This window comes from Schistosoma mansoni, chromosome W (genome assembly GCF_000237925.1).
Source record: "Schistosoma mansoni strain Puerto Rico chromosome W, complete genome".
Taxonomy (NCBI): Eukaryota; Metazoa; Platyhelminthes; class Trematoda; order Strigeidida; family Schistosomatidae; genus Schistosoma; species Schistosoma mansoni.
Window position 1 is genome coordinate 20,119,062 of NC_031502.1, and position 72,089 is coordinate 20,191,150.

The 72,089-nt window shown below is 36.8% G+C and overlaps 2 protein-coding genes across 2 annotated transcripts in view; both read left to right on the forward strand.

The window, feature by feature from the left end:
• Nucleotides 1-1,751: 1,751 nt before the first annotated feature.
• Nucleotides 1,752-40,995, forward strand: Smp_148130 (putative spindle assembly checkpoint component MAD1 (Mitotic arrest deficient protein 1); the record flags this gene model as incomplete). The annotated part of the gene is made up of 15 exons (XM_018788915.1): nt 1,752-1,884; nt 1,917-2,105; nt 9,312-9,394; nt 11,605-11,744; nt 15,209-15,256; nt 16,997-17,155; nt 19,139-19,400; nt 21,799-21,891; nt 23,685-23,807; nt 26,314-26,457; nt 30,917-31,047; nt 32,243-32,468; nt 34,580-34,778; nt 37,468-37,523; nt 40,921-40,995. 15 exons carry the CDS (start codon nt 1,752-1,754, stop codon nt 40,993-40,995), a joined length of 2,061 nt encoding a protein of 686 aa, XP_018654410.1.
• A 25,223-nt stretch (nt 40,996-66,218) lies between these two features.
• Nucleotides 66,219-72,089, forward strand: part of Smp_048560 (putative four and A half lim domains) — a gene marked incomplete at its 5' end in the record, with an annotated part of 10,960 nt that continues 5,089 nt past the window's right edge. The window contains 2 exons of the mRNA XM_018788916.1: nt 66,219-66,389; nt 71,210-71,554. Of these exons, the coding sequence (XP_018654411.1) occupies nt 66,219-66,389; nt 71,210-71,554 (516 nt within the window). The remainder of the gene's footprint in view (nt 66,390-71,209; nt 71,555-72,089) is intronic.

Sequence of the window (72,089 nt, forward strand, 5' to 3'; positions counted from 1 at the left end):
CACTGTAGACCGTGAAGGACATTTCGAATCTAAGCTTTGACGATGTCTTACCACACTTCTAGGGAGCACTCGATTTCGAACAACCACCAATCATCAACAGGCTAACTGTTTAGCAGATTGATTTCACCGACAGTTGAAGGCTTCACTTTCAGCGTAAAATATATCGAATTAGATTGACTCTCTTCCACTCGTGTTACTTTGTATTCACAAAGCAGATAAAGCCGACGTCGAATACACTGTAGCAAAATTCGTTTATGGAATGACACTTCGACTTCAAGGTGAACTCGTGGGTTCTTTATCTCATTCACTGGATATGGATCTAAACTCCTACATGAAGGAGCTTACAAACTCCATGAGTTCAGTAAAACCTGTTTCCACTCGACTGCAGCTAGCTGATACTTTCGTCCGACCCGCCTTACAACTTGACACACATCTTTGTACGCCGCGATTCACTACTTTCGCCCGGCTAAACTGTATACGAAGGACCCTTCGAATCACACATCGAAAAGGTAAGTACTATACCACCGATAAGAACGGAACTAACGTTGATATCAACAATGGCAGTCCTAATGACACTAACTTGGAAGAAAATCCTTGTAGGTCACCAACATTTGTTACTTGCGTTGATGATTTGGGGCTTACTGGTGCTGGAAGAAAATAACGTGACTACCCAGTCTAAGTCGATGTCACACCCCACAGTTAATAATTAACACAGGTTACCCTTCCGTCGTTTCCAGGTACCATAATTACTTTGATGACTGTAACTAAAAATTAACGTTGTGACAGCAGTGTATTGGTAAAAATAGTAACAAAAGGAGAATGAAACCGCTTGATCGTGGACCAGTTCATGGTGTGCAATCAGTTGACGCAAGCCGGTTGTCCATGACCTTATCGAGATTTGTAAACTGTTCGATACTCAGTGACCTAACAGCTGCGTGATTTGGCTGGGGACACTCCACTGGCCTTACAATACCCTCATCAAGGCGCCCGAAGGCCTTTCAACGTAACTAAAAAACTTTGTACTACGTAACAGATGACAAGTTATGGTTTTTATTCCAGTTGTTTGTCTAAAAGTCTCATCAATAGCTCTTACTAAGTTGATAAGCCTACACTGTTGCCCCAGTTAAATGAATAACATCAGTCGATAGTAAGGAATTCTGCAACTTCTTCTAACACTCCACCTTGTGAGGAATCGTATAGCATTTTATAGCTGTGTTTGATGGGGAGTGTGCTTATTTGGGATGGCTACTTTGTCAATCTTCTTGACAGTATGTTACTGAAATTTGGACGCTTCGTGACTACAAGTGAATTAAGATTTCCTAAAACGTAGAAAACTGTTTGCACATTAGCATGTAAGGAGTTCTAAAAGTTTCCGATTTCTTGAGTACAATGAACAAGTCTTAAATTTGTTATATCCTAGAAAATTTCATAAAATACTCAAGGCTGGTGCTTTTTTAAAGGCGCACAATATGGTTTTGTTTATCCTCTCGTTGCCATAATACATATGTCAACATTTTATAGTGATCTAGCAAAAGAAATAGAAGACGAAGATACTTCAGTAGGTTTTTGTTGTATTACGACTATTCATTAATGTAGTTCAATTATAAAGGAACTGTACATGAAGACAGTAGGTTTATTCTATTATGTGTCCTACTCGTATTCAGATGATCTCGATGATCTACTAAATTCACTTGACCAGAAGGATGGTTTAAAAGTTCGAAAGACAGGTAAAATTTGTAGGGCTATATCTTATGGCTCAATCAGTTATTAAACAGAATGGTGATCCGAATTCCCGACTAGAATTCGAAGAACACAGCGAAAAGACTAAAAGCCAAACAAAATCCGCAAAAACCATTCTCGATGCTCTTATAGACCCTTTTGATGGTATTTTTAATCTTCTCCCTGACCTGTTATAGTTTCAGACCCTGTTTTCGCAAAGACAGATAAACCTGCTTATCAATTAGATTCTGAATTTTTAAATGAATCTAAACGACGTCCTATTTCATCGATTCCTAAGAGAACAGTTCGATTTCTGGACGACGTTGGAAGCGGACATCAGGAGGTATCTAGCAGCAGGGAGTTGGGTAACGAATCTGGCTTTGTGAGTTTGTAAAATCCATTTTCTTTTCGCTAAGTACAAAGAATTTTTTTCACAGCATGTTTTTTGTGGAATAGCATTATACTCAAATGCGAAAATATATGAGTGAACATTATTTGTTGGTATTTATCTGACTAGCCTTCAAATTATCAACAAAGTGCTCTGATATCACTTATATCATAAATAAATTTCAGTATTTGATGACTTGATTTACATAGATTTTATCAACAAGGACGTTATGTTAATCACCTTAAAACAGCGTTGACATCTGGAATAGTTTCAGTTTCAGTTTGGAAAGGACAGGAGGCTTGATGGCCTGCGTTAGTCCTGGCAATGATGGTCTCTCAGTTGATCCGACTTTCTTTTGAAAGAGTCGACGGATGGAGCCTCAACCACGTGGTGAGGTAATGAATTCCACTCGTTAATGATTCGATGGGAAAGTCGATAGTCAGCTGACAAGTAATTTGTTCTGGGCTTGTGAACCGTTTTGGAGTGTCCTCGTAAATTTTCTGTTTTGGAAGACAAGAAAAATGAGAGCATATCAGGTGCAAATTTTTCTACAGTCCTTAATCAAACACTCTTTTTATGAAGTTTCAAAGGCTATCCTTAAAAATTTCTGTTTTGAAACCTAAAAGCAAAGAGAAGCTGGGTCGTTCTATGTTATCTTGTCACAAAATACCTATATTTCTAGATTAAACATCCTCATGCAAACAGCTTAAAATTGACAAATTGGATTCACTCTTCCTATATTTTGTACAATCAATGACTTTATCACTTAACTAGTTAGTTAGCTGGTAAGCACAAAAAGTAATACTTATATGAAAAAACTCAATATTTCACACCTTTAAAGTCTTGACTAAGAAATATGAATATCTCAATTAAAATCATGTGACTAAATTATGTTCGTCAGCCATCTAGATTGACCTGTTAATAATCACCTTTGTCTACTTGAAAAGCAAATTAAAATTGAAGTTTTTTTCTGTGCAAGAAGTGTTATGTTAGTGTTTGACAACTAACTGAATGCTAAAGTAGCTATGCTTACAGCTTTGGGTTATGTGTTAGTTCACATGAGACCTTGTCTTGACCAAACACAATAAACTAAATAGCGAACTTTGTAATTCGATGAAATTTTTGTCGCTTATGATGACGTGGGTAAATTTTCTTGATGATTATGGACAAACCAGATGGATTATGAGAACAACGATGGAATAAGACAAACGTCTAAATGCTAGGAACCAGGGACTCCCAACCAACGAGTTTGGATTAAGATACATTGTTGATATTTAACTCAACTTTCCATGATTATCAAAGTCCATGTTCAATACTTGACTACAAATATTGTAAAGATATCCATCCTATGACCTTATCTGTCGATAAAAGTTGGTGAATTTAGTCCGGAATCAGTGAACATTAAAACAGAAGTGAAGCAACAACTTATTTAGTTTCTTGGAAATTACTGTCTCTTAATTATTTATTTGTTAACATATATTGAATGGATAACTTCATTCTCAACCGTTTGAACTTCAAGTTTTAGAATGTTGTTGCTTTTAACCATACAATGGTATTAGTATTTTCATTGTCAGCTACTATCTTTTTTATAGATTTAGTTAGCCCTTTAGCCAAATAGTTAGAAATTTTGAAAATCAAAAAAAGTTTAAAACTGTTCGGGGAGATTCTTTTTTCATCATTGATTGGATGTGCTGGCGTCATACACGTTGAATGCTTGCTTTTTCACTTTGAATTATACATGGCAGATAAATTAATAAGTTTATGTCTTAGCTTAATCTAATTATGGTAAAATCTCACAAAAAACAATATTATCAATTCAATGAACAACAAATGATCTAGTGAAATGGGTATACTAAAATGGGTATTACTTTTCACGTATGACTGTCTTGATTCGTTGTCTTGTAACTTCATCTTCCTAACTCTTAAATGAACTTGTTAGTTAGGATTTTGTAGTAGATAATGAATTTTCTTTAAAATACCCGTGGCCAAAGCAAAGGTTCATGAAGAAGCTTTCAGTGTGAATATGTCAACACTCATGTTAGTAAGGTTGGTGTGCGTTTTTTATAATAATACGATTATAAACTTCATAATAAACCATAGAGAACTAACGAACTCTCTCGAAATACTGTACCAGTAACGAATTTATACCTTACTGTTTGTTTATGCTATTATTTACAATTACTATAGGATCAACTCGATTTAGACATACAAACAACTAAAACGTTATATAATAATAACAACAAAAACTCAAGTTCAATGAGACCTCAAACAGCTCCAACACCATCAGAATTTGGGAAATTCACATTTAAAAATCTACTTGATGATGATGAAAATGATAATAATAGTAATAGTAATAAAAGGTTAGTTACTTATTCAATTGAATGATTATATTTTAAGTAGATCAATTGATCTTAATATATCTAAATGGTAGTCTGGTAGTGAAATTCAGGATTTATGTTTTTTTCTATTTAGGACTTATCACATAATGCTTATACTCTTACTACTTCTAACACTATGGTCAGTCAGTCAGCGACAACGTAGGACTAGGCACATATATGCATCGGTCCAAGTTGCCATACCTCGTTAGCACAACAAGATGAACACCGGATTCATAGAAGTAATTAATTTAGTGGTGGTAGTATATAAAGAAAGGTTGTATATAAGGATATAGTATAGGAAGGAAAAAAGTTATGAAGCAATTTTAATCTCAAGGTTTAAGGGAAGATAAGGAGTGTATACACCTACGCCATTGTGATCGATTCTGAGCCATGTCACCCAGAGTCTCCAACCATTGGTTACGATAGTCACGCGGACCCCAACCAGGTAGTCTGCATCTACCAACATGGCTCAGACTAGAAGTTAGTGACTTCAAGCACTGATGCCACGTTTTGGTTTAGCCGCCCCTAACTCTCTTCCAACCATCCCCTACACTAGTCAACATTGCGCGTCGTGGTAATCGATGTTCAGGCATACGTAACACGTGGCCCAACCACTCAGTCGATGAAGATTCATCACCTCATCAACTGATTTACCATCGTTCCCTAATACCCTGCGTCTAACCTCACTATTACTTACCCGGTGATCCCAGCAGATGCGAGCAATGTTTCTAAGGCATCTGTGGTCAAATACTAGTAACCTACGAGTATCTTCTACTCTTAATGGCCATGTTTCTCAGCCGTAAAGTAGAACAGAACGAACTGCTGCGCAGTATACTCGTCCCTTAATTGATAGACGGATATCTCGTCTTCGCCATAGGTGACGTAAGTTGGCAAAAGCCAAATGAGCTTTTTGAATCCGTGCTGAGATTTCGTCAGACACCAACCCATTAGGGCTGATCAGACTTCCAAGATAAGTGAAGTTGTCGACGCGTTCGACTACTTCACTCCCTATCCTTAGTTCAGGTGTTGACGCAGGCCAGTCCTGGAGTAACAATTTACATTTAGATGGGGAGAAACGCATCCCAAACATCCTGGCATTATTACTGAGTTCCAACAGAAGACTTTGCAGTTTGTCAGTGTCTTCACCAAACAGGACTATGTCATCTGCGTATTCTAAGTCGATAAGTGAACCTCCTGGTAGAAGATCAATTCCCGAAAATTCAGTCGACGAGAGTGTTATTTCCAGCAACAGGTCTATAATGAAGTTAAACAAAAACGGGGATAGTGGACAGCCTTGACGGACACCACTTGAGGTTGTAAAATCATATGACAGTTCGCCATAAGCTCTGACTCGACTGGTAGTGTTCGAGTAAAGAGCCTTCACAAGGTTTATGTACTTCTCAGGTATACCTTTCACTGACAGACACTGCCACAGAACCTCTCGGTCTACAGAGTCAAATGCTGCGTTCAAGTCAAGAAAAACTATCATTGTCGGACGCCGATAAGCATGTCTGTGCTCTAAAACTTGACGAATGGTGAATATGTGGTCGATACAGCCACGACCAGGTCTGAAGTCAGCCTGATTTTTTCGTGTTTGCAGTTCACGAGTCTTAGTTAGGCGCCCGATAATTATTGAGGCTAGTATTTTAGATACTATGTTAGTCAGACTAATCCCTCTATGGTTATCACAGGATGATTTTGGCCCCTTCTTATATATTGAGACAATCAGTGATTGTGACCAGTCGGATGGGATTACGCCCGTCTCCCAGATTTTAGCCAGAATATTAGTCAACCTAATCGCTAAAATTGGACCACCATATTTAAAGACCTCTGAAGCCCATCCATCTGGACCAGCTGCTCTTCCTCGTTTCAGATTACTTATAGCCTTTTGAACTTCAAGTAGGGTCGGGGGGCCTACTTCAATGTTCTATTCAGGTTTTCTGGGAATAGTGGGTAGTTGTGCAGTAGCTGAAGGCCAGCTAAACTGCTCCTTAAAGCGTTCCGCCCACCACTATGGGATTTGAATCGACAACTTCATCTCTGTGCTAATGTGGTATGACAACTCGAACTGATGTACGTATGTACGAAGTTCTACGTTGTGACTGACTGACTGATTTAAGATTTATCAGTAAGATATGCTTGAAGCCTCGTGTTGACTTTCATATTGAGATCCAAATATACAGGGTATCGCTCCCAAGCACTTGATTATTAATGAATAAATACATCCAAGTTGAGGACCTTTTAGAGACTAATCTAATTTATACGTGCTTTTAGTTACAGATTTTCAGCATTTGAAATACCAATGAAAACATTTTATGAGTTCTCAGTAAGACATTAAGTGTCCATAATTCAGTCCCACACAGGTCACAGATTCACTCAGATGAAGAGGGATGTTCCAAGGTATGATGCAACAATTTTTCAGTACTCGTAGTTTCCAATTGTCTTCTAAATGACACTTTGTCCTCATGAAACCATCTACAAATAAATAAGTCTGTTCCACTTAGATCAACTCTGTAATCACGTTACCTATTTCCCCTCATCAGAGAGTGCGACTATCTTTCAGATAGAAATCAAAATGTCTGTACCGTTTCTACACAATTTAAATCAATAGTAAATGATTCCGTAGACTAATGTCGTGTCATAAGATATGAATGCTGTTAGCTTATGTTTAACCCATTGTTTCCAAACGGTAAAGAGATGGATGCATATGTATAAGACATTTTAAATCCGTTCAATCATAATGATACATACAAGTGTTTGTCAATCGATAAAGCACATATTTTGCATTTTGTAGTTCAGTGATTGAAGCACTAAACTTTCAATAATACATTTGAAACTCCTCATTCTGTTCTGACAACCTTAGCTCTAAGAGTTGGATGTTATTTCAATAGTCTTGTGTGTTAGCATGGAATAAAGCAAGTGTGCCAGCTGACTAATAAATTAGTAATAGTAATAGGATTCCATCAGTCAACTTGCAATGTGAACATTATTCTAAGTGATTTAACATTGTCTCATACTTATACATGGAGTGATACGTGAACTTCACAATTTTAGATATGCTTTAATGATGTGCTCCAACTGATACAAAACTCAGACAAAGTATAGCTCTCCAACAAACCGTCTTAAGATCACTTAAAGTCAACTTTTCTTCGGCTAATCAATTACGGTCATAATGAACACATCATAATTGACAATTATCTTATGTAATAACGGTTAAACGTCCAAATTTTTAATTAAAATGTACAATATAAAATGTATTTATATGATTATTTGTAGGGGTCTGTTTTCCTATTGTTGAATATTTAGGGACAAATATGATCAATTTCTATTTATACCCATCGTCTTTGACTAGAAGCCTCTGGCAGTTACAGATTTATCGTATTTTGGGGATCATAGCTAGTTAAGGAATGGCTAGTAGATTTGAGTCTTAATATGAGCTTACGCTCAGATGATAGGTCCTGAATGGTATAAAACGTATATTTTATATAGTTAAGATCATGATTCAATTGAAACTAGACCACCATGGAAAACCTGGAAGCACTGCTCTAAGGCCGTTTCGTCCTATAGTGGGACTCCTCAGCAGTGCACATCCGCGACCCTGCCTCGCGGGATTCGAACCCAGGACCTACCAGTTTCGCGCTAGAGCACTTAACCGATAGACCACTGAGCCGACATCCAGCGTCCTAGGACGAAACGGCCTTCCAATGCTTCAAGGTTTTCCATGGTGGTCTAGCTTCAATTGACTCATGATCTTAACTATATAAAATTATTAAAATCTCCACAAAACCCCCTTGTGAAAATGTATATTTTATTATAGTTGAAAGCGTGAGTCAATTATAATAAAATACTAAATCTCCACAAAACCCCTTCTATAAAATGTATATTATTTAAACCCCATAAATATGATAAGCTTTATATCATTATGTAAATGTAATCAAAAACGGTACTATTTCCTTCTGTTCATTTTATTCTGTTTCTATTTTATTCTTAAGCTCTTCAAATCAAATTCTTAATCTTTTAACTGATGACAAATTAAATGACAGTTCAAAATCCATTAAATCTACTCGATCTCGTACACGTCGTCCTTCATCATTAGAATCAATTCATCATATTCCAAGTAAGAATATGTTTTGGATTAGAGTTTGTTTAAAGAATGTGGTTTTATGATTGTTAAAATGAATAAATAGTGTGATGTGTGCTACTACTGATGTCGACAGATATAAGTAGTATAATCATCAGTCGAAAGTAAAATGTCTGGAGGCAGAAAGTTAAGAAGCTCGAAGAAAAAAGAACGAAAACAGAGATTGATTGGTTCAAAAACAAAGGAATAAGAAAGTCTGAGACGATTGGTTGACATTTGGTAAATGAATTATTCACTCTATGGTTCTCCGATTTTGCTAAGAGATTCTTTAATATGTCCAAATACATTCGGTCGTCCCTACTGGTGTTCTCGTTCACTAAAATAGTATGATGCTCAATAGATGATATACAGTGATACGATGTGATCAAGTTCCTTTTGTTGAAGTAGACGTCAGTGAACGGAAGTCACATCTCTGTCTATTAATATTAAGTCAAGAAATTAAATTAGCTCGCGTTGTAAAGTAGATTATATTACTTACTTACTTACGCCTGTTACTCCTCGTGGAGGAGCATAGGCCGCCCACCAGCATTCTCCATCCAACCTTTTCCTGGGCAAAAGTAGATTATATAACATTACATATATTTTAATGATGATCCCATTATTACTGTATAAATTTTAATGAGATAATCTTTCTCATAAATAAGTGTTAATTTCTATGTTTTAAAATGTTATTCTTCATCATTAGTCCCTCAAATACCAAGTACCTTCGACAAAATGGACATTGATCGTCCACGTTCAACATCCTCTTCATTATCATCATTTGATAGAGTAAGTTGTAATTATTTTTTTTCTTTACATTACATCTGTCTACCCACTTTCGTGCCGAGTATAACTTGTCTAATGTAGATTACGACCTTGGGGTTAGTATGCGTGAGTTCGAAGCGAGGGGTAGAGAGACGCAAACTATTGTATCCCTGATGGACTGACAAGCACGCGCGCGCGAGAGAGAGAAGACCAGACAACTGGAACACTACGTGATCTATTCCCAATTCCGTTCTGACACCCGATTTCAAATTAGTGTAAAAAGATACATGAATAAATGGATGACTAACCTGACCACAACGTACAATAATTAAGTAAGACATTAACACCGTTGGATGCCGGCTCAGTGGTCTATCGGTTAAGGGCTCTGGCTCGAGACTGGTAGGTCCTGGGTTCGAATCTCATGAGTGCGGGATCGTGGATGCGCACTGCTGAGGAGTCCGACAATAGGACGAAACGGCCGTCCAGTACTTCCAGGTTTTCCATGGTGATCTAGCTTCAATTGACTTACACTTTCAACTATGAAAATACTAAATCTCCACAAAACTCTTTCTGATAATTAAATACAGTTATGTCCAAAACTGGGGGATTATAGTAGAAAATAGAGTACAAAAAGGTTATGTCTAAATTACAATAGCTTTGGAACGAACAGAAAAGGCTATGACAGTGAATCATACATCAACCGAAAGCTTATGATCTGTAGAATAGACTAGGGACAAAAGTAAATATAACAGTTATACAAGCTTTGAATTAAATGAAATAATGTCCCCAAAAATAGCTTCCGTAGTTTGTTAAGGCTTCTTGTTTCGTGGTTCACATCATTTTCAATATAGTAAGAGATGTTTTGTACAATTGGATAGAAAGGAAATACCGTATACAAAAAGAAATGACAATTTAATATTCTGTAAAAAGATTGTGGGTCAAAACTGGTTGGGAAAAAAAAGAGGATAAGTAGTAATAAATGATAGGACTCAGATTTGAATACAACTATCCAAGATCTCTTTCATTTACAAATTGTATCCTGAGGCTGTAATTCTTCATCAATTGAGATGGTTAAGCTACCTGTTACGTACTCCTGAACACCGATTACCACGACGCGCAATGTTGGTTGGAAGAAAGTTAGGGGCGGCCAAACTAAAACGTTGCATCAGTCCATAAAGTCACTAACTTCTAGTCTTAGCCATGTTGGTAGAAGCAAACTACTTGATTGTGGTCCGCGTGAATATGGTAATCAATGGTTGGAGACTCTGTGTGACATGGCTCACAATCGATCACAATGAAGTAGGTATATAAACTCTCTATTTTCCCTTAAACTGTGAGATTGAAATTGATTTATATCTTTCTTTCTACCAACTAATTCTTCCTGTACTATATTCTTATACACAATCTTTCTTCTATATATTACTACCATTGAAGTGACTGCTTCTATGAATTTGGTGTTCATCTTATGGTAATGAGGTGTGGCAAGTTGGACCGATGCATATATATGTCTGGTCCTATGTTGTAGCTAACTGACTTCTTTTTCTATAAAGAATGTAATAAAAACTTCAGAAAGATTATCGGTAATCCGTAGTTTGAACAATGTCTCATAAAGTCTCAAGCTACGGACTTATTCTATCTTGTAAACTCCACTGTAGGATCAATAACTTATCAACAGATGCGATTTCTATATCTCTGCATTTAACTCCATAGTTACACTCCATAAACAAACTATTTTGTCACTTTTTAATAATAGTCAGTTGCATTTCTTATCACCATTTTGTAACGAACATTTTATATGACAAATAAATAAATGTAGTTAGTAACTGACATGACGATACTTTTCTGTTAATAGTTGAGTTCATGAGTCGATTAAAGCTAGACCACCATGGGAAACCTGAATGCATTCGACGGCCATTTTGTTCTAGTATGAGGCTCCTCAGCAGTGAGCATCCGTGATTATGCCCGCAGAATTCGGACCCAGGACTTTCGATCTCGTTCACGAGCTATTAACCTCCAGATCACTGAGCCAGTATTCAGTTGTATTAATGTCTAGCTTCAACCAATCCACGAGATCACGCCACTGTCCACTATTGTTTTCAGTGAGTTACCATCTCACAATAGACTCGGTTGAACTTCACTGATGATGGATTCTCATTAGGACTCCAGGAAATTTTCTGTTAAATAGAACCAGTATTTTCTCTCTATCACCTTTTCTCTCTTTCATTCTCTCATAGAAAAATACTAATTATGAATCTATGGAGTCAGAAGCTCAAATTAAACGTCTTGAAATGGAACGTGATAATTTAATTAATTTATTAGAATTAATTAAGAAACAACATCGTGAAGAATTACTAATTATGGAACAAACTTTAAAGTAAGTAAGAATCAAGATGTAACTTCATATGCTGATATTCATGTCGTTAATTCATTTAATCTTGTTGCTTCATATCATGAAATGACTTTAGTTAGATGATGATTGAAGACCTTAAGGCAATGCAAAGATGCTTACTCCTAATATAAAGCCTATCAAAAGTAAGTATACACGAACTATTCAAGGATCTAACCCAGAACCCAGAAGAACCTAGAAGAGAGTTAGGAGCGACCAAACCAAAACGTGGCATCAGAGCATGAAGTCACTAACTTCTAGTCTGAGCCACGTTGGCAGATGCAGACTACTTGGTTGGGGCCAACGAGACTATCATAACCAATAGTTGGAGACTCTGTGTGACATGGCTCAGAATCGATCACAATGGAGTACGTGTATACACTCTTTATCTTCCCTTAAACTACGAGATTGAAATTGCTTCATATCTGTCTTTCCTCCTGTACTATATCCTTATATACAATCTTTTTTTTATATATTACCATCATTAAATTAACTACTTCTATGAGTCCGGTGTTCATCTTGTTGTGCTAACGAGGTATGGCAACTTGGACCGATGCATATATGTGCCTGGTCCTACGTTGTAGCTGACTGACTGACTGATTATTATCATCAAAGCCTATTTCAAGTAGCAGCATGTGATAAAAAGCATCCAACTGGGCTACAAATCTCTTCTCCATGATTTTAACATCGATTTATCTTTAAAAAACTGACTGAACGATATGCAAACTGCTTGATGTTTTAAAGGTAGTCGAATGGAACTTCTGCGTTAGTCAGTATTTGTCAGGAATGAATAGCTACAATCTTGAAGGAACTGATGCTCTGAGTTATATTGTTATCTGTTTTACGGCTTAAAACCATTAAGTTATTTATGTCCTCTATGAAATTGAGATTTATGATATTAAATCACCATTAAAAAATAAGACAAAATAACATTGATTACTTCTTAATAAGTCAATTAGTACAAATTTGTAAATTATTTGGACATTTCATAGTTTAACTAAGGTACTTCTTATATATCAGTTGGAAAGTGTTAGATGTTTAACTTTCGGTCATCTTATTAAGAAATTCAAAGTATTTAATCAAAGATGGATAGTGGCTAGCAGTGGGATCCAGGACGCGCTTTTCGTCCTATTTGGGACTCGTCAGCTGGATGTTCCTGCATATCACAGTTGAGGTTCACTCTGGGAGGAACTCCAACCCAGTACAGTAGCATTCGCTTCAAACGCCATCGCGTTATCCATTCAGCTACTGAGTCCTAATAGCCACTTGCTTGTGCAATGGGGTGAAGTTTTGAATTCACCTAGTATTGTTTGTTTTTGAATCTTCCCATTGATGTTTAGGATTGCAATTGATCAATCTGTTATTGGCATATATGCATACTGTGCGTATTGCCTTGATATAGCCTTAATTCACCAGGATTTTAAACAAAGACGGCGTTTGAAGCGAAAGGTACACTCTCGAGTCCCAGTGTGAACATCAACTCTGAGATGCAGGTACATCTAGCTGACGAGTCCCAAATAGGACGAAAAGCTTGTCTTGGATTCCACTGCTAGCCACTATCCATCTTTGCTTATAATGCTTGTAAATTAAGGCTATATCAAGGCAATACGCACAGTATGCACATATGCGAATAATAGACTGATCAATAGTGTCTAAAAGGTTTCTACATTGAAATTATATACTTACCTGACCGATAAACCATTTTATAAGTTTTATATAATTGAAATCATGAGTCAATTGAAGCTAGACCACCATGGAAAACCTGGAAGCACTGGACGGCCGTTTCGTCCTATTGTAGGACTTCTCAGTAGTGCCCATCCACGATCCCGCCTCGCGAGATTCAAACCCAGGACCCATCAGTTATTCATTTTTATTTTTGTTAACACATATTCTGAAGTCTGATATGTTGTTTCATTTGTCTTGTAACTCAAAGATGTGTTTATTTCGACTAACGTTTTGACGTTTCGGAGTTCTTGCTTAATTAGTTGTAACCATCCTTAGTTACAATTCATTTTGATTACTACATAAAATTACCATGACACTTAGCTTATAGAAAATGATAGTAAAGGAAGGTTGTATGAGATATACTGTTAGATTATATTTGTGGTTGACAAATAATCTTCTTAATCAACACTATTGAAGCCAGTTGTTTATCCATAGTGACTTATTTCAAATATCAGTACTGGTTGAACTATGTGAACTCCAATCTACTTCTTACTCAGATTAATGACAATTTTATTTTGAATAGTGGACTGTCCTTAGCCATTGACGAATGGAAAACCACCTATTCAAACATCTAGATCATCTATATTCCAACTGTGTTAATATTATGAAAAATCCTCCGGTTTTAAATCTATTGTAACCAATATATTATACTTGTTAATCATCAACGTATCACGACGTCATAGTTGCAAGTTTCGTCTGTTACTCCTAGCGCAGCATAAGCCGTATCACGACGCTAGTGATTGTAAGACATAGGAGTAAATAATATCATAATGGTTAGTGTGTCCTTATCTTTGTCTATTCTTTGAGAAAACAATAAGTGATTACATTTGAGTCCATAAAGTTCTTACCTGAATAGTTCCGACTGTAAATCTAATTGATACGGGGTTTCGATCCCATAAGGAACATCAGCTCAAGATTCTAGGTGCTGCTAGCACGAAAACTAGGTCCGACTTTGAGATGGTGGAGATTTGTATCTCAGGTGGGTGATTTTGATGTTGTTCATATGGACGATGAAAGCTCTACGACCAAACCATCCAGCTCAGAGAACAAAACTCCATCAAAAAAACTAGGTCCGACTACCTTTAACCATCTAAAAGGCACCAAATATATTATATAATGAATATAATGTCACTGAAGCTAAACTGATCATAAACTATTATGAATGAAAATTAAAGACATCCAATTACTGATCATAATCTCTTTTTATATATTTGTTTTCAATATTATCAAGTTAAATAAATATAAGTAGTAACTCTTATAGATTTTCATAGTTGAAATCATGAGTCAATTAAAGCTAGACCATCATGAAAAACCTGGAAGCACTGGACGACCGTTAGACATTAGCAGTAGTTAGACATTAACACCGTTGGATACCGGCTCAGTGGTCTGTCAGTTAAGTGCTCTAGCGCGAGACTGGTAGGTCCTGGGTTCGAATCTCACGAATGCGGGATCGTGGATGCTCACTGAGGAGGAGTCCCATAATAGGATGAATCGGCCGTCCAGTGATTCCAGGTTTTTAATGGTGGTCTAGCTTCAATTGACTCATGATTTCAACTATGGAAATACTGAAATCTCCACAAAACCCCCCTCTGATCTTATAGATTTGTGTACTAACATTTTATTTCCCACTATTACTAAATTCTTTTTATGATGAATAAATCGATTACTATTGCTGTTATATACTACTTATCAGTAGTATGATTTTACTATTATTTACTCTTTTGTAGAACTAAATTAGATTTGATTAAAGAAAGTGCAGAACGCAAAGAGAATCGGTAAATCGAGGTTGTTGTTTTTTTGTTTTACGTTATTTCTTTGTTAGTTACTGTGCTGTCTTCTTTTATTACTTAAAACCTCAGAATTGATGGCATGGAAAACTAGTAAGTAAGGAAACGTTTCCAGGTTTCCAAACACCATTGATAAGTTAAGGTAAGGTGGTGGTTGGAGGTGGTCAACAGGAAACCTTGGACCCGGGTTTCGTGCTACTTGGCACTCGTCAGCAAGGTGTACCTGTAATCTTGAGGGAACTGTTGCTCGCTGACGGATTCGATCCCGTGTCACTCAGCTTCACAGTCAGAGACGTTACTACTGAGCTATTCGGGCCGCGACCGACTTGACACGCATGACATTGATCACCACCCAGTGATCAATCAATTGTGACCATTGATAAGTCAATTGGTTAGTCAGTGATCATTGGTTGTACTCCAATATCTATTTAGTTGTTTTCAAAGAATACCATAGTGAGTAATCAAACATCATTGTTACCCATTGTTTGGAAATGAGATTTCGATCCATAAACGTTTCGTTGATTATCCAGATAATTTCATTGATTGGTAAAGATAGACTATATGAGTTGTTTACTCTCAAGCTGAAATTAAACAAGACTTGGAAATTTAATTTTTATCGTTCACTCTATCTAACTTAATGCTCCATGTTGACTGGACTAGAAGTAAGTTGAAAGAAAGTTAGAAGCCTCCAAACTAATAGTGTAAGTTCATGGAGTCATTAACTGTTGGTCTAAGTCATATTAATAGGTACAGACTACTTGGCTGATGTCTCCACAATCACCACGATCAATGGGACATACTTCAAACGCAGTTGTATTGGTTCAGATACAATAATTCTTAATGTTCCTTCTCATCTTAATTTTCAATACAGTTTCATACTTTTTGTTTCCATATTTCATTCCTTTTCAAACCATATTCTCTATTACTTTGATATTTTCTTTGTTTGAACATCAACTCTAGGATTAGGGTACATCCAGCTGACGAGTTCCGAATAGGATGGAAAGCGTGTCCTGGATTCCACTGCTAGCTATCAACCATCTTTGATTATCATATTCTCAATGTTTAGTTTTAAGTATTACTGACGCAACTACGACTGATACTAATTCCTCATTAAACCTAACATTGTTACAGTTCGTTTATTTTTTCCTTTTTTTCAAACTAATTATCTAACTGTGCAGATTCTTAAGTTTTTGATTGAGATCATAAATCGATCGATGTTAGACTACCATTGAAAAACCTAAAGGTACTGGACGTCCGTTTCATCCTATTATGGGACTCCTCAACAGTGCACATCCACGATCTGTCATAATTATGACTAATACTAGTGTTCTTTCATCGAAGGTTCTAGAAGTTTAAGGTAACTGCCAACCTTATAAACACATTCTATACTTTATAATCATCCTAGTTTTTGAAGTAAAGCTTATCTTACGTTTTTATCTCCTAATTGTCATGAAAGGTTCAAGTGTAGACAGTTGGAAAAGTCTAGAAATACACATAGAAATTGTTGCTTCAAGCGTTCAGTATTAATTTGTTTAATTTGGTTGACGTTTCTTTAGCAAAACCTTTTTTCTGCAGGATGGGGTTCCCGACCCCATATCCAACCCTTCTCCTCTTTTATCCGGGCTTGGGATCGGCCCTAACTCTAGAAGAGCTACAAGCGGAGTTAAGCATTCCGTATATCCTACATAAATTGATTCTCTATTTGATGTGTTTATTTATTTATTTTAGTCTTAAAGAAGAAATCAATTACCTTGAAACACAGAATCGTGAACGATTAATTCAAATTGAAGAGAAACGTGATCACTTAGTAACAGATTTAACCAATAAATTGAATGAGGCACGTCAAACACATCAACATGAATTAAATGAATTAAAACATTCACATAAGTAAATTTTCTTTTATCTTTTAATAAAAAATTCTATATTTCCAATTATCATAGAGTATAATGATGATTAACATTGTAAGCAAAGATGAATAGTGGCTAGCAGTGGAATCCAGTTTGATGTGCGTTTCGTCCTATTTGGGACTCGTCAGCTGGACGTACCTGCATCTCAGAGTTGATGTTCACTCAGTAGCTGATTGGATAACGAGATGGCGTTTGAAGCTAAAGGTTCCGGGTTCAAGTGAACATCAACTCTGAGATACAGGTGTATCCAGCTAACGAGACCCAAATAGGACGAAACGCGCGTCAAACTGGATTCCACTGCTAGCCACTATCCATCTTTGCTTATAATGATTGTGAAATAAGGCTTTATCGAGGCAATACTCACAGTATGCATATATACTTATTAGAGACTGACCAGTTGCAGTCCTAACACATCAATGGGAAGATTCAAAAACAAACAATACTAAGTGAATTTGATGATTGACATTGTTTAATAAATAAGAAAGTAATTTTTAAAGTGTTTCCTTTATTCTAGTAGTCTATCTAATGCCAATTGATGTGTATATAAAAAAAGAGCCTTAGAATAGTATATACTTTGGGCTGTTTAATATCACAGTTATGATTCCATGTAAAACAAGAGGTTACAAGCAACTCGTATAAAGCCACGTACTATCAAGAGTTTTCGTTACTTGATACTTTCCAACAAAGCTTATCTGCAATTTGAAGGGACTGATGCTACACATAGGATTCATACCCATGTTACTATTCAGTTTCATAGGTAGAAACGCTACCGCTGAACTACTCAGGCAGTGAATAACCTTTTGTTGAACTGATTTATGTACATTGATTGGTTAATAAGTAGTGACTGATATCGATCGTCATTCTGACGATTGCCGCTTACTACGAAACCTAGATAAAGTGTGATATTTTGCCCATTTCTCCTAACTAACAACAAAATGAATTGCCCGATAATGTCGGGCTACCTGAACTAGTGGAGAAATTCTAGATTTATAGTAGAAATCTGACCAGATTTAAGGGATCGGTAGACATTGTCCGTTAACCTATGGTCAACGTTAACGGAACAATTACTCATAAGCTGTGTAAATTAACTTAGTTGAATTATCTAATTAGTACACTTGGGGTTCAGCGATGTCGATCACTCCTGGCCTTTGCTTCATTAAGCTAACTTTCCAACTGTTATAATTCGTTTTTTGATCCTTAAAGTAACAGATTCTAAAACACTATTTCAAATGGAAAAACAGATCACTGAATGACCTTCAGATTAAACTGCACAATTTCTCTATCACTATCTATTTATTTGAATATGATGTGATGATTTGTTCAACCTAAAAAGTGATTTAAATCATGAGTTGACTTCAGCTAGGCAACCACTGGACAGTTGCTTCTTCCTAGTGTGAAACTCTTCAGTTTTGCCGGTCTAATTCCAACCTCGTAGTCTAAACGTACTACTCTCGTAAGATGGTGGTTGGAGGTGGTCAACAGGAAACCCTGGACCCGGGTTTCGTGCTACTTGGCACTCGTCAGCAAGGTGTACCTGTAATCTTGAGGGAACTGATACTCCCTGGCGGATCGGATCCCGTGTCACTCAGCTTCACAGTCAGAGGCTTTACCACTGAGCTATTCGGGCCGCGACCGACCTCCTGTAGGACTGATCGATAGCATTCGATTAGCGCTAAGAAGGAATTGACACGCATGACATTGATCACCACCCAGTGATCAATCATTTGTGAGTACTACTCTCGTCCCATAGGTCTCTTGAGTTCAATTCCTGGTAAGGTCGTGGATGTTCGGTACTAAGAATTGCCATATTATGATGAAATGATTGCTGATTCCTCTCTGATCTCTGTGATTATCTAGCTGTGGTCAATTGATGGCAAATGTCATTTTGTGAAACAATAACCACTTAAGCAATATAGTTATCCTAAATCCTGTAAAGTAGTATTTTTTCTAAAACCAATTTCAGTGAAGAAATTGAAATGTTAAAAAAACATCATCAAGAATTAATTGATCGCCTTAAATCTTCATCACAACTTGAATTACGTACAATCACTGAATTACAACCAAATAGTGAACAATTAAAAAATCTTTTAGATCAAATGAAAACTACTTTAATAGATTTAAGTAGATTACAACAAGAACAAATAAAAAATACAACACAACGACATGATCAATTAGGAAGACGTGAAGATGCATTACGTATACTTGAAGATAAATTAAATCAACGTGTAAGTGTCAATGTCTTCCTTTTTTCGTTTTTCATTCATTAACGAAGGGAGTATATGACTGAAATGTTTGTTGAAATTTCTATGATACCATTTTTATAAGCGTAAATCTAATGCCATAAATTTTCCTTTTGATGTAAATTTGTTCTCTGAGCTGGATGGTTTAGTCGTGCAGATTTCATCGTCCTTCTGAACGACAGTTTGTGCCGATGATGTCGTTCAGAAGGACGATGAAAGCTCCATGACCAAACCGTCCAGCTCAAAGAACAAACCTACATCAAAATCACCCACCTGAGCTACAAATCTTCTCCACCATCTCATAAATTTTCCTATAGAGATTGACAAGTTGCAGTCCTAAATATCAATGGGAAGATTCAAAAACAAACAATGCTAAATGAATTTAAACTTCACCCCATTGCACGAGCAAGTGGCTATCAGTAGCTGAGTGGATAACGTGATGGCATTTGAAGCGAACGATACTGGGTTTGAGTTCCTGAGATGCAGGAACATCCAGCTGACGAGTCCCAAATAGGACGAAACGCGCGTCAAACTGGATTCCATTGCTAGCCAATATCCATCTTTGCTCACTATATTAAATTTGTTTTAATTAGTTAATTATGTCAATTGACTACATGTAATTACTTGCTTACAAAGAATGTTTAAAACCTATTGCTAACCTGATTACTAAACGACTTAACAAGAGTACCACCATGATGGTTTGCATATTTTCCACCTCTTTCTCTATCCTTTGAAGAAATGAGAATAGATCACAAAAGAAGTTCATCCTTCAATTAAATCATGGAGGTACGACTAATCATGAACAATCAGATATAGATAGGAAAGGCAGTTTCCGTCATTAAACACCTATGCAAAGGGAATTTTATTACAATTTCATAGGTTTTGTTGTCAGAATTAATTAGCGTAATCAAACATATGGTATTTTCATAGTTGAAATCACGAGTCAATTGAAGCTAGACTACTATGAGAAACCTGGAAATACTGGACGGCCGTTTCTTCCTATTGTGGGACTCCTCAGCAGTGCACATCCACGATCCTACGGCTCCATGAGGTATTTCCTGGAGTTCTAATGAGAAGCAGTGGCCAGTGGTCTATAGGCTAAGTGCTCTGGGGTGAGACTGGTAGGTCCCTGGTTCGAATCTCGTGAGGCGGGATCGTGGATGCGCACTGCTGAGGAGTCCCACAATAGGAAGAAACGGCCGTCCAGTATTTCCAGGTTTTCCATGGTGGTCTAGCTTCAACTGACTCATAATCTCAACTATATAAAATTACTAAAATATCCACAAAAACCCACTTCTGATTATCATTTTGTTTAAAATGATACATAATAATGATTCGAAATTCACATCTGTCAGTAGAGATCTCAATTAAGATGTATCGAAATTCATACATGTAAATGTTTATTCTAAAGAGTAAACATTCTACATAAGAAACCCTAATTATCCTGGTTTTTGGTTCGGATCTGTGCCTAGAGGGCACCATGACTTTCAACTGGTTGTTTCTAACCATCCAATATTAAGTTTCATTATTTATTTATTTATCTATTTAAACACATAAATATTAGTACAAGCAAGCACTAGATAAATATGCGCCTCACAAACCTCATTTGATTTGTGTGAGAGCTGTGATACTGCCCAGGTGCCCAAACTGAAGCAGGTGGTTTTCTTAGGGGGCCACACCCGGAGCCTTTGACCTGAAAGTCTGATCAATGAGGCAGTGGAGCATCGTGAGGAGATGCAGTCCCATGGTAGCCGGTCACCAACGATTGATTCATACGCCATTTGTTTCCTCAGGATACTGGATCCAACCCATGTGCACCATTGGTTTGGAATCAGGGTTTTCCAACTCCCCTAAGTGAACTTTCCGTGTCCACCAACCCGGATAAAGCGACGGACATTCGCTTTTCGTCCTCTCAATTTCGCAAACAACAGTAATGCCACGAGAACGTAGGCAGTGAGTAGGACTTCCCTGGTAGAGGCTATATATTCGCGTGGCCATGTGAGAGCATTTCGAGAGGGAGAGCGGACTCTCCCCACTCTCGGCCATACCAGGGCATTTGGGGGCATTAAGTTTCAAGGTACTGCGATATCGAATCCCTTAGTATACGGATTACAGTGAATTTGTAAACTCTCTAATGATTCAGCGTTATTGTTTTCTATTGTAACTTTAAATGAAATGAGTTTGAATTCGACGGTCACAATTATGAAACCCAAGTCAAGTAGGATTTCTTGTCGATTGCTTCCAATAATCTAGGATTGCGATAGCTTCATCTTATGGTATTGTTCTATATAATTAGAATACCAGTTATAAAGTAGGTTATATATATACTGGTTACTTTTCTTGTTTGGTTTTGTTGTGAATGATGATTATTTCTTCTCTGAAGGAGACTTCATTGGATTATGAACGAAAACAGATAGCAGATTCATTTTCTAAATTGGAAATTCAATTTCGTGAACATACTAAATTGGCTACAGATGTAAGCTTTTTATCATTATTCATATTATTATTGTCTTATTGATATAATGAATCAACCTAAGTTAGATGACCAATGAAAACCTGAATGGAAGTTTAGTCCTGGTATAGGACGCTTTAGCAACGTTCATCCACGACTCCACCATCGGGAATCGAAACTAGGATCTTAAGTCACCCACGCTCTAGACCACTAAGCTAATATTCCTAAATTTGAAATTATGCGATAGTTTAAAAATGGAGAACTGCAGGACAATGAACACACCGATCAAGTTACAAAGCAATCGATTCAATAAAAAGATCCTTTTCAAATAGTTTATTTTCAAGACTTTACAATCCGGCTTCTTTACCTCATCTCAGTGTACCTTTAAGTATGACTTAGCAAGGGGCATTTGCAGATCAGTCACTTCCTCCATTTGGTCACAGTAACGTGTTTGATTGTTTTAGGGATTATAATACTGAGAAATCTGATAAATATGACTAGAAGGAGTTATCTTGGGATTAACGAAATCAATGGACGACGTTTGAAGCAAATTGTAGTAGGTTCGTGTCCCGAAGTGAACGCTAACTCTGGGATCCAGGCGCATTTAGTCAACGAGTCTCAAGTAATATGAAACTCACGTCCTAGATTCAACTACTAGTCACTATTATCTCTGCTTATAAGGCTTGTGATTTAAGGCAATATCAAAGTAATCCACGCAATCCAGTGTGCCAGTAACAGACTGATCAATCGCCGTTCTATGTGCAAATGAGAAAATTCAAACAACCGATACAAATGAATATGAAAACGAGTTCAAAGAGAAATTCTTTGTTAATTCGAAATGATGTCTAGTATAGTGGGAAGAGGAATGTAACCATTGAGAAAGATTCAATATCTATGCTAACCTCGTCAATTTTAGAGGCCTCAATTTGTTAAAAATGTATGACCATGACCCACACCATTTCTTATCAGCACTGCTAGAATGACTAACTTCTCCTATCTTCTAGGCAGCTAGCCTGCCCATTTTACATCTCATCATTTATATTCATGATCAACTATAATATAATCATTACGGATTACAATGGATGATGAATATTGTTTATTTATTTAAACACATAAACATTGGTACAAGGAGGCACCAAATAAATATTTGCCATACTACGTCATCGGATTTGTGTGAGGGCTGGAATACTGCCCGGGTACTCAAACCGAAGCAGGTAGCTTTCTTAGGGGGTCACTTCTGGAGCATTTGAGGTAAAGGTCTAGTCTACAAGGCGGTGGAGCAACGTAAGGAGATGCAGTCCCATGGTAGCCAGTGATCAACAATAGGTTCATATGCCGTTTGTTCCCTTAGGATCCTGAAGTCTATATGCACCATTGGTTTGAAATCAGTGTTTTCCAACTCCCCTAGGTGGAGTTTCCATGTCCACTAACGCGGTTAAAGTACCGGACATTCGCTTTTCGTCCTCTTAATTCCGTAAACAGCATTAACGCAGCGAGAAGGCAGTGAGTAGGACTTCCCTGGCAATGATTGTATACACGTGGTCACGTGAGAGCATTTGAAGAGGGAGATCTGACTCTCTCCACTCTCGGCCGTACCAGGGCATCTGAGTGCCTTATGTCAATAGTAGTTGATAATACCGTAAACATCTATATAAAATACACAGTTTTCGTAATAAAACTGAAAACAGGATGAATATAATTTTGAGCCAGTTCTAAAAACAGTTCAACTTATGAATTACAAGCTTTCGTATTCATTCGTAGTTGGATAAGAACTAATGAATATCTTTCGGGACTTATATTTTGTTATTGAAATCTAGGATAGATGGTTAACAAAACAAGAACATGATAGATTGGCGAAAATTCAAATTAGTTTAGAAGAGGAGAGACGTTGTCTTATTGAACAATCGGGAAGAGCACGTGCTGAAATGCAACAATTAGTAGTAAGTAAATTCTGTTTATCTGCTTGATATTATAAATACATACATTGAATACAGTGTTGATTTGTAAGTAGTATTCATCATATATTGACTCAAATTGGAGTTTGATTCCAAACCAAGTAGCAGTAGACAACTATTCTTTCCTATTATAGAATTCCTTAGTAGCTCAAATCTATGACTCTTAGCAAGCGAGCATGTGAGTTGTTAACTATGTAAAGAAACATTAATTAATTCGTCGGTGAGTACTACTGACAAGCTCCATAATACTGCCAAACACCTGTTTGATATTCCCTGGTTTTTCATTGGCCCCAGAAGTGAAGCCTATCTGTCATCGAAACTGTCTACGAATAAAAAATTGGTCTTCACAAAACCCTTTCGTGAATATCATAATGGAATACAACCATTAAAACATTAAATAAGAAAGATTGGTTCAGCGACGAGTTGTCTTTTCGGCGAATTCTTTTTCAAAGCTGTACAATCGCAGATATATACATATATTTTTTCAGGATGATAATAATTACAATAAGCATTTGATTATTAATAGCTTAAATATTCTATTGTTGAAATCATGAGTCAACTGAAGCTGAACCACCACGGAAAGCCTGGAAGCACTGGACGACCGTTTCGTCCTATTGCGGGACTGATGCTTGGTAACTATGAAATTACTAAAATCTCCACACACCCCCTCAGCTTAAACGTTCATCAAAAGATAGATAGGAAAATTATCATTAGGAAAGGATGGCTCAGCCTGATAAGATAAAATGTTGAAATTGAGATTAGATGTAATCAGGAGGACCGTAGAAACAGAAATAAACTAGTTGGAGGTAGAAGATTTAAGGAGATGATGGGAGGGGAAACAGATAGCTATAGAGGAAGAAGAGTATGAAGGAGGAAAAAATTGTGAGACATTCAGACCATGGTAGAAGAAGAGGTTGCACCAATATCTTTTGGATACACAATTCTGGCTTTCTCAGATGTATGGCTATTGCTTGGGCAATGCTAAGAAGATGTAATATAATTGTCTTTGGAAGAAGTCTACTAACCTTGTAGATGACTTTGAACTCAGAGTCTGTCTTGATTGAATGACCTCGATTATTGAACTTCTTATTGAGCTGTTTCCTCCTCTTCTTAGCCACGCTGGATATTCTTCTTAAATTCTTTTGGATAAAGTACGAATCGAACAACTTATATACCTGGCTCCACATGAGCAGGTAAATGGGTAAATGCACATTGAGTTGGTCAGATGCGGTAATTTATCTTTAAGATTATTGATGAACAATGATCGGCTGGAGAATACTATTCACAACGTTACTGCGAAGAGCGTTCTTTTTAAAGAATCAGCAATTCTTCTCCTCAAGACGTTTGTAGCACAATCACCCTTAAAGTCGATGTTCATGTATAATGTTTACTTTTCTACTGAATTTACTTGTGTTTTAGGGGGTTTCAGATTTGTGTTCTGGTACAATATATAATTCTCAGCACAAAGTATTTCAATAAGTTTCTGTTTCTTACTTCTTGGTCGATCCTGACGATAAATATTGAGTAATCGCCAGTTAAAAGTTATCAGTCCAGTTAATCAACATCTAAATATTGCACAATCTTTCAGCTGCATATTGCCAGTAACCATGGTATCTCTGATTAGACCTTTTGTAACTTGTACAATGAAAGGTTGTACACTTTTTTGAAACGCACCTGAATAGGTTATCCAATTAACTTACATAATGATGTGTTAAAACAAACAAAATTAGATAACTTGTTGGAATATCTAGATGACAGGAACAGGTAGCCCTGATGTTCAAGCAGGCCGCCACATATCATGTCCAAGCCCACCCGACTTGGGATTGTCTCAGGCTTCAACACGCCGGAGTGCAATGTCAAGCCTCCACCTGGGGCTAAGGCATCGCCCTGGCCCAGGCATTGATATCTAAAAATAAATCAAATTGATATAATATGGTCAGTCAGCTACAACGTAGGACCAGGCACATATATGCATCGTTCCAAGTTGCCATACCTCATCAGCACAACATGATGAACAACGAATTCATAGAAGTAGTTAATTTAATGATGGTAATATATAAAAGAAAGATTGTGTACAAGGATATAGTACAGGAAGAAACAAAGATATGAAGCAATTTTAATCTTATAGTTTAAGGGAAGATAGAGAGTGTATACACCTTAACCATTGTGATCGATTCTGAGCCATGTCACCCACAGTCTCCAACCATTGGTTACGATAGTCTCGCGGACCCCAACCAAGTAGTCTGCATCTACCAACATGTCTTAAACTAGAAGTTGGTGACTTCAATGAATGATGCCACATTTTTGTTTGGCCACCCCTAACTTTCTCCCAACCATCCTCAATACTAGCCAGAATTGCGCATCATGTTAATCGGTGTTCAGGCATACGTAACACATGACCCAAACATCTCAGTCGATGAAGATTCATAGTATTCATAGTATTCCATACATAACAAACTGATTTTCAAGTCTTTCTCTCTTAATACTTTAGTCTACTTTCATCAATGAACATCGTAATGCTCAAGCAAAAAATTTAGAAGAACGTAATTTAATCGCTGAAGAACATCAACGTCTACGTACAGAACAATTAAATTGGGAGGCAAAACAAAAATCAGATGAATTAGTTTTAAAAAAAGTATGGTGTATTTTTTACTGTATTCTAGTTGAATTATACTTAGTTATTACCAGAAGGGGTTTTGTGAAGATGTACTATTTTCATAGTTGAAAGCGTGAGCCGGCTCAGTTGTCTATCGGTTAAGTGCTCTGGTGCGAGACTGGTACGTCCTGGGTTCTAATCTCGCGAGGCGAGGTCATGGATGCGCACTGCTGAGGAGTCTCACAATAGGACAAAACGGCCTTAAAACAGTGCTTTCAGGTTGTCCCTGGTGATCTAGCTTCAATTAACTCACGCTTTTAACTATGAATATACTCAATTAATTATTTGAAATGGATCTAGGTGTAATTTTTATGTGATTTGCTTGCATAATTTTGTAGCTAAATAAACTGAAATAAGCGTGAAATTCCTAGACAGAAGGCAAATTAATTCACTTGATGTTGTTTACTTGTGTCTTCCCATTGTTATTTAGAACTGTAATTTATCAGTCTCTTATTGGCATATGTACATCTTGTGCGGACTGCCTCGATATTGCCTTAATTCACAAGTGGATAACGCGATGGTTTTCGAACTGAACGGTAACGGGCAGGAGTCCCAGAGTGAACATCAAATCTAAGATGCAGGTACACCCAGCTGAAGAGTCCCAAATAGGACGAAACGCTCATCAAACTGGATTCCACTGCTAGCCACTATCCATCTTTGTTTAGAATGAAAAATGTTCCTGTCAACTTGAATATGTCATGGAAAACACCAAAAACATTAAAAATTTAATAAATTTCCAATCGTGAAGTATCCAAGTAACAATTAAATCACTTAAAGTAAAGTGGGAGATGAACCACATCTTTCAAATACAATGTGTACTGCAAATCAGATTATAACACATGGATGTGTCAAATGGAACTCACTAGTTATCAACGAAAGTGGTTTAAAGGGGTGTTCGAGTTTACATAAACATTTAAAACATAAAGCTCCGAGAAATACCAAATAAGACGGGATTTGAAAGGAAGAAACGTCTTCGAGAATAGAATAAATGAACGATAGCATTGAAACAAGTAAAGGATTGAATGGCATTGTAATCAATAGGCATGCGTCGTAATCAATACGTCATAAAAATCAGTGAACATAAATAGGCTACTGAATAATAATAAGTATTGTGACGCAAAGCAATAAAAAGATGGAACAAGGATTCAATGGAGTGAAAAGTGATTTAAGCTATTAATAAATGCTAACGGACAGGAAATATAATTTGTTTAGGTTTTAATTTTTACATAGCTAGTATTCAGGACTACCTGTAATCCACTGTCTGTTGATATGTGTTCCTTCTAATCGGGAGTCTTAGCAGTGTAAATAAGGGTGGAATCAAAGACGAAAGCTCCATCTAGTTCATTACTCTTCACTTGGCTGTATCCAGTGTTGATATTCATATTGAATCTTGAAGATAATGCCTTCTACATTCCTGATTTTGTATCTCAGTCAATGACGCATTTTGAATAGACGGTTACTGGGTTATTTAGACACATATTTATCGGTATTCGTTCTTGGTTAATACTTGTGAGAATTCTTCAACTACTCATTAAAAGGCAGATAAAGTTAGTCAGTCTACTGGCTTGACTTCAGATATCCATCAGCAGATTTCTGAAAAAATATTAAACCATTAACTAGTTGAAAGTCTGTTCACTAGACTTTAAATTATTACTTACTAAATTAGTATATTTCTGTAGGATGTGAGATTAAAGTTCTCATGTTTGATTCTATACTGTACACCAGATACTTATCAGTAAGGAGCATACAGCATATCTTGCAAAAATCCAAGATGATTGTTTCGAATAATCAAACATTAAACATTTTTTTTTGCAATGCTTAAACGTTCACACTATATAGGATAAGTTGATTGAACCCACTTACGGTCACATCGTGTTAACGCGATACTGTGTATGATTTATTAACTTATGTCGCGTAGTTATTAGAAGTAGTCAACGGGAAACTTTGGAGCTTGGTTTTGAACTGTTTCGCACTCGTAGTCTTGGAGATTGATGCTCTCCGGTCAGTTGGACCCCAAATCGATCAGCCCCTTTGTCCGAAACTTTATTAAGCTACTGGCACGACGACTAGTTTATTGTAGGACTATGATGTATTTACAACTGATTGACCATCGTTTCCTTCAAAATCACAGGCACACCTTGCTAATAAGTACCAAATACCAAAAACCCCTAGGTACTTGATTTCTTATTGACAATCTCTAACCACTTAACTTCAGAATATAATACACACAATATCGAGTCACTTAGACTGGTGATGGTTTAGCAAGTCATATTTAAATAATCCATTGAATTTAGATTTTGTCCAGTTCTGAATTTCAAGTGGTATTTGTAAAGAATCAGTCTCAGTTCAAGGAGCATTGAAAAGTAGATTGGACTGAATAACTTTTTTGTCCCATTATGAGAATCTTCAGCATCACACACTCACAACCCAATCAGGACTCGAACCTAGGATCTCATGGCTAGCTTCCTACTGCTAGATTGATACATGCTTGATTAAATGAATTATATAAGTTATTACTGACGTCAGGTAAAGTTCAAAAAATGATTACAAGGAAATAATTAAGGAATATCAGTAATATTACAATAAATGAGGACAAAAGTGGTGACAAACAAATGTAATTTAATACATTATAGAATATCTTAGTAAAATCTAGGAACCATACAGTAAATACTTTATTTGCAAAACGACAATCAATTGTCTTAGACTTTATTGTTCCTTCATTTCCACACCATTCATTTTCTATTCTTGTTAGCTTATCTTTGATCTTCTTAGCTTTCTGTCTCCAGACATTTTACTTTTGATTGATGATAATTACTACTTATATCTGTCGACATCAGTAACATACACCATAATATATTAATAAGTTGATAAATGATTGATTGGTTAATGTGAAAAAACACAGAGCTTTTGTTCATTAGAAGTTATAGTTGAAATCATGAGTCAATTGAAGCTAGACCACCAGGGAAAACCTGGAAGCACTGGACAGTCCTTTCGTCCTATTGTGGGACTCCTCAGCAGTGCGCATCCATTGACTTCAAGAGATATTTCCTTGAGTTCTAGTGGGTAGCATTGACCTGTGGAGTTCTAGCAAGTCTGTTGTAGAGATATCAACTCACTGAAGACAATCGGTGAACGGTTGCCCAACTTCTTGGATCAGTTGGAGTTAGACATTAACACCGTTGGATGCCGTCTCAGTGGTCTATCGGTTAAGTGCTCTGTCGCGAGACTGGTAGGTCATTGGTTCGAATCTCGCGAGTGCGGGATCGTGGATGCGCACTGCTGAAAAGTCCCATAATAGGACAAAACGGCCGTTCAGTGCTTCCAGGTTTTCCATGGTGGTCTAGCTTCAGTTGACTCATGATTTCAACTATGAAAATATTGAAATATCCACAAAAACCCCTTCTGATTTAAAAAAAAAGTTGAAAACTTAAAATGCATATGACCCCAGTTAATTATCATATGTATATAAGAGGGTATTTTATGTACATGAATGACCTGAATAAAATATACATTTTGCATGGTACTAATGTATTCTCTTTATGTACATACATACATACATACATACAATGTATGTCTCTAAGGTAAGAATATTAACTAATAATATGCAAAATATAAAATGGATAGCATCATTGATGAACATGGTGGATCTGATACAGATGTGAAGGCGCGGATCGGTAAAGCAACAGCAGGATGTCTACAATTGAAGAACATCTGGAAGTCAAAACAGTTGTCAACCAACACTACAGTCGGAATGTTCAATGCAAATGTTAAGACGATTCTACTGTATGAGACGGAAACTTGGAGAACTATGAAAGCCATCATCCAGAAGATACAAAGATACAGTTGTCTACGCAAAATACTTCGGATCCGTTGACCAGACACTATCAGCAACAACCTACTGTGGGATAGAACAAACCAGATTGCATCCAGTGGAGGAAGAAATCAAGAAGAAGCGATGGAAGTGGACAGGACATACATTGACGAAATCACCCAACTGCGTCACAAGACAAGCCCTTACATGGAATCGTGAAGGTCGACGGAGAAGAGGAAGACGAAAGAACACATTACTTCGAGAAATGGAGACAGGTATGAGAAGAATGAACAAAAAATGGATAGAACTAGAAAGGAAGTCTCAGGACAGAGTGTGTTGGAGAATGCTGGTCGGAGGCCTATGCTCCATCGGGGGTAACAGACGTAAGTAAGTAAGGATGCGGAGTAATGAATACGCACTACTGAATAGTCTCATATAAAGACGAAACGTCTGTCCAGTACTCCTATATTCAAAATTATGATCTAGCCATGATTGATTCGTCATGACAATATTATTTTTTCATATGTTAAGTTCCTGTTCAACATGTTCAACCGTTGTTCTTGGTTTTTTTGGTAGAAAGACATTTTAACTGTCCAATTTTATTTGATTGATATTTTAACTATTTAGGCTAAAGAAGATATTGATACCATGAAAGAGACATTAGCAATGGAACGTCAATCATTGAATGAAAAAATGAATAAATTAAGAATTGATGAAGTGAAATTAGAAGAAACTAGACGACAATTGGATATTGTTAGGTAATTTATTGTTGTGCTGTGTGTCGAATAATTAATGGTCAGTATGAGGTTGTGGAGGTCATTAAGTTTTTGATGGAGGTCATAAATTGAATGATGTTAAACCATCATTGAAAACCTGGAAGCATTGGACAGACGTTTCGTCCCAGCATGGAACTTCTCAGCAGTGACGAGTGGAGCTAATCCATGTCAGGTAGAGATAGGTATGCACCACAGTATAATCGGAGATGGTCACTCAATATCCTGGATTGGTTGAGGTTAGACATTAAAACTGTTGGATGTCGGCTCAGTAATTTGGAGGTTAAGCGTTCGCGCGTGAGAATTAAGGTCCTGGGTCCATGTCCTGCGTGCGGGATAGTCCCATGCTAAGACGAAACGGCCGTCCAGAGCTTTCAGGTTTTCAATGGTGGTCTAACATCATTAGATTCATGATCTCAATTAAAAAATTAATGATCAAATAGTTGGCCAAGTTCACTGCTTTTCCGGATTAATCGTTTTCTGCCTACAACACGTTTCCACTTAATCAGTCCTTCCAAGATCACTAAATTATTAAACACTGACAATCAACTTGATCTTTTAAACATCAATCTTTGTGATTGAGTAATTGATTGGTTTGTAAGAATTTTAGATGTTGGAGATGTGATTAAGTTGTGTCTTTTTTCTTGGGATTTATCCAGTATATGTTGTGTTGAAAACAATGAAAATTGAGAGACCAAAGCTTCAGGGTCCTGAGGGAACAAAATGGCGAATGAACCAATTGTCGGTCACCGAATACCATGGGACTGCATCTCCTTAAGATGATCCACTGCCTTGTGGATCAGACCTTTAGGTCAAAGGCTCCAGGCGTGGCCCCTTAAGTGAACCACCTACTCCAGTTTGGGCACCTGAGCAGTATCCCAGCCCTCACAGAAATCGAATGAGATTTGTGCGGAGCATATGTATCTGGTGCTTCCTTGTACCAATATTTATGTGTATAAATAAAATAAAATATCTGCCTATTTGTTCATACTCAGTGACCAGTTATATTTTACTTTCATAACCACATATCACTCTTAAAGTGATAACTTTGGGATTTCATCTGTTGACTGCAAACAAAACCATTAAGTAGGATCTTTTTTGAATGAATTGAGAAAGTATATAGATTTATTCAATTGTCATATTACACTTTACTTCATCATTCATCTCTTGCTTCATTCAGATGTGATCTTGTTCGTGAACAAGAACTGTTAACACATCGTGAAGAATATTTAGATCAACGACAAGATGAATTAAATAAACGTGCTGAAGTTTTAAATCAAACAGAGAAACTTTTGAAAGACTCCGAAACTCGACATCGTCGTTTACAAGATGAACAAAGTAAACAATTTGCTGAATTACAAGAAAGAAATCATAAACTTCATGAGGTTGAAAAACAACTTGTTCTTGTAAGTCTTCATTTTCACTGTAAAATGATCAGATTCTTGAATTACCACTTTCTTAAAATCAAATTCGCTACGGATTGATCTCAGCTGGTTAAGCTTCCGTAGTGTTGGAAGAGTCGTGGATGCACAGTTCTGACAAGTCTCCTACTAGAACAAAACAGCCGTCCAGTACTTCTTGGTTTTCAATCGTTCATCAAATGAGGTCAATTTTTGATGATTACAGACAACAATATCAAGTCGTTCTCCTCAAAACGTCCTCGAATAAACCTCAGTAGTCAGATCTTTGATGACTTACCTCGAGATGTTCTTAAAATTATAGTAAGATGTGACTGATGTGGTCCAGAAATATCTAGAGTAAAACAATTATCACCAATGGCATTTAGTTATTGTCGCACTTTAACTCAAATCGGTTGAAAATGTAATTGTACCATTCGATGGCAGCTAGGGAGCTCTAATTATTAGGTGTTCGAAGTATGACGTTGGAGGTTCTGGCTTCTATCCCCAAACATGATTGGGATTGTAAGCTGACAAGAGTCTCATGTATATATTGGTTGACTTCTAGTGCTTCATAGTCCTTAGTGGTACCCCAACTAACTAATACGATCTGTAATGTAAGAACTTTATGCACAGTGAACTAGCAATAGTCTGTCAATTGGCAACATTGCGAAGTCAGACACAGTATTAATTTAGACTGGAATTGGTTCTATGAACATGTTACCGTTCTTCTATTGTATAAGAATCAGACAGATCAATGACTTTTATCTTGAGCTAAAACTATAATGGTTAATAAGTGACTAGTGCAATGTAAAGTTCGAATTTCCTTGAAAGCCTAAAACAAATGATCTAATGAAAGATCTTCTTATTCTCTAGTGATCCCTCACTTTAGCCCGAATACTCTTAGGGTATCAAGACTCATAACTTGTCTTTATAAAAACAAAAAGGTAACATTCACAGAAGGTTTATCATCTTTTGAATGGACACATACAATACAACTACTACTGATATTGATTTAGTGAGACTATTTTAACGATAGGCTCTAGACCCTATACCTATGAAATTTATAAAAGCATAGTAATATACTAACAAGTACATAATTACACACTCTTTAAGCATAATTGAATCATTGAAGAGGCTTCAAAGAGAATTACTAATCTTTTGTAAATCAGTTGTTTACTACTTCAACAAAATATCAAGATGACTCTATAGTTCATGATTAAGCCATCCAATTCAAAGAACAAAATTCCAACAAAATCATTCATATGACCTACAATTCTTTTCCATCATGAACTGTCGGCCCATAGCAGATGCATTCATGGAGTGGGATTAAATTAAAACTGTAAGACTATAAGAAAATGTATTTTCCGTTGTGGTCTGAACAGATGATTTACAGGGATTAATTCAATTTAAGGAACCATTTAACATCGGTGATATTGATTTCACTCATCAAAAATGACCAACTTTCATCAAGTTATAGAATGCTTGTTTTATTCGATTGTTGGAAAACATTGTACGTGAACTTTATTCCCCGCTCTTTTTTCGTCGATATGTGTTTTCTATGCGGTTCGCCTGTATATGGCAATCGCTCCACGATTTTTTTTCTCAATATATATGTGAATTGTGTCTAGCAGTTGAATAAAGGACCTGATTTTCATCTTGTTTGGGTCTGTTTAGTTGAATGTAAATACGTCACAATGTTAATGTTTAGTTAGCAATGCTTTGGCTCTTCAAGTAAAAACGTACTGAACGTAAGTTTGAATGTGACTATCAACTAAACTACGATCCTAATACATTAAACTAACACGTCTTGAATAGGATGAAGCTTCCTTTAGTGTCTCTTAGTAACTTCATAGTTGAAATCATGAATCAATTGAAGCTAGACCACCATGAAAAACCTGGAAGCACTGTTTTAAGGCAGTTTCATCCTACTATGGGACTCCTCAGCAGTGCATATCCACGATCTTGCCTCGCAAGATTTGAACCTAGGACCTACCAATTTCATGATTTCAACTATGAAAATACTGAAATCTCCACAAAACCCCTATCCATTAGTAACCTTACATACCATCCATCTATTTTTGCCATATGTTCATTCCTCTCTTTTTTTTGTTTTCAAGGAAAAAAAACAATTAGCACAACAAATGGACAAATTAACTAAATATAAATTAGAAACCGATAATAATCATTTAAAACAATCATTATGTTTAAATTGTCGTATACCAGTTAAAGAAAATGGTTCTACACATCGTTTAAATGATAATACAATAATGAAAACAAATCATAAACGTATTATAACAATGAATGGAAATAAAAAAGGTAAATTTATAGTTTTGATGAATCAACAACTGCATCTCTGTGGCAATTCGAACTGATGTACGTAAGTACGTACGTACGAAGTTCTACGTTGTGACTGATTGACTGACTGAGGTTTGTTCTCTGAGCTGGATGGTTTGGTCGTAGAGTTTTCATCGCTCCACGACCAAAACATCCAGCTCAGAGAAGAACAAATCCACATCAAAATCACCCACCTAAGCTACAAATCTTCTCCACCATCTCGTAAATTTATGGTACTAGACTATTAGCATCATTAAAGCTGGAAATCTAAATCATAAAATTTCAAATACACTTTGGTTTAAAACTATCATACTTATAAGCAAAGATGGATAGTGGCTAACAGTGGAATCCAATTTGACACACGTTTCTTCCTACTTGGGACTTGTCAGCTGGATGTATCTGCATCCTAAGGTTGATATTCACCTCAGAAGGGACTCGAACACGGTGTTACCGTTCGTTTCAAATGCCATGGTGTTATCTACTTAGCTACTGAGCCCTGACAACCACTTAATTATGCAATGGGGTGAATTTTAAATTCATTTGGTGTTGTTTACTTGTATCTTCCCATTGATGTTTATGACTGCAATTGATCAGTCTCTTATTGGTCATATGTGCATACTGTGTGTATTGCCTCGGTATTGCCCTAATACACAAGCATGATATCCACTATCCATGTTTGCTTATTATACTTATGAACAAAGGCACTATCGAGGCAATACGCACAGTATGCACATATTTCCAATAGGAAGATTCAAGCAAATACTAAGTGAATTTATTGTACTTATACCTAAATTTTAAAGTTTTGATTTCGATCCCTCATGTCGGTTTCTTGGAAATGTCCTGGTTACGTTTCTTTTGATAAGACGGGATAATCATCGATTGCTTCATAGTTTTCAGTGATTATCAAATTGATGTTAGTTTATATTGAAAACTAACTGTCGGTCTAGTAGGCTTTATAAATCTAATTGAACAGGTCCGAGGTTGTACACAGGATGCAAGTTAAAGAAGAGAAGTTTGTTGTATATCTTCACGTGCTGAAATTGTCGGAAAATGTGTTACGAATATCCACTAACATCGTACCTCAACTCCGAATACTGACTGAAGTAGGAGTAAATTAAGAGGAAAATAGCTAGAAACAGTCAAATTAAAACGTTGCATCCGTGCATAAACTCATTGACTTTCGGTCTAAGCCATGTTGGTTGTCGTAAACTATTTGATTTGGGGTCTTCGCGATTATCATAAACAATGGTTGCAGCTAAGAATTGTCCACAATCGACCACATAAATTCACACTTTTCCATTAAATATGTATCCTTTTCATTCCATGAATTTATTCTTTCTTCTTAGCTAATACAATCTATCCCTAAACTACTTTACTACCACCAAGTTAGTTATAATTTCCATTGATCAGGTATTTGTTTTGTTAGTTTAATCTATCTGTGTCAATGTAGTGTGACAATTTGAAATGACCCATATATTACCAAGAACCGGTGCTTTCAATGTGGTATGGTCGCCGGCCATATATTACCAAACTGTACACAAATCATAGTCAATCATAGTCAATAGACTGACGACAATAATCATTAAAAGACCTTTTGAAATAAGAAATAAATTTCTTTACCTGAGAATAATGTTGTTATTAGTTCTGTATTATAAACTTCTATTATGATGAGTTAGTTTGTATACAAATTTAACAAAAAAAGAAGTCCTACAATAGGACGATTTGGTCATCTAGTGCTTCCAGGTTTTCCATGGTGATCCAGCTTCAATTGACTCATGATCTCAACTGTTGAAATTACTATAATATTCACAAAATCCCCTTCTAATAATGATCGTATGCTCACTAGTGACTAGCTCCATGAGGTATTACCTGGAGTTCTAGTGAGAAGCAGTGACCAGTGGAGTTCAACCAGGTCTGTTGTGAGATAGTAACTCGCTAAAGACATTGATGGATATGTTGCTCAATTTGGTGGATTGGTTGAAGTTAGACATTAACAGGGTTGGATGCCGGCTCAGTGGTCTAGAGGTTAAGCGTTCGCGCGCGAGACCAAAAGTGTTGGGTTCGAATTTCGCGAGGTGGGATCGTGGATGTGCACTGCTGAGCAGTCCCACAATAGGATGAAACGGCCGTCCAGTGCTTTCAGGTTTTGCATGATGGTCTAGCTTCAATTAACTCATGATCTCAACTTTTGAAAAAGAATATTGATGAAAAAGTTGATCTATGTCACAGATTGATATTATTCAATAAAAGGACTATTAAAAATCAAATAACTTTGGGAAACCGTTCTCTTCCAGTAACAAAGCACTTCATAACAGTGTACCCCCTTGAACCCTGGATATTGACTTAATAATCTAAATTTAACATTTAAACTTTGATATCCACTTTAACGATTCAAGTAAAAATGTTATTTACATCTTAGTATAACTGGTTTATAAGCAAAGATGGATAATATCTAACAGTGGAATCCAGTTTGAAGCGCGGTTTGTCCTATTCGGGATTCATCAGCTGGATGTACCTGCATCTCAGAGTTTTTTGTTCACTCCGGAAAAAGGTCGAACCCAGTACTGTTCGCTTCAAATGATTTTTATTTAGTGGAAGATAATGATTACTTACATTTTTATTATGCATTTAATAGAATGAATAAACATTATGATACTTTTCTTTCTTACAGAATTAAATAATGGCACATGGAATGATCTTTCACAGCTACATACTTCTCAAGATCGGGTAAGCTGTGTAAAATTTTAAATCTTTTCCAATACTCAAATCTTTATTTATTTGAACATATAAACATTGGTACAAATGGGGCATCGAATACATATACGCCACACAAGTCACTTGGTTTGTGTGTGTGGACTGTGACACTACCCGGGTGCCAGAACTGAAGCAGGTGGTTTCCTTAGGGGGCCATGCCCGTAGCCTTCGACCTAAAGATCTGATCCACAAGACATTAGAGCAACGTAAGAAGATGCAATCCCATGGTATTCGATGACCAACAATAGGTTCATACGCCATTTTTTTCCTCACGCCCCTGGAGCCCACGTGCACCATTGTTTTAGAATGAGGGTTTTTCAACTTCCCTAGGTGGATCCTCCATATCCACGTATCCGGTTAAAGTACCGGACATTCGCTTTTCGTCCTCTCAATTTCGTAAACAGCTGTAATACCGCGAGAAAATAGTGAGTAAGACTTCCGTGATATTGGCTGTATAGGCGTGGCCATGTGAGATTGGACTCTCCTCACCTTCGGCCGTGCCAGAGCATTTGGGGGCACTATTATCTTAATATATTATCAATAATTTCTTCTTTCCTTTCCTATCAATTTACCAATCTAGTTTGAGTAAGGACATTTGAGTTTTATTCTACTTTATTAATCTCATACAATTCTGATTACATCATCGCTACTTTTGAAAATTTCAAGTAAATTCATTCATATGTAACATGTAAGAAATTCCTTACATTATTCAAATGAAAATTTGTTAATATTTGTCAAATACGTTGGGGTTCACCTGTTTACTTATTCGATATGTTTAATTCCTTTCATTGAAATCGTTTGTTTAGTTGCTACTGTGATCTTTTCATGTTAAACTTGAATTTCTGATTTTTACCACCTTAATTCACCTAATGAGTCATCTGATCAAAGGTAACTTCCCTCATATGGCTAATTTTCCTTCTAACTTTCAGTCTTTTTATGTGTCCTCTAATGGAATTACGAGATATCACTCAACTAGTACGAGTACATTTCAGACCGATCAGACCACTGGACTTTTACTTTACATATTGACGCTTTTTAACCGGCAACAAAACAAACTGAAACAAAAACCGTCAATATCCTTATTCTTATTAGTTGAGAGCCCGCAAATGCCCTGGTATGGCCAAGAGTTAGGAAAGCCCACTCTCCCTCTAGAAATGCTCTCACATGGCTACGCCTATATAGCCTCTGAAAGGAAAGTCCTAATCACTGCCTTCTCTCAGCATTACTGTTGTTTACGAAATTCAGAGGACGAAAAGTGAATGTCCGGCATCTTAACCGGGTTGGTAGACACGAAAAGTTCACCTAGGGGAGTTGGGAAACCCTGATTCCAAATCAATGGTGTACATGGCCTCCAGTATCCTGAAGGAACAAATGGAGTATAAATCAATCGTTGGTCACCGGCTACCATGGGACTGTATCTCCTCACGATGCTCCACTGCCTTGTGGATCAGACCTTTAGATCAAAGGCTCTAGGTGTGGCTCCTTAAAAAACCACCTGCTTCATTTTGGGCACTTGAGCAGTATCACAGCCCTCACACAAATCAAATGAGATTTTCGCAGTGCATATATATTCGGTGCCCCTTTGTACCAATATTTATGTGTTTAAATAAATATATAAATAAATACTAGTTGAGAATATGAACTCCCTCTATCCCGGTAGTCAGTCAGAAGTCGCAGCGCAAAACGCAGTAAAACATATCATCCTATTCCACTCTAATAGATACAAATCAAAATCCATATGTACATTAGTTTCGTCCGATAGACTTAAATTGAATAGTTTCTTAGCTCATGATGAACAATGGTTTATTTTCAATAGTCGTAGCTTGAGATATGGAGAGCTTCTTAACACCTGAACGGCTGGAAGCACTTGACGTTTCTACGATTGGAGATTCGGTTAGAGGAACTATCATTAGTATGGGCTTGTGGATATTGTTGAATCCCATGGCAATCATGAACTGATCTAAGTTAGGGCACTATTAAAGACACGGGAGTGTTAGAAAATTGTGTCGCCCCATTATGGGTCTCCTCGGTAATGAAAGTTTGTAATCGTGCACAAAGTACCTATATCTAGGGCTTTTGATCTTGCGAGCGGATGTTTAAAATCTGGAATACTGAACTGGCATCCAATGTTGTTAATGTCTAACTTCCATTATTCCATACTGACCATTATCATGTGCTTGCTAGTGACTAGCTTCGAGAGGAAAATTTCCAGAGTTCTAATGAGGATCAGTGACCAATGGAGCTAAACCGCGTCGGGTGTCAGACAATTACCTACCGAAAACAATTGAAGATGATCGCGCATCATCGTGGATTGATTGAAGTTAGATATTAAAATGGATGCGCACTACTGAGGAGTCCCACGATAGGATGAAACGGCCATCCAATGTTTCCAGGTTTTCCATAGTTGTCTAACTTCAATTGACTTATGATCTCAACTATTGAAATTACTAATTACTTATGTAAATTTCATTTAATTCTATTATTATTATTAGCTTTATTCAATGTTATATTTTTGGTAAAATATAGAACTCTCAGCATAAAGTATTTAAACAAGTTTCCGTTTCTTATTTCTTGATCGAACCCGGCGATAAATATTAACTGACCGCCAGTTGGATGTAAGCAGTACCGGAATCAACATCTGAATAATATACATTCTTTTCAATGTACATTACCAAAAACCGTAATGTTTCTGATTGTTCTGTTTCCTAACTTGTACAGCGAAAGATCATGAACTTTTTCCCATACGTACCTGAATAAGTTATGAGACTAATGGACATAATGATTTGTTGAAACAAACAAAAGACAGATAACTTGTTGAAATATCTCAATGTTAGGAACTAGTAATCCAGATGTTCAAACAAGCCACCTAGTATGATTAGATTTACTTATCTCAAATAAATATATATTTGTGACGAGTAAGAAGGGTAAAAAGAACTAGTGAGAAGCATTGACCAGTGGAGTTCAACCAGGTCTGTTGTGAGATAGTAACTCACTGAAGACATTGGCGGACGGTGGTGCAATTTCGTGGATCGGTTGAAGTTAGACATTATCACCGTTGAATGCTGGCTCAGTTGTCTTGAGGTTAAGCGCTCGCGCGCGAAGCTGATAAGTCCTGGGTTCCAATCTCATGAGGCGGGAACATGAGTGCGCACTACTGAGGAGTCCCACAACAAGACGAAATGCCCATCCAGTGTTTCCACGCTTTCAATGGTAGTCTAGCATCAACTGTTTCATCATCTCAACTATTAAAATTACTATAATATCTACAAACAACCCTTCTGTTATTGAAGTATTGTTTATTGAGAATTCTACATTATATATACAACATTTGACATTGACATTTTATTGTTCCTTTTTTTGTACATTTTAGGAATCTTGTCATTTAAATGATGAAAGAGAAGAGATAAACCAAAAGAAAAAATTGTTTATTTTTGAAAAATCTTAACCAAAAAAAATCCACCTTAGATACTATTATTATTATTATTATTATTATTATTATATGTGAATAGGAAACAATTTTGAAAAAACAGGTTAACAAAAGAAAAGTACAGTTCAGTTTCTTTCTCCCTATCCCCCCTCTTCTTTCCTCTCTCTCTCTCTTTCCCCAACCCCTCTCTCTCTCGCCATATCCTCTATTTTCTATACCCCTTCATTTATCATTCTATATCTATCTACTAACTAAGGACTAAATGAAGATTATGAAGTAGTAGTATAAACAATAAGGATTATGATTTACACAATTGATGGTTAAGCTTGGGAATTAGATTTAGCGTTTTCAAATATGAACCAATATCAGTTAAAATGCCAAAAATGATCTATAATCAACTGGATGAATGAATTTCATGCCAAAAACCTGAGATCTGTTATCTTTTACCTGATTGGTTCATCCATGGAGTTATTATTATTATTATTATCATTATTATTTTCAATACTATGATGATTGTTAATAAATATGCCCTATTGAAGAGTATTATCAAATTAAACATTCCATTGTTATGACTTTTGCTTCTAGTAATTAACAAATAACAAAATCACTAATCAGAATATCGTCCAGGATTTCCTGTTGACCATCTTATAACCACCATCTTATCTCAACATAGTACACGCAGTGTCGAGCAACCTAGACTAGTGGCCACATTGCAACTTGATCGATAGTATTCGATCAGCACTAAGAAGGACTTGACACGCATGACATTAATCATCACCCAGTGATCAATCAATTGTGATTACATCTCAGGCCTACAGGAGGTCGGTCGTGGCCCGAATAGCTCAGTGGTAACGTCTCTGATTGCGAAGCTTAATGACACGGGATCGAATCCGTTAGGAAGCACCAGTTCCATTAAGATTATAGGTACACCTTACTGACGAGTGCCAAGTAGCACGAAACTTAGGTCCACGGTTTCCTGTTGACCACCCCCAACCACCATCTTACTTATATAACTTTGTTCATATGTTAAATTAATGATAAGTCAACCAGCATAAGTAGCCGTGCATCAAATCAGAATCCTTATTGATCTTTTCCGCCTAACCCTACCCGTTCAGTTCAGAAAGCTAATATCATCTTCCTATATAGTTGAAATCATGAGTCAATTGAAGCTAGACCACTATGCAAAACCTGGAAGCACTGCTTTAAGGCCGTTTCGTCCTATTTTAAACTCCTGAGTAGTGTGCATCCACGATCCCGTTTCATGAGATTCGAACCCAGGACCTATCAGTTTTGCGCGCAAGCACTTAACCACTGATCCGGCATTCAACGATGCTAATATCTAATTTCAACCAATCCACAAAGTTGAGCAACCATTCATCAATATCTTCAGTGAGTTGATATCTCCCAACAGACCTGGTTGAACTCAACTGGTTACTGCTTCTCATCTTCCGTTAAATGGATCATGTGTATTTCAGACGTATGAAGTTTATATACAAGCAAATCAGATCGCATCACATCATCAAATGAAAAATGATAATTATGCCATATCAGGCTAAAAGTTGCTGTTATTGTAAGAGACTATAACTAATAAATTGGGAATAACTTAAGAATAGTAAGCTGTATAATAGCCATTAGATCAAATGGGAGCTTATAATAAAAGGAATATGAATATACATATCATATAGTTGCCTACTAGTTAATAATAAGAATATATGTAATAGTAGTTGTTCATAAATAATCCCTAGCAGTGATCATTTATTTATTCTCCATTCGGATGTAACACAAAGAATTATTATTATTGTTTAAACATATAAATATAGGTACAAAGGGGTACGAGATACGTATGCGCCACACAAATCAAATGAGATTGGTGTGAGGGCTGTGATACTGCTCAGGTGCCCAAACTGAAGCACGTGGTTTTCTTAGAGGGCCACACCCGGAGCCATCGACCCAAAGATCTTATCCACAAGGCAGTGGAGCATCGTGAGGAGATACAGTCCCATGGTAGCCGGTGACCAGCGATTGATTTATACTCCATTTGTTCCTTCAGGATACTGGAGGCCATGTACACCATTGATTTGGAGTCAGGGTTTCCCAACTCCCCTAGGTGGACTTTCTGTGTCCACCAACCCGGTTAAAGTATCGGACATTCACTTTTCGTCCTCTGAATTTCGTAAACAACAGTAATGCTGAGAGAAGGCAGTGAGTAGGACTTGTGTGTCAAAGGCTTTATACGCGTGGCCATGTGAGAGTATTTCGAGAGGGAGAGCGGACTCTCCCCTTTCTCGGCCATACCAGGGCATTCGGGGGCAACACAAAGAAGGTGCATCCACTCTTTGTGTTCTGCCAAATTCTAATCTTCTGAATTCTTCATGTCCCTTTCTTTTTTCTCTTTCCAAATTTATTTCACTGGATTATACTCTTTGAATAAGATCTTCAAACCCTAATCTTTCGGATTATTGCTTATGCTCTTACTACTTCTACGACTATGGGATTTGAATCGACAACTGCATCTCTGTGTTAATGTGGTATGGCAACTTGAACTGATGTACGTACGTACGAAGTTCTACGTTGTGACTGACTGATTGACTATCTAGATGTACCTTTTAAGTTGCCCAAAACTATTTTCTGTTCACATGATAAACATTGAATTCTAAAAGGAAAGACTTTTAAAAAAAGCGTCAATTATGTCCTTTGAATTATCCTTCATCTTTGACTTGGTTCTTAGAACTTAATTTACTCTAATACCTTTGAAAGTTATCATAATACGCATAAACTGGGAAATTTAAATGCGCCTGTTTGCTACCGTTACGAGAACTGCTGTTATGTGCTGTGTCCAAAATCTGGTTCTGGTGCTCGGTATGCAACTGATTACTTGAGCGAAAATACAAGAGTGAGCGAGAATGTGTATTGGATTACCGAATGACATACACAAATACTCATCCGTATATATATCAATCTATCCTTAGAAAATCGACCTATTTTGACCCCCAATGAAATGCACTTTAACATTCATGTCACTTCTGATTGCTATCGATAGACTTTTTCATTACGCTATTTCTGATTGGTACTCCATATCAATAACGCTATAGATGACTGAGATTATCTTACCACTAAACTAAATACTCAACCTATAGGCCATACACAGATTGTAAACACGCAATACCAGACACATAACTCTCGATCAAATAAAAAGAACCAAAGAATAAATATAAGTTTACTCTCAGTGAGTCCAAAGTAAAAATCAATAATAAGAAGGAAATGACAACTTAAGTGTCAACAATCTGAATGTCTCCCTTTAAACCGTGAGATTAAAATTGCTTCATAACTTTCTTCCTTCCTATACTATATCCTTATATACAATCTATCTTTTATATATTACCACCATTGAAGCAACAACTAGGAATTCGGTGTTCATCTTGTTGTGCTGATGAGGTATGGCAACATGGACCAATGCATATATGTGCCTGGTCCTACGTTGTAGCTGACTGACTTTCAGTTCGTGTTCGATGATTAATGACATTTTATGTGGATTAGAGACACAACACTATCAATTAACGTTACTCTAGAAGTATAACATACTAGAGGTTGCTTATTGAAATGATTGTGTGATTATCCATTTCACTTAATTTACAAAATGTAATATTTATTCAAATCACTTTTTGTTATAAAGCATGCCGGTTTGTAAATATAACACTATACAAGATAATTTACTTTATTTACTTACGCCTGTTACTCCCAATGGAGCATAAGCCGCCGACCAGCATTCTCCAACACACTCTGTCCTGAGACTTCCTTTCTAGTTTTTATTCATTCTTCTCACGTCTGTTCCCATTTCTCGAATTAATATGTTCTTTGGTCTTCCGCTTCTCCTTCGGCCTTCACGATTCCATGTGATGGCTTGCTTTGTGATGCAGTTGGATGCTTTCCTCATTGTGTGTCCTATCCACTTCCAGCGCTTCTTCTTGATTTCTTCCTTCATCGGATGAAATCTGGTTTGTTCTCTCCCACAGTAGGTTGTTGCTGATAGTGTCTGGCCAACGCATCCCAAGTATCTTGCGTAGAAAACTGTGAATAAACATCTGTATCTTCTGGATGATAGCTTTCGTAGTTTTCCACGTCTCGGCCCCATACAGTAGAACCAGAAAAATTATTCATAATTGTAGTATTAAACAAATTCAATATAAATATCAAAATTTAATTGAACTCCACCATTTCACGCCTAATTATCGTTGGTCATCATAATTCACCCCTCTGTGTGTGTTTCCCTTTGTGTTTGCGGTGTAATTATCAAAAGAATTCTAAAATAGATTAATCTTGTTTCTATAGTAAATTAATTAATTAATTTAAGTAATTAAGTAGTAGTTATCTTAATAGAATAATTAACTAAATTATCTAACTCTCCTCTCTCCTACTCTCTTTCCTCCCCTCTCTCCCTCTCTCTCCCCTCCTCTCTCTCCCTCCTTCCCTCTCTCCTTCTCTCCCTCTCTCTCTTTACCCCCCCTCCTTATTCTTATATTCATTTGTTGGATAAATTATAATTTCTAATAAATGTAATTCATTTACCACCTATTCATCACTATGCCCTAAACAATTTTGTATGATACTCCTTATTAGATACGAGTTCACTAAAGAAGCTGAAATGATGATAAAGAAAATAATGAATAAACTTTGTTTTTCCGGGTCAGAAACTTTATAATCAAGTAAAGAAAACAAACAAACAATAACATTCAGTTTATTATAATCAGAATGGGTTTTTGTGGAGATTTCAGTATTTTCATAGTGGAAAGCATGAGTTAATTGAAGCTAGACCACCTGGGAAAACCTGGAAGCACTGCTTCAAAGCCGTTTCGTCCTATTGTGGGACTCCTCAGCAGTGTGCATCTACGACCTCGCCTCGAGAGATTCGAAGCCAGGACCTATTCATCTCGCACGTGAGTGCTTAATCTCTAGATCACTGAGCCGGCATCCAATGGTGTTTATGTCTAACTTCAACCAATCCACGAAGTTGAGCAACCGTTCACCAATTGTCTTCAGTGAGTTGATATCGCACAGCAGACGTGTTTGAGCTCCACTAGTCACTGATTCTCACTAGAACTCCAGGACTTATCTCTTGAAGTCAGTCACTATTATTATTAGCTTTATTTAATATTATATCTCTGATACAATATAGAATTCTCAACAAGTTTCCGTTTTTTACTTCTTGGTCGATCCTAACGACAAATATTGAATGATCCCTCAGTTAGATGTTAGTTGTTCAGGAATCAACATCTGAATAATGTTCATTCTTTTCGCTGTATATCACCACCAACCACGATATCTTTGATTGGGCCTTCTTGTAACTTGTACAACGAAAGGTTGTACACTTTTCAGTTATTATTCTCTCTTATCATATCAGGTTCCATTCTTTTCCTTTTTTGTCAAAAACAAACAACAACAAAACACTAAGCATCCTAATATACGTGACTAGTAAGGTTGATTAATCCTCAATATCATATCTATTCATAAAATAATTTACAGTTAAAGATAGTTTCCATTATGGACTGATGGAGTTTTGTTCTCTGAGCTAGATGGTCTGGTCATGGAGCTTTCGACGTCCTTTTGAACGACATCATCAGCAAAAACTTCGGGTAGAAGTGAAATGTACGAATTTCTCCACATATGGTTCGAAGCTTTTCCTATACACCTCGATGTTGATTGGTTCTTGTTGACCTTAAATCTGTCATTGTGTACTTCTTTGTTTTGGTTGTATCTCCCATCAGTTTGATTTTTATATAGTTGAAATCATGAGTCAATTGAAACTGATAGGTTCTGGGTCCGAATCTCGCGAGGTGGAATCGTGGATGCGCACTTCTGATGAGTCCCACAATAGAACGAAGCGGCCGTCTAGCGCTTCCAAGTTTTCTATAGTGCTTTGATTTTTGTTCCTATGTTTGTGTGTAATATTCCTGATCAGTTGATAAATTGGATTGATTTGAATGTGTTTGTTTGTTGCTGATTGACCTGAGTGCCAAGATTCTAAAAATTCTCTGGTGTTTTTGGAATTGCCTCTATCCAAAATCTCCACATTTTTACGGTAGAATATGTATCCGCAGTTGTCCACGTGCATTGATATGAGTGACGACATGTCATAGCGTTTGACTACTGATTGATGTTCATGCAGGCAACTGATGCAGTTGACTGATACCAGTCACTTCATCATTCAATATCATTGTTCAATAAACAAATAATTTATATCAAAAGGGGTTTTTGTGGATATTATAGTAATTTTAATAATTGAGATCATGAGTCAATTTCGTGGATCAGTTGAATTTAGACATTAACAACGTTGGATGCCGTCCAGCTCAATGGTCTAGAGGTCAAGCGCTCGCGTGCCAGACTGATAGGTATTGGGTTCGAATTTCATGAGGCAGGATCGTGAATGCGTACTGTTGAGGAGTACCATACTAGAAGGAAACGGCCATCCAGTGTTTCCAGGTTTTTCGTGGTGATCTAGCTTTAGCTGACTTATGAACTCAACTATTAAAATTACTATAATATCCATAAAAACCCATTCTGATATTATTCAACATATGCTCACTAGTTACTGGCTCCAAGAGTTATTTCCTGTAGTTCTAGTGAGAAGCAGTGATCAGTGGAATTCAAACAGGTCTGTTGTGAGATAATAACTCATTGAAGACAATGGTGGATGTGTGGCTCAATTTCGTGGATTAGTTGAAATTAGACATTAACACCATCAGATTCTGACTCAGTGGTTTAGTGGTTAAGCGTTCACGCGCGAGACTGATAGGTCCTGGGTTCGAATCTCACGAGTCGGGATCATGGATGCACACTGCTGAGTAGTCCTACAATAGGAAGAAACTGCCGTTCAGTGCTTCCAGGTTTCCCATGATGCTCAAGATTCAATTGACTCATGATCTCAACTATTAAAATAATTTATAAATATTGACTTTAATAGTAATGTACGAGGTTACTTCTATCCTTCCTTTTTCTATGAGTTAATCAAAGAGAGAACCCTAATATTGTCTCTAAGCTTCATTGATGAAGATTTAATGAGATTTAATTCAAACTCGAATGCAATAGATTACATCACCATCCTTCATTATCTCTAAAATTATCATACAATTTATCTTATTTGTCTCTGAACTTTACTCACCCACTCCTTATGTTTTTTTATTCTTACATCAAATGACCTCTGACCTGTTCCTGCACACGTATATAGAGTTACTATTGATAACCTTCGTTATTTCAATTCTTTATATTCTGATGGAGTTTTGTTCTCTGAGCTGGATGGTTTGGTCGTGGAGCTTTCATCGTCCTTCTGTACGACATCATCAGCACAGACTTCAGGTATATTTGATGATGTCGTTCAGAAAGACGATGAAAGCTCCACGACTAAACCATCCAGCTCAGAGAACAAAACTCTATCAAAATCACCCACCTGAGCTACAAATATCCTCCTCCATCTTTTTACATTCACCTATGTCAACTGTTTCACACTATATCTTACCCAAATGTAAAATTTTAACGCACATTTGGTTTTAATCATCTGATGATGAGAAACCATGAAATATAATGCATTCATATTATTCTGCATCTATGTTCGTTCTGGCTTCATTTGAATTCATGAAGGGAACTAATTGCATGAAACAATTACATTCAATTCACTTAGTATTAATTGTTTGAATCTTCCCATTGATGTTTAGGACTGCAATTGATTAGTCTCTTGTTGGAATATGTAGATCCTGTGCGGACTGCCTTGATATTGCCTGAAATAACAAGCTTTATAAGCAAAGATGGATAGTGGCTAGCAGTGGAATCCAGTTTGAAGAGCATTTTGTCCTGTTTGGGACTCGTCAGCTGGATGTACCTACCACATCTCAGAGTTGATGTTCACTCTGTGAGGAACTCGAAACCAGTAATTTTCGCTTCAAATGCCATCGCGTTATCCACAAGCAAGTTGCTATCAGGACTCAGTAGCTGAATGGATAACGTGACTATCCATATTTGCTTACAATTACATTCAATGATAGTCAAACTAAATAATTGTCATACAGAACTAATAAAATCGAACATTGTACTGAACAAAAGTCAAATAAACTAAAAACTACATTAAATTGATGAATAAGAATCAATATTATGCTTAACAAAGATCAGATTGAATTAATGGATGGAAATTAAACTGAATTAGTATAAACCCAACTAAATGAAAATCATGTTTATATCAAGATGTAATTTTATATGGTTGAAATCATGAGTTAATTGAAGCTAAACCACCACAGAAAACCTGGAAGTACTGCATGGCCCATTTCGTCTTAGTATGGGACTCGATCCCGCCTTGCTGGATTCGAACCCAGGACCCATAGGTCTCGCACACGAACGCTTAACCTCTAGATCATCGAACCGGTATTCAGTGGTGTTGATGTCTAACTTCAACTAATCCATGAAATTGAGTGACACATCCACCATTGTCTTCAATGAGTTTCTATCTCACAATAGACCTGGTTGAACTCCACTGGTCACAGGTTCTCACTAGAACTCCAGGAAATACCTAATGAAGCCACCTACTAGTGAGCATATGTTGATGATTATCAGAAGGGTTTTTTGTGGATATTATAGTAATTTAATAGTTGAGTTTATAAGTTCAGTGCTTCCAGGTTTTCCATGGTGGTCTATTTTAATTGATTCATGAACCTAACTATTAAATTACTATAATATCCACAAAAACCCATTCTGACATGATTTTTCACTTAATTTTTTCTTACTAAATTGTATTGGACATATAAAATGCCTAACATCTCCCCTTGTATTAGTGTACTTCCTTTGTGTTCACTTAGAATGGAATGAAATTGTCGTCGATGTAACGGCAGTATAGATCAAGCTTCTTAATAGCCTCATTAAGTGGTCCATTTTCTAGCTTTGCTAGAAGGAGATCAGCTAGAATCAAGCCTAGAGGTGAGCCCATAGCTATCCTGTCTATTTGTCAATAATAAGAATTGTTGAATACAAAATGGATATTAGAGTACATCTTAAAAGCATTTCCTTCAGACTATCCTCAGGGATTCCTCGACGTCACACTAACCAGGTGAAGTGATGGCTCGTTAAGAAGAAGCGTGTACGGAAAAAGTCCCTCTACCTGTCGATATATTCACTTCTATAGTTTTACACCTATCCGTTACTTAAGAGGTCACATAAATGTAATTATTTGTTGATTTGTTTATTTTTTAAAATTTTAATAGTTGAATTCATTAGTCGATGTAAACTGTTCAGTGCTTCTACGTTTTCGATGACGGTCCAGTTTACATCAACTTATGAATTCAACTATTAAAATTACTACAATCTCCAATACAATTACTATTCTTATCATAATATATTTAGATGAACAAAAGTTTAGACTAAATATTTGGTTAGGATGGATAGTGGCTAGTAGTGGAATCCAAGATGCGCGTTTCATCCTATTTGGGACTCGTCAGTTGGATGTTCCTGCATCTCACAGTTGATGGTCACTCTGGCAGGAACTCGAACCCAGTATCGTTCGCTTCAAACGCCATCACGTTATCCACTTAGCTACTGAGTCCTGATAGCCACCTGCTTGTGCAATGGGGTAAAGTTTAAATTCACTTAGTATTGTTTGTTTGAATCTTCCTATTGTTATTTAGTACTACAATCGATCATCCTCTTGTTGGCATATGTTCATCCCATTGAACAAGCAGGTGACTATCAGGACTCAGTGGCCGAGTGGATAACGCGATGGCGTTTGAAGCGGACGATACTGGTTTCGAGTTCCTGCCAGAGTGAACATCAACTGTGAGATGCATATTTGGTTATTTACAAAAATAGAAACCAATAGAATAGAAAATAATTAAGCAACCAATCAGTAGTCATAAAAAAATAGAATGAAAAAAAATTTTCATCATAAAACTGCTTACTGAATCGTTTCTAGGTTATATGTACAAAAGTTTAACAGGTTTATCAATCATAGTGAATAAGTAAGTAAACAACAGTTTATTATGATTTATGAAAGAGTAAATGATCCCATGATCCAATCATTTTAATAATGTTTTATATGATGAAAATATTTGAGAACAGAAACTTACTTACTTACTTATGCCAGTTACCCCTCGTGGAGGGACATGGGCCGCACATCAGCATTCTTTATCTAACCTTGTCTTGGGCAATCCTTTTCAGTTCTCTCCAGGTAACATTCATCCTTTTCATATTTGCTTCTATTTCCCGGAGTAATGTGTTCTTTGACCTTCTTCTCTTCCGCTCCTCTTCCGGATTCCAAGTTAGGAATTGCCTTGTAATGCAGTTTGATGATTTCCTCAATGTATATTTTATACACTTCCAACGTCTTTTCCCAATTTCCTCTTCAGCTCGAAGCTAGTATGTCCTCTCCCATAAAACGCTGTTGCTGATGGTATCCGACCAGTGAATGTTGAGTATTTTGCGTAAACAACTGTTTATAAATACTTGTACCTTCTTAATGATGGATGTAGTAGTTCTCCATGCTTCAGCTCTGTAAAGTAGGACTGTCTTGACGTTCGTACTGAAGATTCTCACTTTGAAGTTAGTTGACAAATGTCTTGAGTTTCATATGTTCTTCAATTGTAGAAATGAGAACAGGAAACAAGGGCAAAAAGAACATAAGTGGAAAGGAGAAATGACAGAATATTTACTGTCATTGAGTTTTCTGATTAGCGACTAACTATCAGCATGACTGTTTATTATTTTGGGGGGGGGAATCGTCTACGTACATAATTGTAGCATGATATTTAGAGGATAACAAGAAATGTGACATTATGACACAATTGAAATATTTTATATAGTTAAGATCATGAATCATTTGAAACTAAACCACCGTGAAAAACCTGGAAGCACTGGATGGCCGTTTCGTCCTATTGTGGGACTCCTCAGCAGTGCTTCCAGGTTTCCCACGGTGGTCTAGCTTTAATTAACTCATGATCTTAACCCCCTTGTGACAATTGAAATAATCTGACTTTTGAGAACTTCTTAGGATATTTTGTATATTGGATAGATAACTTATTATCACTGACTTAAATGTCCTTTATAAAGATTTGCATGCGCTAATAAGAGTTTAGAAGATGAAATCATGGCAACTGTAGAGAATACTACTAAACGATGATTTGTCCTACTTTTAGACAGTACATGTTATGAACTTAGAAGGCCGTCGCCAATTTGTTGTGATTTTATGTCCGAGTTTTTATTATGTGATTTATCCACCAATTGAAATACGACTTTTCCAATCTTAGTACTGTGGTAAACAAATGACGTTCGACTGGTATGAGCAGTCTAGCGTTTTTATTGCTCCCCTGTACACCTAGCCCTTCCAATGGACTCCAGAATACCAAGCGCAGCTTCTACTATGCGAATCATTTATTTCAAGTATACTCGGTTTATATATCAGACAGACAGACCACATCACAGCATAAAATAGAAAATAATATTTGTACAAGATCAAGTCAAATGTGACTGTGAACGTGGGAGACAGTAATCAATAAAGTGAGCATAATCTGGGAACAGTAAATCCTACAGTAATAATTCATAGGTCAAAATGAAGCTTATAATAAGATGAATATAGATATACACAATATAATTACTTAATAGTTAAACAATAAGAATAATAGTCCACTAACAGGTCCTGGGAAGTTACCTGTACTCATGTCTTCACTAAGATATAACAGTACGCACTCATAAACACATATGAGATGGCATAATGTATTCTTTTAAACAAAACGTCAAAATGAATGATAACCGGATAGGCACTAGTCGTTAACTTCATGATAGGTTCAATACATTTCGAGAGGGAGACAGAGATGTACACATGAAGTTAAGTGGGTAGGTAGACAATCTTATGTTCTATCTTTAGATAGATTATCGAAATTAAAATTCCCCGAATCTAGTCGAAGCAAATGTCCAGTACTTTTACATCTTCAGTAGTTTAGCATTAATATATCAGATTATAATAAACCTATTTTTAAATTACTACTGTAAGTTCTATTACCGTTTATTCAATGTTCTCAGGTTATAGCGACCATCCTACAATCCATTTTGAGTGTGGTCAATTTTGGTTAAGCCTTTTTATGAACTTACTTAGCAGACATCACCATTTGGTTAATAACAATTTATCAGAAGGGGTTTTGTGGAGATTTCAGTATTGTTCATAGTTGAAAGCGTGAGTCAATTGAAGCTAGACAATCATGGAAAACCTGGAAACACTGGACGGCCGTTTCTCCCCATTATAGGACTCCTCAGCAGTGCGCATCCACGAACCCACACTCGCAAGAAGTCGAACCCAAGACCTACCAGTCTAGAGCCTGATCAATTAACCGTAGACCACTGAGCTGGTATTCAACGGTGTTAATGTCTAACTAACGGTTGAGGGCTCTGGCTCGAAACTGGTAGGTTCTGGGTTCGAATCTCGCGAGTGCGGGTTCGTGGATGCGCACTGCTGAGGAGCCCCATAATAGGACGAAACGGCCGTCCAGTGTTTCTAAGTTTTCCATGGTGGTCTAGCTTCAATTGACTCACGCTTTCAACTATAATAACAATTTGCTTATTCTTTGTACTGTTATGACCACTAGTGCACATGACAGACTCTAGCCAAAATGTTGATTGCTTAAGTATCATTCGATGATTTATACTCCGCCTCCATATATGTATGTACGCAAATCCTATTATCAGCTTTTGTTTTGTTTTTCTGTGCCCTTAATAAATTTGACCATAAATTGCCTATGTAATTGCTTGCACTGACTGCTCATTGCTCACTGATATTCGCTCATATGCTTGTAACCTTCCGGTTTGAGTCATTTGTCAATAAAACTGTAGTTGCTGCTTCTCTTTGCTTTTTGATTTTATGCACCGTTAAGATTTGTATTATAACGGTTATCGAGGTGATCGATTAACGAAGCACGGCACTACATATTTGACTTGAAAGAATATCTAACCATCATTATATTGAATAGTTTAAGAGAAAAATCTTAACTTGTTTATGATCTTAAATTTCATAAATCAATAATATTTTCTGAAATATGGCTGGCAACGTATGGAAACTTCTTTTTTGTTGATCCTAAAGTTGTTTAGTTATTGTTAACATTTGTCCTATTGTAGTGAACAAGAACACCGGTTGGGGACAATTGGATGTATTTAAGCAAAAATTACAGACTATCTCACTAAAATCTAACAACCATACAGTAAACCGTTAATTTGCAAACTAACAATCAATTGTCTCAATCTTCACTGTTCCTTCTGTAAATATCAATCCATCTTCTCTAATTCCATTGGTCATGCATTTTCCTACCGATCGCGCTTCATTTCAGTTCTTTCCTTATCGATCATCTGCTGAAATACATTCTATGTCTGACCATCGCCAAATACTACTTATATAGATATAAGTAGACCACACCACACTATCACTGTTTAAATAGTGTGAAAATGTTATGAGTTTAACGGTAATATGTAGATGAATCTCTTTCTAATCAACCAGACATATCTATCTTCTTTAATAAATTGACTCATGATCTCAACTATATAAAATTACTAAAATTTCCACATAAAACCCTTCTGATAATGTACAACCTTTCGTCGTAAAGGTTACAAAAGGCCTAGTCAGAGATATCGTGGTTGCTTTCAATATACATCAAGAAGAATGTACATTATTCACATGTTGATTGACTGGACTGCTAACTTGTAACTGGCGATTACTCAATATTTATCGTCAGGATAGACGAAGAAGTAAGAAATGGAAACGTGTTGAAATACTTTGTTCTGAGAATTCTATATTGTACCAAAAAATATACTATTGAATAAAGCTAATAATAATTAACATTTGAGAGTAATCAGTAGGATACTATAGACCTTGTTTTCATATTACTTGGTAATTGTCAGCAAGTATGGTTTACTGAAGAGGTCATCTTCCGTATAATTCTTTTCACTGAAACATTATTTACTTGTCTTATAACTTAACTGGCATTTTGTACTGGATGTTAGTGTTGAGTCGGCTTCCGGAGAATTTCAACGGAGCCTCCAGAGGCCCAAAAAGGAGCCAAAGAGCCCTAGCCAATCAGGGTATGATGGAACATTCTAGAGTTCCAACGAGGCGTGCTGCTATTGGTCGGTAGCATAAAATGTCGTTAACGGATTGGCTGAAATATGGTGTTGATTTGACAAACACTAACATCTACAAATACCCATGATTTTCTGTACAACGATGAACCCTGGAGTAAAGTGTTTCCCTCATACGTGCGCCTTCTCTCTGGTGTTCAAGTCGCTGAGTAGTTCTAGCCTGTGGGTTACCAGATAAGCTTAGGAAACGAATATAGCGTTCAACTGACGAGAAGTATCAGTTAGTAAGGCGTATCTATACTTATAAAGGAATTGATATACTTATCCTACGGATAATGTTTATTTTTTCTCTTTTAAATTGGATGTACTGTGATGTTATGTCATGTGAGTGCGTGCGTTGTTTAATATATATCCGTGCTGATTCCCGCCAATGAGAGAAGAGTGAACTTATCGATCAGAGCTATAATCCACAAAAGCCGTATGAGCAGTTTTGAGTACTTATCAGTCCTGCTATATGCCTTGCCTAGCCCAGCCAGTTAAGTCCAGAACACCAATAACAGCCACTGAAATATGAATCATTACTCTCAAACATACTGGGTTTATATACCAATCAAACAAACCACATCGTACCATAAAATAGAAAATAACATTTGTACAAAATTTAGCCAAATGTGGCTGTGAGTAGGGGGAACAGTAATCAATAGACTAGGGATAACTCAAGAATGGTAAATCGTATAACAATAGTTCATAGGTCAAAATAAAGCTCATAATATGAGGGATACGAATATGAATAGTTTAGTTACTTAACAATTATAGAATAGAAAATATACATATCATATTGGTCCATAAATAGTCCTCAAAGTTACTATTCATAAATCTCCATGGGATATAATATGTGACTGAGTTCTATCTAATCACATCAAAATTATGTACAAAACAATTCAAATAGCATCTTATCAAGATTATGATTAGGATTCCCACTTCTCTCTCTTTCAATAGTTTAATAGATCAACGAATTAAACAAATTCTCTTTCTTAAATTCACTTGGTATTGTTTGATTGAATCTTCCCATTAATGTTTAAGACTGCAATTGATTAGTCTCTTATTGGTATATGTGCATACTGTCCGTATTGCCTCGATATAGCCTTAATTCAAAAGAACTATAAGCAAAGATGGATGGTGGCTAGCAGTAGAACACAGGACGCGCGTCTCGTCCTGTTTGCGACTCGTCATCTGGATTTACCTGCATCTCAGAGTTGATGTTCATTCTGGGAGGAACTCGAACCCAGTACCATCCTCTTCAAACGCCATTGTGTTATCCACTCAACTATATTTTTATTAATAAATCATTATCTAAATTTTGTAATTTTTACTTTGTTTTGACAAAATTTATTGAATAAATAACCAACTGTAAGGAATTTCCTCGATTGATCTTTAAAAATTAACAAGATAAAATTATGAACTAAATTGATGTTGTTGTGGTATGTGCTACTAATGTTGTGAGATATAAGTAGTATATATCATCAAACGAAAGTGAAATGCCTGGAGGTAGAAGGTCGGGAAGATCGAAGAAAAGAGAATGACAACAGAGAATGATTGGTGTAAGTGAAGAAACAATAAGTTTGGGACAATTGATAGACATTTTGCTAATGAAGTATTTACTGTATGGTTCTCAGATTTTACTGAGATGTTCTGTAATTTGTGTGTTCAAGTACATTCGATTGATCACATCTGTATTCTCGTTCATTACATTATCACCAAATCGATATAAAAAATTTATGCCTAAAAATCATCATCTGTTTTGATATCCGTATTTCATTAGATCATCTATTATTCAGTGAACAGGACTCAGTAGCTAAGTGGATAACGCGATGGCGTTTGAAGCGAATGGTACTGCGTTGGAATCCCAGAAAGAACATCAACTCTCAAATGCAGGTATATCCAGCTGACGAGTCCCGAATAGGACGAAACACGCGTCCTGGATTACACTTCTAGCCACTATCCATTTCTGCCCCAAAATGCCCTGGTACGGCCGAGAGTGGAGAAAGTCCGCTCTCCCTTTCCAAATGCTGTCACATGGCCACGCGTATACAGTCTCTTTCAGGGAAGTCCTACTCACTGCCTTCTCTCAGCATTACTGTTGTTTACGAAATTGAGAGGACAAAAAGCGAATGTCCAACACTTTAACCGGGTTGATGGACACGAAAAGTTCACCTAAGGGAGTTGGTAAACCCTGATTCCAAACCAGTGGTGCACATCGGCTCCAGTATCCTGAGGGAACAAATGGCGTATGAACCAATTGTTGGTCACCGGCTACCATGGGACTGCATCTCCTCACGATGCTCCACTGCCTTGTGGACTAGACCTTCATGTCGAAGGCTCCGGGTGTGGCCCCCTAAGAAAACCACCTGCTTCAGTTTGGGCACCTGGGCAGTATCACAGCCCTCATCACACAAATTAAATGAGATTTGTGTGGCGCATATGTATCTGGTGCTTCCTTGTACTAATATTTATGTGTTTAAATAAATAAAAATAAATTTATCCTTCTTTACATGAATCACATAGCTTGACTATCATCGTAATAATATTAGTACAAATTATTGATCGACACTTTATTTTGTTGAAACGGTTGTGTTTTGATCCTTGACGTCCACCATAAATAAGCACGCATCCTCAGCCAGTTACGCGATCAGAAAGAATAAGATATGAATAGGAAATTGCAATTAGTCTAACCGAACTACTAGGTGAACAAATCGTTGTTTTATATAGATATTCTACTTTTCTAACCCAAACAAATACACGTAGGCTGAGACCTTAATTAGGTACCTAATCGATTTTCTCCGGTAGCGTGTATCGACTATAGTTTCTCACCTAACACTTAACTTTGAGATAATGTGTGAACACATGCACGTGATATCTAATATATCAGTAACTAATGTCATATTTCCCTCATCCTTGTTATTGATAGACAACATGACGCTGGGCATTAATGACATTATGATCGCTTAATATTCTATTATCTGTAGTCTATACAAGATCACTGGTGGTTCAAATAGCCCAGTGGTAATATATCTAGTCAGTTAGTTCTCTCACGATTACAAGAATATTCAAATAGATTTAGCTTAATAAGACAGTTTACTAGTCAGAAGGGGTTTTGTGGAGATTTCAGTATTTTCATAGTTGAAATCATGAGTCAGTTGAAGCTAGACCAACATGGAAAACCTGGAAGCACTGGATGTTCGTTTCATCCTATTATGAGACTCCTCAGCAATGCGCATCCACGATCCCGCCTCGTGAGACTCGAACCCAGGACCTACCAGTCTCACGCCAGAGCACTTAACCACTAGACCACTGAGCCGGCATCCAACGGTGTTAATGTCCAGGCTTTCCACATAGGTCTAGCTTCAATTGACTCATAATTTCAACAGTTTACTAATTTTGAATTTTTCATTGTTAGATTATTGATTGATGTAACAATAAAGAAAAATTCACCAGAGTTGTAAATTACCTTTAACCTAATATGGTCAAATACCGTATGAATGTTTCATGATTGAACTTCAAAACAAAACGCCTACTTTTTATTTCATTTTATAAAATTCACAAATATCAATAAACCATATTAAGTGTATTATAGTCCAATCTTATGATCACATATGTCAGTAGATTGCTTGAAGTTCGACATTAATACCATTAGATGTCAGCTCAGTGCTCTAAAGGATAAGAGTCCACACGCGAGACCGATAGGTTTTGGGTTCAAATCGTGCGAGCGGGGTCGTGGATGCGCACTGCTAAGGAGTTTCATACTAGGACAAAATGGCCGCCTAGAGCTTCCAGGTTTGCTATTGTGGTCTAGGTTTAATTGACTCATGAATTCAACGATTAAACCACATATGTTGAATTTAAAAAATATGTATAAATATTGGCACTTCATGCCTATTTCTACTTTGGAGCAAAATAATGAATTCACATCAATGTAATAAGTAAATCTGCACCATAAATATGAGAATCATGAGTATGTAGACTATGATCACCACTACAATAAGATTACGCGCCAGATAACGACTTGGATCCCTCGATAGTCCGAAAACCAGAAGGCTGTTTTTGGTTCAGATAAGATATATTTATTGGTGATCTCATGGTATCGAAAGAATACCGAGACGTGCCAAAGAGTACAGACAGAATGGCAGAGCGTAAGAGAGTTCGCAAGAACAAGATGGACAACGGAACGAGAAGTGATTTTGATACAGTTAAACAACAGCGAGTACAGTAAAACAATCACTGGTACAATTGATTATAATAATAATTGTTTCTATTATACCAATCGTGTTCTCGTCATGAAAAGTAGGTCACTACAAGTATATCAATCGTATTCCATCCCAAATACACCATATTTTTTGGTAATACACCTGTCCCGTTTCCGTCTTAATTATGCAAAGTAACTCTAGAACTCAGGTTCTTTCGCTGTCTCAGTCATGAATGTGCCACTGAAATATTTTCCAGAGAGAATTTCTTCAAATCCAGCTGATCATCTTATGTATGAACACTGAATTATAAGGAGCCGCATACTTTCGTTCCTTATATAATCCTTTCAATCTTCACGGCTGTCATTTACATTCTTTAACCATTTCAAAAAAGCTATTATAAGTCAATATTTTATCCATATGAACAGTTTTAAAACTTTCAGAAACTTCTAGAAATGATTAACTAAATCACAATTCGTGTACTTATTGGACAAGCTCTATGGTTTGAAGGTGAACAAATGAATCGGAAGAACCTAGTCCACATTTCTAACTTCAGTCAGTTTGAGATATAGCATAACAGTCATTGATTTCCATTGATAAATAACCAAATTCATATTTGACTGATCGTCATGACCCATGGATTTGTTTAGTCAAAGTGATGAGTTAATGTATAAGAACTCTCGTCTAAATTTGAACGAATAGTTTCACCAAAATCGACTTACTTATGCGACTTCCTTGAAATATGATTGATCAAATCATTCGCAAAGCCACATGGTTACGAGTGCGAAAATGTCGATGAATAGCTATGACAAAGTAGAAGAATATAGTGATGGCAATAATCCAGAACTAACAAACTGTTCTGTATTAATAACTCAGTCTCGATGTTATGATTAGCTAGAGATTCTAGAGTGTAAATTAGGTATCTTTAACTGGATTTTGTAAACAATGTCAAATGATGAATTTGAGGCTTAATGTCCTGGATCTACTATATGTTCCAGCTTTGAACATGGATACTTTGATAACTTGTTTTGTGTCTAACGTATACATAGAAATTCACTGGGCATCTCGTTCAGCACTTTCGGCGAGACTATAATTTATGGACGACCTTAGAACGAATCTTAAGTGACCTTGGGAAATGTTGGCAAATCAGTGAACAGTCAGCATAGAGTAAAAATATATTATACAAAACCAAATAATTAAAATGGATGCACTTCTTTTATATGGTCCAAAACCTTGTCAAGGTTAGAAAAAGGTTCAAAAGTTCTAAAATCGTAATGCATAAGGTAGAGAAACTCATCCATATGGCTCCATAATAGTTGGTCTCTGGAACCATGATAAGGTCACAAAAACCCTCTCAGCCTCGACCACATAGCTTCATTATTGTTTGTGTGTACTCCGGTTGTGTAAGTTTATCATTTTTATTATGGATATGCCGCTACAATACTCATACCACTGAACTGCCGAAGCTTCAGTAACATCTGCGATTATTGCAGCCAATGTTACTGGTGCTTTTATTATACAGTTCACGGCAATTATTATAATTTGCCTTAATCTCAATCTGGACCGAGCGATAAAGGTTCCTATTCTGCAAACGTCTTCCTTCAACATATATTACATCGAAGGACAACGTCATGATAGTCTGCACAAGGTCTACAAGTCATTTAATACCCGCAATTACAAATACAGGAATTTCTTAGTAGTCTCATTTGTTGTAGCCACTTAATTGTCAAGCCTTCTCTAAAATCCTCTGTGAACCGATTGTACATGAGCATCAGGTACTGAAATCGGCGCCGTGACCTTGAAATCCCTCAAACACTTCTGATTGGCTCGTCCATACATTATAGTCTCGCCACATTTTCTCTAGTGCTTGTCATATTATTTAGAATATTTTTAAAAATTTACTTTCAGCCATGTACAAATTGTTCGAATACAATCCATTTTGATGAATTTTGTATAAGAATTAAACCAGAACATTCTTTAACAGAAGAAATTTCCAACGTGTCAACATCAAATCATACTCCAGCTTGGCATTTGAATTGTTTTCGATGCACAACATGTAATGAATATTTAGTTGATTATATATATGCTTGGTTCAATAAGCAACTTTATTGTTTACGACATTATGGTCAATCAATACGTCCACGTTGTGTAACCTGTGATCATGTAAGTACTTCCTTATGTAAAATTGTTTACATTTATAAAATTAAAATTAACTAATGTATGTTTGCAGAAATAATGTATTCTATGAATTCTATGAATTGGTACAAGTGGGCACCAGATATATATGCGCCACACAAAACAATGAAGATGGGAAGAGAAAAGAGGTAAGATGCATATATATAAAAAAAGAGTAATGGTGGGGGAAACTGAAATGTACAACCAGAAGAACTCTTTCAGTTAAGGAGGTTATGACCACTCTTTATGCAGAAAGCAAAAGAAGGTTACAGCAGGCTCGCCACTGGCTTCTATTCTGAGCCATATCTTATAACGTCTCTGGACATTGTGTTGCACCATCTCTAGGACTCCAACTAGGGAGTCGTGAAGGACCAACAAAAGCCAGTCCTTTGCAGCCCTCTTTCATACTACGACACCACCTCTCCGCTTTTTCCAACCAGTCCCAGGGTCGGCAAATAATGCATGACGTGGAAGTCTTTGGGACGACATTCGTAGAACATGTCCAAGCCACCGAAGTCGGTGTTTCAAGATGGTGACACCAATTGAATTATCGTCTCTGAGCCCGAACACACGATGCCGAACCTCTGCATTACTAACATGGCGTTGCCACTGAATGTCAGCAATCCTTCGGAGACAACGATGATCGAACACAGAGAGTCGTCTGACATCCTCAACTCGGAGAGGCCAGGTTTCACAAGCATAGAGCAAAACTGCTCTCACCGATGCGTTTTAGATCCGACCTTTTACAGCCAAACTGACATCATGAAGGCGCCGAAGATGGCCCAGATTGGCATAAGCCGCTCTGGCTTTCACTGTAAGTGTATCGATCTCATCACTCACGCCACCACCAGCACTTATGTAGCTACCTAGATACACCAACTTTTCAACTACTTCAATCTATTCACCACCCAAGACGAGTACAGCAATAGAATCCTGCCAGTCTTGTAGGAGTACTTTGCATGTTGAAGGTGCAAATCATATACCGTACCTACGGACACTGATTGCCAACTGATTAAGTGCGGATTGCATGGCTTGGGCATTTTCGCACAGTAAGACAATATCATCCGCATACTCAAGGTCGAGAAGCCGTTCTCCAGGCAACAGATCCACACCGCCATTACTTACATCCATCAGAGCTGTTTCCAGAATGTCGTCGATGGCAAAGTTGAAGAGGAATGTTGAGATTTGGCAACCCTGCCTAACCCCACTGCTCGAATGGAACAATGGAGAGAGGTGGTTGTATGCCCTCACTCCACCTGAGGTGTTCGTATACAGGGCCTTTAAGATGTTAATAAACTTCTCAGGCACACCCTTCTTTAATAGACAATCCCAGAGAACAGTCCTGTCCAACGAATCGAAGGCAGCCCTGATATCAAGAAACACTACGATTGTTGGCCTGCGATAAGTATGACGGTGTTCTAACATTTGGCGGAGGGTGAAGATGTGATCAATGCATCCTCGACTAGAACGAAAACCAGCCTGCTCCTCGCGAGTCAATCGTTCTCGGGTTTTAAACAACCTACGAAGGACGACAGAAGCCAATAGTTTGGACCCAATAGGAAGTAGACTTATCCCCCGATAGTTATTACAGGAACAACGTGAACCCTTTTTAAAGATATAGACAACTATCGACTCGCTCCATGACGTTGGAACGCTCTCTAGCTGCTAAACCTTTGTAAATAACGCAGTCGATTTCTTAGCCAGAAAGTCACCACCATCTTTAAAAAGAGCCGGAGGTAAGTCATCTGGGCCCGGTGATTTGTAGCGCTTAAAGAGTTGGAGTTGCTTGCGGACTTCCGCCTCGTTTGGTGGATTAGTCGTCACCGGCCATGGGGTGCAGGACAAATTGGTCGATGTTACCGGAGCAGCATGCCAGTTGAAATGCCCTTCGAAGAATTCCGCCCATCGTCCAAGACGTCGAGAGATGTTAGTGATTGGCATCCCGTCATCCTCGCAGATTGTTTCACTCACAGCAGACTTCTTGCTGCCAGTGGCTCGGATGAGTTGGAAGAGCTTCCGGCAGTTACCAGATGCAGCTGCTGCTTCCGTCTCATTAGCACTCTCCGACCACCAGGTTTCTCAGTCCTTACGCAAGGTTTTCCCAATTTCATTACGTAACAGCCTTCGTTTGTGGTCATACTCACGGTCACCCGGGGTAGACCGACGGGCTTCGATCAGTTGTAAGGAGCCAGAAGAAACCCAGTGCTTATAAGCGGGACATTTCGCGAAGCCGCAAGCGACTTTGGTTCATACGCCATTTGTTCCCTTAGGATACTGGAACCAATGTGCGCGATTGGTTTGGAATCAGGGTTTTCAAACTCCACTAGGTGAACTCGCCATGTCAACCAACCCGGTTAAAGCGTCGGACATTCGCTTTTCGTCCTCTCACATCCGTAAAGAACATCCCCGCCACGAGAAGGCAGTGAGTAGGACTTCCCTGAAAGAGGCTATATACGCGTGGCCATGTGAGAGCATTTGGAGAGGGAGAGCGTACTCTCCCCACTCTTGGCCGTACCAGGACATTTGGGGGGCGATTTTTTTAATATCGTAATAATTTAAAGGTGTTCTGGTAAAATATTTTACAGGAAAACAAGTTGTGGAATAACTGAGATAATCGAATAGATAATATATATACTTACTGGAGTTGTCAAATCTCAATCAAACAGGTCATAGGGCAAGACCAACTGGTTGGATACTTATTAAGTAGTATATATATATATATGTAAATTGTGTACCATAGGTTGATAAATAAGGGACTAAGCTTCCAAATAATGGGTTATACACTCTTACTCCCCCTACTTATTTTGTGTAAAACACCTGAATTCCCAGCACATGTAAAAGATTGGCATTGGAGTAGGTGCTAATTGTAAGGATTTCACATTAATGTGCCACAGTCTGACTCATCGCTAGTTAGTCATCCTAAGGTCTAGGTATCAGTAATAAGAACAACACATTGTCTTTCCTTCATGTGTAGTATATGAAATGTGCTATTTGAGATTCCAAAAATAATAATTGTTAATCCGGTGTTATTATCTTGAATCAAACTGACAGGTTTATTGCTCGGCTGAAGACTTCCATTGACATGACTTTTTGGATGTCGTAGTGACATATGTAAATTACGAAACTAGTTAGTACATGGATTAAGGCCTAGGATATTGCAACTTAATAGACGGGTAAAACATATCAAATGACCCGATAAGAGTAGAGGATAAACATCCATCATCCTCTATTGCCAAACACATAATCAAAACAGGCCATAAGATTGATCTTAACTCGGCTTTTGTGGTGTTGTATTAAAGGGTAAAAGGGCGCATACTAAGGTTTATTGAAGCCTTAACCATGCAAAAATTCAAACCCCCTCTGTGTATTAAAAAAAAATTGTTTTCACCTTAAACCTACCCTGGCAACATTAGCTTATTATCCAGAGTGATCAGGTTTCAAATTGTCTTCACATTATTTTTATTACTATTATAACCATCCTTGTCTACTTTTACCCCCCATTTCCAGTCTAGTTGACCTTTTATTTATATATATAAATGTTCTTAACAGGTTTATGTGTGATCAGATTGTTCGAAATGTATTGCTCTAATATATCATCACATAATTCTGATAATCTTCGTCTTCTTATTTACACTATCGAAATTTATCAAAGGGACTAATTGCTTTAAAACATATCTGTTCTAGCATCCAATTGTAGGAAGATCAGATAAACGTGCTTTCATATTAGAAACCACGCAACAAAAGACCAAGGGTGCGAGCATATTCTAACTGATACTAAAACACAATTAAAAAGGTCTTGAGAAGACTACGTCAACATACATGTGGCACATTCAACTCTACCAACTCTAATACGTTAAATCAAGCCTTGTTATATCCACTTGGTATTGTTTACTTGAATCTTCCCGTTGATGTTTAGGACTGTAGTTGATCAGTCTCTTATTGGCATATGTGCGGATAGCCTCGATATTGTTTTAAGTCACAATCATTCGTTCCTTCTTTATAGATGGTGGGTAGTAGTGAAGTGAACATCAACTCTGAGATGCAAGCACACTCAACTGATGAGTCTCCGATAGAACGAAGCACCTCTCAGAGATAACCCCAGCGCCAGTAATCATCCATCTATGCTTACAAGCGTTATTATATGTATATATAGTGGTAATATATCTACCAATCATATGCCGATTTATATTTTTTGTCAACAATTTTATCTAAAACTAAATCAACCAATCAGCTAATAACCAGCTACTTTTTATTAAAAACTTTCAACCAATCAAATTTGACTAATATGACTAATCCAATTTATTTATTGGTTAATTCAACAACCTTCATATGGTCTACAAGAGAGAGCGAGAGAGAGAAAGATGGACCACCAAAAAATAAAAATTATCTGACCGGGTCATAAATAACTGAAACCTGATTGGTTATTCTATTGTATTGACCATTATATTGACCAACTTTATTGGCACATCTTTAAATGTTTATATTGGATATGTGTGCCTAGTCACATATAAAAATAAACAACAGGCATCTTGTCTATCGGTCAATTTATGTTAGACATAGTCATATGCTACATCTCTGATTGGTTCATATTATCCAATAACAAAATGACTCCTACTCAGTTAGTGTATATGTGTGTGTGCGTATCACTAATTTTTGTTTCATCTAACAGTTGAAATAAGTGTAAACATTTCTCCTCATTATTATTATTAGCTTATTTTCTCAGAAGAATATACTAGAGCTATGGAACAAGAACATCATACTGGTCATTTTGCATGTCATAGTTGTGATGTATCATTAACAGGACAACGTTATATATTACGTGATGATGAACCACATTGTTTAGCTTGTTATGAAGCAAAGTTTGCTAATACATGTGAACAATGTAAAGAAAAAATTGGTTGTGATTCAAAAGTAAGTTTACCTTTCTTTTTTTAAAAAAAAATTATTTTCAATGCTTGGTATGATTTAGTTTTTTTTTAAGCCATATAGTGATTTTTATATATAGTTGAAATCATGAGTTAATTGAAGGTAGATCACCATGGAAAACCTGGAAGCAATGCTCTAAGGCCGTCTCGTCCTGTTGTGGAACTCCTCAGTAGTGCGCATCCACGATCCCGTCTCACGAGATTCGAACCCAGGACACATTAGTCTCGCGCACTAGCAGTTAATCGATAGACCAGTGAGCCGGCATCTAAGGGTGTTAATGTCTAACTTCAAGCAATCCACGAATTTGAGCAACCATTTCACTGATGTCTTCAGTGAGTTGATATCTCTCTATAGACCTAGTTGAACTCCACTGGTTACTGCTTCTCACTAGAACTCAAGGAAAAACCTCATGGAGCCAGTGATTGTTCGTTAGTTGTGTAGAAAACTTCATTGGTATTATAAGTGGCTATTTGATTTTTAAATGTTATTCATACTCTAGATTGAATTGTTTTATTCTTTTTTTCTAATATCATTAATTAAGCTCAGCAACTTGTATAGCTTGTAACCACGACAATAAATGTATGAGTTGATTGATTTGATCAAAGATTTAAGGACACAAAATGAGGGTTTCATATGTTGAAATAAGAACAGAATATAGTCGTAGTTACTTTGTATTCTCTGTCGGGAATATATATGGTTGACTATAGGATGGGATTTCATTCTGCCTTGCCAATGTCACGTTTTAATACGTAGTTTTAATGGAATAAATTACTTTAATTGGAAATGGTTCATCTAGTGTGTTATTTTCTTAATACGTTGTGAAAATGGTTTAGTATCATTATGCCCACGTAATACATCTACTGTTCATTAGTACACATATTTGCTTCTTGCTAGCAAAACTTTGTAGAATTCCTATTGCTAGAATAACATGAGGTTTTATGTGACTTTAAAGGTTATCTTTATTGTTGACCAGTAGTCTATACATTGATGAAACCATAGTTAGACACGCTACTACTTACCTGTTACTTACTGTAAGTAAAGTTACTTTTTAATCTTTGATAGCTTGTCCGGAAAGCTAGAATAAAACTCGTAATCTTTCTTTAAAACAACTCAATCGGCTTTTATCCTAATTATTGAAGGGTCTTCCTAGCTGTCATGCGAATTAAATCCTTTCATTTTTGTAGCTTTAGTGACTTCATCATATTTCCTAGCGTACGGAGTTACTTTTTTCGTTTTTTCGATTAAGAGAAAAATATAACACTAGGAAGCTTTGGTTTAGCTACAGTCTTGATAGTTGCGTTAATCAGATCATCAGAAAATCCAAGCCTTTATTTAGAGACTGCAATAAAATATAACCCTGGTCTGGGGTGCTGGATCAGTAGCTAGGTCGTAAATCTTTCATCCACAAGTTGCAGATTTGAATCCCGCTTCACCTACTTCAGTTTGCACAACCTACTTTCACTAGCTTTCATACTCAGTATGTTGCTCGACTCCAGATACATGAACTTATGCCTGGCAACTGAGCTAATTTGTCATGCAATTTGCTAGTCTTCAGGATGTTTTTCTTCCTAGAATTAATCTGTCGTCTATGTGCTGTAATTAAAGTCTCCCTAGTCTCTTCATAAGTTTAACTTTGCTACACTGTATGGTTTTTAAAATCCATTCACTAATGTAAGGCTAGCAATGGCTTTCAGTTTGGGGTCGTCGTTTTTATCGTAGTAAAATCATCTTATAGTTGGGCTCAAGTTTACAGGTGGAAGAATTGTTCGGTCTTACCAAACAAGCTACATAACCCGTGATGTAAAAGTATTAGATTAGTTTAATTTTTAAACTAAAAATGTTCATTATGTAAACAATAATAAGATCAGCTGATTGTTTACTAGTTAGAATGATCAAAGATGAATACTGAGGACGTTAAAATAGTTGTATTGAGTTTAATACATGTTTTAATCAGTATGGTGTATTAGATAATTACACAGTCCAAGACCCAGTATGTTATTGTGCACTGTATGAACAAATGGATGGAGATAATTTAACAATACTTAACTGAGGATGCAGAATGAGAAGAATAGTGTTAGCTTCTATTACTTTGTAAAAAAGTGACCGTACTGACAACTCTACTGGTTGTATGCTGTTTATAAATGATCCTAAAATATGGAAGATAAGACTGCTCATTAAGTGAAATCGCTTATTTGAAGTAACTAATAGAAAAGAATAAACATACAGAGATTTGCTTCAGGTTAATAATTCGGTCGAAGAATACTATAGTGACGATCATGAAATAACCGCGACGAATTTCCAGTTAGTTTCTAACCTGTCAGAAGGCAGCTGTTTATAGAAAAGAAAACGATGATATCGCACAATGTAAAACTATTCTACATAATTATTGGAAACATCAATGTCTTCTACAAGATACTCTATCTGCAGAGAAAAAAACGGGTTCTCGAACCCTTAAGAGGATCTAAATAGGTTTTTGAGAGTCTCCACATCGTCCCTAGTTAGGGTTATAGTTTTCATCACGAACTAACACCAACTATAAAGTTATAATGCTCTGTAGCCGTATGGATGAGGGAATTTCGCTGGAAAATATAGGAGGTGCTATCTCAGTTCGTCTATAAAATGTAGTGCATCCAAGGAATAGCACTGTGGTTTGGATTTATTTTTCGCACTCTCCCCCGTTTTAACGGACAGTTTTTGACACTTCCCTTGAAATCGCCAAACCTATCACCCAATAATGTTAAGCATTTTAAAGATGTAATCGGTTACTAGCTGAGATGGGTGGTGGCTAGCAGTGGGATCCAGGAAGCGCGTATCGTCGTATTCGAGACTCATCAGCTGGGTGTACCTGTATCCCAGAGTTGATGTTTACTCTCAGAGTGAACATAATGCTTGTGACTTAAGGTAGTATCAAGACAATCTGCACATGATGTACATATACTAATAAGAAACTGATCAATTGCAGTGCTAAATGTTAATGGGAAGATTCAAACAACGGATGCAAAAATGTAGTCGCTTATTATTGTTTTAAGATGTATGTAAAAGCCAATAATTTGTGCAGTGATTTTTATTGTAATTTCACACTACCACTTTAAGTGCTTCGAGTAGTTTAAAATGGTATTTCTTCTACTCGTTATAAATGATATTCGAACTTGATGCAAAAATCCATAGGTTGCGTGTTCGATTCCAAGTGACTCGTCTCTATACTGTGCTTTTACTAATAATTGTTGGAAAGATTCAAAGAAACAATAGTAAGTGAATTTAAACTTCACCCCATCGCACAAGCAAGTGGCTATCAGGACTCAGCGGCCGAGTGGATAACGCCATGGCGTTTGAAGCGAAAGGTACTGGGCTCGAGTTTCTCCCAGAGTGAACATCAACTCTGAGATACTGGTACATCCAGCTGACGAGTCCAAAATAGGACGAAACGCGCGTCGAACTGGATTCCACTGCTAGCCACTATCCATCTTTGCTTACAATTGTTCTAATACTTATATAATTACATGATATTTGAGTAATATGAACTATTTGTTTATTAAAGCACTACTTAGCTATATTTCCGGCAATTTTTGTTATCTAACAGTGAATAATTTGCTGTAAATAAGGTTTAACACCTTTATCTTGATGGACATTGTAAGCGGCTTTCAAATTCTTTATTTTGTAGGTGATGCCGTATTCACCTAACTGATTTTCTGTACGATATATCAAGTTTTAATAAACTTGAGTATTTTGAATCAAGAATTTTGATTGTATGTTTTTAGTCCACAAATTGTGTCTCTATTTAATCCAGCGTAGAATTGCTATCCTTATTAGTTACCCGAATGATACCATTCACTAATCAATGCGGTCTTCCTAGTTTCCATCTTAGATGTCGAAAATGCATTGTGAACTTCTGATATTTTACTCAAGTTATAACATCATTTAGTACAGAACATTCTGTACAATTACAATTTGTTAAAAACTTTCTTACATTCTTATATGCTACTTGTGCATAACTATTAGGGTATGTTAAAACCGGAAGTTGGCATTACATCACTTGTTCGAGATGCATCAGAGCCTATACGGAATGCAGTTTATACATCATCTCAACAATCCAATGTTAGATTTCATCCAAGTTGTCCAATGCCATATATACTTGGTCCTGGTTATAGCGTCGGACAAGCATGGCAATGTGATACAATCAAGGCAGGTGAAAAATCATCAAAAAAAATAAAGATCTATTCATCTTCACCTAACGCCCTATGATGCCAATGTTTACATGGTATCGCTTTGTATCGTCGTAATCGTGCTCCCTGTGATTTCATGTGTTCATTTTAATAGATATCAGTTTATTATCGTTTTCCTTTAAAGACTATATTCCTTCCATGCACTCATTGATTTCCTCTTTTCTCCTTATCATCTGAATAATCAGATTTATAGTAATCATTTAGTTTTTTGTTTTTGTCACTAACCATTTGAGTGGAGCAATAGTTTCCTATGTATAAACATAATGTTAGTTGGTTCTTTTCCTTACACTACACATACTACTACCTACATACTTATACTTTTGATCATTCTATTGTCCTTTTTTTCTCAAATTTATGTGTTCGATTGAATGCATGCTAAATTAAAAACAATTTGACATTCAGCTTTCACCACCATCCGTGATTTCCATTAGACGTGTTGTATTTTTGCATTCAAGAGATTGGATTCAATCTCTTCAATTAGTGTATTTGTTCAAATTGTGTTGTCCATCTTCAATAGTATCGACAATATATCTATTTCATAAACATTAACATTATTATTCTTTTGTTTATATTTCCTCCCAGGATCTTTCATTTAAAGAAAGACATTGGCATGAGAAATGTTTTAAATGTTCTGCTTGTACTACTTCATTAGCTGATCGACCATTTGCTACAAAAGAAGAACAATTATATTGTTCTGATTGTTATGATGAACGTTTTGCTGCAAGATGTGATGGTTGTCAAGGTGTATTCAAAGCTGGAATGCGTAAATATGAATATCGTGGACAACAATGGCATGAAGAATGTTTTTTATGTGTTGAATGTAAACAACCAATTGGTGCAAAAAGTTTTATTCCACGTGAAAATCAAGTTGTATGTGTACCATGTTATGAAGCGAAATATGCTCAACGTTGTACGAAATGTTCAGAAGTAGGTTTACATTTGTTACTTTCCTACTGTATATTGTAATGAGTAATAGTTTGGAAAAAAACTAGTGGTTTATGTTTTTCTTCTGCCATTTTAGAAAATCCCAGAATTTGTTGCTCGCTAGATATGATTAAAAATTACAAGGAAAATTTATTTTATTCTATTTAAACACATAAATATTGGTACAAAGGGGCACTATATATATATGCGCCCCATAAATCTCATTTCATTTGTGTGAGGGCTGTGATATCCCCAGGTACCCAAACTGAAGCAGGTGGTTTTCTTAAGGAGCCACACCCGGAGCCTTTGACCTAAAGGTCTGATCCACAAGGCAGTGGAGCATCGTAAGGAGATGCAGTTCCATGGTACCCGGTGACCAACGATTGATTCATACGCCATTTGTTCCCTCAGGATACTGGAGCCCATGTGCACCATTGGTTTGGAATGAGGGTTTTCTAACTCCCCTAGGTGGACCCTCCGTGTCCACCAACCCGGTTAAAGTGCCGGGCATTCACTTTTCGTCCTCTGAATTTCGTAA